The sequence below is a fragment of the Lathyrus oleraceus genome, chromosome 2 (assembly GCF_024323335.1).
Source record: "Lathyrus oleraceus cultivar Zhongwan6 chromosome 2, CAAS_Psat_ZW6_1.0, whole genome shotgun sequence".
In the NCBI taxonomy this organism is placed as follows: domain Eukaryota; kingdom Viridiplantae; phylum Streptophyta; class Magnoliopsida; order Fabales; family Fabaceae; genus Lathyrus; species Lathyrus oleraceus.
Genome location: NC_066580.1, coordinates 157,287,145 through 157,359,233, shown reverse-complemented (window position 1 = coordinate 157,359,233; position 72,089 = coordinate 157,287,145). Strand labels below are relative to the sequence as shown.

At 33.6% G+C, this 72,089-nt stretch overlaps 2 protein-coding genes and 1 long non-coding RNA gene across 12 annotated transcripts; 1 reads left to right on the top strand and 2 right to left on the bottom strand.

Annotated features, from left to right (window-relative positions):
- Window positions 1-21,782: 21,782 nt before the first annotated feature.
- Window positions 21,783-22,919, bottom strand: LOC127122394 (uncharacterized). Its single transcript, XM_051052733.1, has 2 exons — window positions 22,608-22,919; window positions 21,783-22,337 (listed from the first exon to the last, which is right to left on the bottom strand). The coding sequence occupies exons 1-2, from the start codon at window positions 22,917-22,919 to the stop codon at window positions 21,783-21,785; spliced, it is 867 nt and encodes a 288-aa protein (XP_050908690.1).
- A 6,945-nt stretch (window positions 22,920-29,864) lies between these two features.
- On the top strand, window positions 29,865-61,254 carry LOC127118648 (MADS-box transcription factor 23). Of its 2 annotated transcripts, none has more exons than XM_051048881.1 (9): window positions 29,865-30,082; window positions 30,373-30,588; window positions 45,423-45,501; window positions 55,109-55,170; window positions 60,294-60,393; window positions 60,465-60,506; window positions 60,577-60,618; window positions 60,765-60,919; window positions 61,001-61,254. In XM_051048881.1, exons 2-9 carry the CDS (start codon window positions 30,407-30,409, stop codon window positions 61,017-61,019), a joined length of 681 nt encoding a protein of 226 aa, XP_050904838.1. In that variant the 5' UTR covers window positions 29,865-30,082; window positions 30,373-30,406; the 3' UTR covers window positions 61,020-61,254. The 2 variants fall into 2 exon arrangements, with proteins under 2 accessions (XP_050904838.1, XP_050904839.1); XM_051048882.1 differs by having other exon boundaries at window positions 29,866-30,082; window positions 61,004-61,254.
- Window positions 47,246-65,632, bottom strand: LOC127118649 (uncharacterized). Of its 9 annotated transcripts, none has more exons than XR_007802276.1 (4): window positions 65,415-65,632; window positions 65,149-65,196; window positions 60,013-60,094; window positions 47,246-47,724 (listed from the first exon to the last, which is right to left on the bottom strand). It is a non-coding gene; the product is annotated as an uncharacterized LOC127118649 (long non-coding RNA). The 9 variants fall into 9 exon arrangements; XR_007802281.1 differs by having other exon boundaries at window positions 47,246-47,670; XR_007802275.1 differs by lacking the exon at window positions 47,246-47,724 and adding an exon at window positions 47,995-50,011.
- Between the last annotated feature and the right edge of the window lie 6,457 nt (window positions 65,633-72,089).

Sequence of the window (72,089 nt, the reverse complement as noted above, 5' to 3'; positions counted from 1 at the left end):
CGGGACGGGATGTTTTACTTTGTTTTCATTTTGGTTGTTGAACAACTTTACATGTAATGTGTTACATGGTTTACATGTTGTTAGATTTCTATCCGCTGCGTATTGTGCAATGTTTTATTTTGATTAATAAATGAGCATGACAAGATATTTTGGTGCATGGTGTGAAGTGTCGAGTGTGACACCCTGAAATTGCATATCTACTCTGATTTATATTTTGTTGTTTTAATTAATTATTGGGGTATTTTAGAAGGGTGTTACAATCTGCACATTGATAGGAGGACCTATGTACTCATTCTCTGTTTCAGTAGGTGCTTCAGAAGCCAAAGGCCTAAAATTCTGTTGAGGCTGATCTTGAGGAGCTCCATTGTTATCAACATAAATCACCTGAGGAGAGAAATGAGGAGGCATTCCCCAAGGATGAATGGTAGCGTTCCCATTAACTATAGGCAAAGGTATTGGATGATAAGGAATAAAAGGTACACCATTAGCAATTTGAGGAGTGAATTTTGTGGCATCCCCCAGGGATAAACAATAGAATGTCCATTAGATCCATGAAGAGAGCCTAATTGGTAGGGGATTAAATGAGCAACCATTTCAATTTCAACTGGAGTCCTAGCAGCAGTTGCAGCACTATCCTTATGGGTGCGAAAGAGTTCCAGAAGTATATCCATGTTCCCTTGGAATTGGTCCAAGCTCTCCTTGTAGGTGACATTCCCTTGTTCTATTTCTGCCATGATCTTCTAATGATTGGCTCATGTGGAATATCTTCGTCGGAGAATCATCGTCTTTTCTGGGCGGTGGAAGGGAGATGATATGGGAGTTTTTTTTTCTGAATGAAATGCATGAATGCATGCAATTTTTTTTTTAAGTTTACAGGAAATCCTGAGATTGTCAATTGCATATGAGTAGACATAAAAGTGCAGAAAATAAGACAGAAGATAAAGCTAATAATGAAAAATACTCATTTTATTCATTGGGGAAGAATAAAGAGTACATTATTACAACTCAGGGATTTGCTCGATGAGCTACAAGAAGATCAACTTTGATCCTCTCAAATACAAACTTACAAATAACAACAAAATGAAAGACATGCCTAGGATTATCGTATGGAAGCATGTCAACATTAACTTCCTTCAGCATTCTCGGGAGGTCTTCAATTGCGTGGTCAACAAACCTAGCCAAGCGTGCATGTCTTCCCTCCAATATTGCGCATAATTGAGGAGATTATGCAATAAAATGAGTTTAGGTCCATGTAAGAGGCTTTGTAGAAATTCTTCTTTCTGATCAAAAAGAACTTTGAGGTGACGACAATGTCGCTCCCATTGAGAAGTTTATGTGCTGAGTTGATTAACCATTTCCTGACTCTAATGTGCTTTCCCTTTTAACTCTTTGATTTCTTCAAAAACCTTTTCTAGATCACATTGACGTTGGAAGAGAGAAACGTGAATCTTTTAAGCATGGCCTTTCTCTTTCTTCAACTGTTCTTTGCAATCTTTCAACTTTTCTCGAAGTTCTTTGAGTTATACTTCATAGCTCTCCTTCATCTCTTTGCGAGATTTTAGAGTTTGGTTCCACACAGTCACCACTTTACTAACATGATACTGGGTCTCTACAAGATTCTTCCTCTTTGTAGAGAGGTCAACATAAGTTCCCTTAAGAGTTTCATCAACCTTTCTTTGCTTGGTTTGTTCATCTTGAGAAACTTCAATAGCTTTGAGCATATGTTCTCTCTTTTAGTTGATATTGATCTTTAGGCCTTCCTTTTCTTGAGTGAGTCTACCATGATCGGATAGTAAGTTCACATTATCCTTTTCCAACAGCTTAATATTATCTTTAAGATTGTATACTTATGAGATAGGAATAACATAAGGTCTTGGAGGCTTGAGGCTCATTGAAGATTCCCAAGGGTAGGGAAGTGTCGCAACGCGAAAAACAACCGGCGGAAAAAAAACAAGTTTACAGAGCCGCCATCGACGCTATTCATCCTATGACGGAAAGGAAGCGCAGGACTAACCTAAGAAAAGGGAAAGGAACGGTCTTACGACCAGAGATTGCAAGGTACGGGAGTCGGTTACGCAAGGGGAAGGTGTTAGCACCCCTCACGTCCGCCGTACTCGACGGGATCCACGCTCAAAAGAATAGGAAAAGGTTGTTGAATAACTGCTCGAAGAGAATGCACGCACTGGAATAAGAAACAGGTGAAAGAAGATGGAGGAAGGGGACTCGGCAGGATGTCGCATCCTGGGCCTACGTAGTTTGTCAGAAACAAACATCAGAGTCAACGTAGTTCGGGGAAATGGGAAACATGCTCGCTAGAACATCGTATCTTATGCCTACGTATCTTCTCTATCCAGAGGAAGAATCAGAGCACTCGTAGCTCGGCTAACGCACGCCGAAACAAAACACCAAAAAGAGACGCTGAGACATCAAAAGAAAAACTCAACAAGGAAACAGAATGCCAATAGATGGACTTACACCCGACTCCTGACAACAAAAAGGAAACAGAATGCCAATACATGGACTTACATCCGACTCCAAACAAACAACACAAACAAGGAAACAGAATGCCAATACATGCACTTATATCCGACTCCAAACAAATAGCACACGCTAACTAGCGAACACCAAAGAAAAAGGTTATCGGATTGACAAACTAATAGGGAGTCTGGAACTCGAGCCTAAGAGTTGTCACACAAACACAAAGAGACGCTGAGACGTCGAAAGAAACAAAAAGGTTGGAAAAAAAGAAAAAGGGTGAACAAATAAACTAATAGGGAGTCTGGAACTCGAGCCTAATAGTTGCCACAAAAAAAAGAAAAGGTTGAACACACTCAAAAAAATAAAAGGTTGCCCAGAGAGATCTCGCTCGATCTCCTGCCTACGTATCTCATCTGGTATGAGAATCAGGGCGACGTAGTTCCCCTTAACAGGGGAGAAACTCTCTCCTAACCAGAGACCAGGGAAGCAAACAAACTAATAGGGAGACTAAGACTCAAGCCTAAAAGTTGTCATGCAATCAAATATCCCTAAGTTGAGGTCTCTAATCATGCATCTAACTCACACAGGAAGCAAGTCAGTTCAAACAGCAAATAAACACCAATCATAAATGATCAAGCATCCCACACTATATACATACAAGAGGCTCAGACAAACGGTTGGGCTTTAGTCAAGAGGGGTCATATCAACCTCGACAAACAAGCAAAAACTGTAGGGGTATGCTGAAGCTCTTAACCACTAACATTGAGAGTCAGGGTGAAGCTGATCAAATATGGTAATGAGGATTAGACCTCATGCTCTTAACCCTGGCCTGGGTGAGCTTAAATCAAAGAAAGCGTGGGAATCCAAAAAGAGGGACCCTATTCCACTTGACTGACTCTATACCAAGATCTTGGGTACATGTTCTAGAGCATCAGCACGTAGTGCGAGCATAAAGAACGACTCACTGAATAACAGGGGATTGATTTCTAATCCCTTCTATCTGTCAATTGCCTCTTCACTTAGGAGGACTTATCAAGTAACATGCCTCACTTGGAGGTCTTTGGCACAAATGTAAACAAACACAAACAGAGCCTCTTAAGGAGGACTTCAGCCAAAATGTCTGCCAAAAAGGTGACAGGACTTCCAGACTACATGGAGTAAGAAGGCTAAACTACCTCAGTGGTGTATCAACCATACTCCAAAGCTTAAGCAAAAGCAAAGCTAGCAAGCAACTAATGTACCTGTACAAAAGCCAAACAATTAATATTGTATTCAGAAAACCAACAGACAACAGTGGAACTTTCCAATATGTACACAATGCAAGTCATAAGTGCAAGCACTCAAATGAATTCATCACATCAATGGACCTACAACACAACAATAGTTAGTAATCAAAGCAACTTGTATCTCAAATAATGAGGCCACACCAACCATCAAAGCTAAATGCTCAAACCTGAAACACAAAGCACAATTAGTATGTACAAAACACTAGTACAAAGACTAGATTCAAAAGCAAGTCAAATGACCAAAACAGAAGTCAATATTTCACATGAAGCATATTCAAACAAACAAGAAGGTGTCCTCAAAAGGACCAACATCAATTCATAAGGCAAATGCATCAAATGATCCATGTCACGCAAAGGCAAACAGTGTGCACAAAGTTGGACATCCAAGTTAGAAAATCCAAATCAAAACAGAAAAGCATCCAATGATCATGAAAATTTTTATGAGAGCTCAACATGTCATGAACATACATCATGTAAAAAATTATATCCAGAAGAGCTCAAATGATAGGTAAATGAAAATTCACAAATGCAAGGTCAAGAATGTGACACAAATTGTCACACTACATGTTCATGTGTCCAAAACAGTGATGGCATATGATAAAAATTCCAAACCAAAGCCAAAAAATCATATCACATGTTAAGATCAAGCATGAAAAATTTCAGAGCAATTGGATTAACCATGAGCATTTCAAAAAGCAATGAATGTAGCATATCAAAATGACACAATGCTCAATCTAAAATACACAATTAAAAATCCAACAAAGCACAATTTATGAAAATAACATGAAAAAATAATAGACATTAAAACAAACATGTGAAATTTTTTTGGATCAAATTGGACATTTCTACTATTTTTTTATGATTTTCCAAAGTTGAAGGAATAATATGAAATAAGCATGAAAATGAGAGGGAAATACCAATTCAAACAAAATCAGCATATGCACATCAACAGGATTCGAACACACGCTCTAAGGTTGACAAAAGCGCTCAAATTAAATCAGAAACACATGCCAACACCAGGAATCGAACATGCGCATACAAGGTCCATGAGAAATCCAAACGAAATCAGCAAACGCTTATGGCTAGGTATCGAACATGTGCATCCACGGTTGGAGCGCCTAAATGAAACGCAGTGTTTCATTTAATAGGTGGCATCCTCGTCAGTGTGGTCAAACACGCGTGGATCAGTCAAAATGAAGCATGGCCAATAGAATCAACACGCAAGCGCATACGTAGCACACAGTTGGCGCCAGGTCAGCTAAACCCTAGGAATCAAACCAGACGCCGGAACAGTAGTTCCGGTCGTCTTCTCCGACCGTGTCCACGGCGGAGCCTCAAATATTTTTCTATAATTCATCGAATCTTATGCCATTTGAAAGGTCTTGCAACGTAGAGTTCGAATATCATGCTCACTTAGCCTAAAACTCATTAACACGCACGGATCGAAGGGAAACATTATCATGTGCAAAACTTTAAATCAACCATACGTGTTCATTTTTCATCCATTTTCAAATCCAAACACATCAGCATGCTCAGGGATGCAAGATCTACGCATTTATCATAAGAAATTGGCAAAAAAAAGAGGTCGAAATTTCACTTACTTGAAGTGGCAGTGATCAAAAACCGTGTGTTCAAGCCTCCAAAACTTCCATATCTACTTCCTTTATCCTCTAATGGAGCTTTGTGCAAGAATTAGCAATTGGAAACATCTAGATCCAGCTCAATTTGAAGCTTCCATTAATATGTTCAAGCTCTTGGCATTCACGAATCTGGATTGAATTGACCAAAGTAATGGTTGATTCTTGCTCCAAACTATCCCAGGATCATGAATCTACAAAGAAACTTGGTGTTTGTGTGAAGAATTTTTGAGATTTGAAGAGAGAGAAAATTGGGAGGGAAATGAAAATTTTGATCCAAATTCTGTTATTCTCCTCATTACAGTTATGATTTGGTATTTATATGGTGTGGTAATCATGCTGCTAATCACAATTAGGCTTGGTTAATTGAGATTAAGGAAGATATAAGGTGTTTTGCAAAATTGCAAGTGTGAGGTAGCATGTACAATCCATACGTGAACAGTTCCATGTTGAGGTGCAAATCCACTTAAAATCATCTAATAAACATAATGGAAGTGGTATTTTGTTTGTAGCATCAACCAAATTTGAAATATCCATTTTCCCTCCAAAATGCACATGTATGGACACATGACCATATGAGCTTTTTTTCATACAAGGCAATGATTGATTTGAAAAGTATTGGTCATGACAAGCATTTTGCAAAAAGAATGGACCAATTTGGAGTTTTGGATAAAAAGTTATGCCATGTTAAACTTCCATGTACACTTTGTGATCATTTGGCCATAACTTCCCAACCAATCATCAGATGATCATGAAATAGGACTTTTTGAAAAGGGGAGAGAAATATCTTCAACTTTCATGTTCACCAAAAATCCATTTGAAGCTTCTTTGGTGTTGGAAAATCAAGTTGAATGTGGACCAAAAACTTGCCATTTTTGGAAACTTTCAATTACAGGTCACTTTCCATTTTTGGAAACTTTTGCCATGACTTCAAAATCTTCAATATAGATGTTTGAAATGACAAATGGACCTCTTTTGAACATGATTGAAGTGTCTCAACTCATTTCCCCACCTCATAGCCCTCAATTGACTGCACAGTTGACTTTTTGGTCCTCAGATGACCTTGACATGCCTTGATCAGCTTGAACCTCCACCACTTGGGGAAATGGCTCAAAAATGAACCCCTAGCTCATGTAAGCTCCTTAATATAACCATGTGATCTTCATCTCAATAAAATACCTCATCTCCTTGAGAAACCCTAGTTGGAAGAAAGTCATTGGTTAGGGTTGACCAGAGGTCAAAACCCTAATCCAAAGGAACTTGAGAATAAACAATGAAACCCTTGATGATGATAGAACCATGATGATGGTGATGTATCCTTGCAAATAAGATGATTCTCAAGACCTTTTAGGAATCAAGAAACCCTGACTGAAGTGCAAACCCTCAGGATTGAATCATGTAACTTCTCCATTTTTTGAAAAGACTTTGGAGGATGACTTTCTTATTTTCAGATGATATGCAAAATGCAATGTCTAATACCCTAAAATATGAAATGCAATGTGTCAAACTAGTCTCCAGAAGAGGAGGGCAAATTTTGAGGTGTTACAGGAAGCTTGATAAGTTTGACTCCTGCCTTGACCCAATCAATGTAAGGTTCCAAAGCAATACATTTCTGCTTTCTAATTTCCTTTTTCCCTATGAGGTGGACTTTTCTCCATTCATGGTGTTTCCACTTCAGCAATTCAGGATCATCAAGCTCTTCATCTAACACAAAGTCTCCCAATAGTTTGTCCTCAAATTTGTCCTTCAATGCGTAACCAAGTTGACGCAATGAAAGAATGATATTGTAGTTAATTCCTCACTTAATGCCAATGAGAGGTGCGTTATGAAAGTCACCACAACTAAATATAGTCTTGATCCCATCATAGTCACGAATGTACCATACTATGCCCTATGCATTTAGAGACATCAACCTTTGAGACCATTTCAGAGCTCCCACATTATCAACAAAAGGTCATTTCCTTGGTAAGTGGATCAGGAGCCACTTATAAAGCAAAGGAGTACATCAGCTGATCATTCCTCCCTTATTTTATTTCTTCAATGGAATTAGTAATAGACATTGGTCAGAAGTGTGGGAACAGGATTCCTGGATAGGAAGATGTTGACAACAACTTTAGCAATGAAGCCTTCAAAATTCGAAAACAGTACCAACCCATAGATGAAGAGACAAAAGATGGCATAGAAAGCCTCCCAACTTTCACTATCAGCAATTATGGCAACTGTTTCAATCATAAACTTTGAAGGAAATCCTATGGTGTTGCCTTTGGTACGGATGTTAGATTCAACCACTTCCTTTTTGAGATTGAGAGCTTGCGCTATCAGCGCAGACTCTGGAAAAACATCCAAGTTTGTGTATGGAATTTGGTCCTTAATTAGAATACATAAGATATGAGCAAAATCTTCCAAAGTGGGAGCCAATAGGAAATATTGGAATGTGTAATAGTGTAAAGCAGGGTCATAGAATTATGCAAATGTGAGGATCAAGCCAGTGTCCTCCTTGGTGAGCATAATATTCAATAAGTTTCCATTAGTATTCTTGAAATTATAACTATGATCATCAACCAAGTTAGCTCCAAGCTTCCTTAACTCATCTAGCTTGGGTTCCCTAAGTTTTTACTGGAATGTGTTTCTTCTGTCAGATTTTTCCATATTTGAATGCTCTACCTGAATGCACATGCTAAAAATGATTTTCATGTAGACTAAAATATAAACATGTATGCAACATCCATTGATTTAGAGGTTCGACATATTCTGGATAATCTGTATATACTTCTCGATGTAGGTTCAAAGGTCCGACATATTCATGATATTCAAGGTATGTAAAGTCTTGGGTTTCGTGCAAAGACCCATATCCCCTCACAGGTAGGTAATATTCTTCAAATAAGGAGGTTTCTAAAAAGTTCCCTAGAGTCATAGACCAATTTTAAGATACCACTATCTAAAACTAATGACTCTTAAGATAGTGATGCTCCCAAAAGGATCTACTCTAGGCGTGGTGTCTTATGTTGACCATGATCGAGACATAACATCAAGGAGGTCAACATGACTCTACTGCTCATTATCCTATGTGTATACTCAGGCTTGGGTATAGATTTTTTCTCTCACGTGACGTCATGAATCCCAATCCATAATAGAGAATATAACAGATTTCCAAAATATGATGAATATATAAGGCATTAAAAGCAATAAAAATAAAATAGAGTAAGTAAAGAGATAAAGAAACACCCAAACATGCAAAGAAAACAAAAAAAGCTAGGCTTGACTTACTTAGGGACTCCCCAGCAGAGTGGCCAGCTGTCGCGCCGCGAAAAATACCTGAGTGCATTGCATGCTCGAAATACAACAGAGTCGCAACCGAAATTTATTTATTCTAAGAGAAAGGGAAAATATCGATAAAACCCAGGGGGGATAGAAAAAGGGTAAGGAAGTCGGTTAAGAAATGGGGAAGTATTAGCACCCATCACATTCGTTGTACTAAAAGGAACCATTTTGATTGTTCTTTGTGCGAATGTGTGTTATTATCTAAATGTTACTTGCAATTTGTTTTAATTATATGGGGAAAATAAGTTTTTAATTAATGTACTCGTCAAGGATTAAAACCATCATGCCTAAGTATTCTCATAGTGCAATGAGAAAATTAGATCTCCATAGTTCGTGGTAGAAAACTACGTATTTGTTGGTTGTTTTTAAGGAACGATGTTATAAGTGTATCCTATAAGTGTTTTGACGTTAGCTGATTTTGATGCTCGTTCGGATGCTCCAAGTTGTTAGTCTAACTGCTAAAGAACGAATTATAACAGTTCTTTTATGAAAAGAAATAAATTTTTTTTGAAAAGGTTTGTGAATGAATTGAATTGAAAAAGAGTTTGTGAATGAATTGGGAAAGATTTGTGAAATGGTGAAGATGTTATTTGGACCAGGAATGTGTTGCTTGAACCCATAAAGTGATGTATGAACTAGGAGTATGGAATTTAACTAATAAATAGTGATTAGCCAATGCGGAATTGTAGGGTTTTACCTAGATCCAGGGATCAAGACCTACAAAGAGGGGGGGTCTTCCCAAGCATGAGTCTCACAAGGTAGACATGCAAAAGGATGAGGGATTTTCCTAAGCCCGGGTCTCACAAGGAAAACATGCATGAAGGGGCTTGCCTAAGCCTGAGTCTCACCAGAAAAGCATTCATGAAATGGTTTGTCTAAGCCTGAGTCTTACAAGACATACATGCATGAAAAAGGGTTTACCTAAGCTTGAGTCTCACAAGGTAAACATAAAAGAAAAAGGGGGTATTCTTAAGCCTGAGTCTCAAAAGGTAGACATGCATGAGAATAATGGGTTCTCCTAAACTTGGGTATCACAAGGTGAACATGCATGAAAGGGGCTTGCCTAAGCCTGAGTCTCACAAGGAGGTGATTAACCTTAAGAGTGTATGGGTATTAAGAAGTATAGTATTTAGAACAAAAAGAAAAGTGTCGATGATGTTGATTGTTGTGGTGTTGGTATGAGGATGAGAGTTGGAAAGTCTTTTTATTTGAATTGCACTAAAGTCTATGAATGGAGGAGAATACTTTGAATAATTGGGCCATATGTCCCGTATTCAAAGATATTCATAATAAGGATAGGAATGATCCATCTCATTCTTCTCCATTACTTAAGGCTCGTGGTGTATAATTCGCATCATAAATAATAGGTGTTTTGAAGTTTTAAAAGGAGTTTTTGTTTTGAAAAGAGTGAGGCAAAGTGTGCTTGAATGGATGAGGCAAAGTTTTTGTTATTGTTATTTTATTGTGTTATTGCTATGTTTTCCTTTGTTTTCAGGTTTTTACTTTAATCGGAGCCCCGATCGAGAAAAGAAGTGAAAAAGAGCTAAAAACCCTAAAATTCAGCATTTTGTACTTGTGGCTTACCCCATGGTTGGCGCCATAGACCCTGCCATGACGTGTCCAAGCTCAACTTCCCTCAACTGCCACGTTCCTCACTACTTCCACTAAGGCGCCTCAGATTGGCCTTGTGGCGGGCGCCATGGCCTTGTGGCGGGCGCCACAAGAGGAAAAGTTTTCCCTCCCATTTTCAAGTTGAAGGGCATCCTTGTCATTTCCATCTTTTTACTTGCTTATAAATAGAAACTCGAAATCACTTTTACAATCATCCAAACTTAGAACAGAGGCAAACTCAGAGCAACTTTGTTTCACTTAGGCATATATTCAGTATTTTAGAGTGGTAATCGCTTCGCATTGGAGTGTTACCACAATTGTGTAATCGAGTCTGTGATAGAGTCTGTAATCGAGTTTGGAGCACTTTGGAAGGAAGTTAATCCTGCCGCCATTTTCATTTCCGCTTTGCAATTTATTCAACCCTCCAATTGGAGCAGGTTTTTATTACTTGTCTTTATCTTATTTATTTCCTCGCACTCACTTTACTTTATTTATTTCCCGCACTCGCTTTACTTTATTTATTTCCTCGCACTCGCTTTAAATTATTTATTTCCTCGCACTCGCTTTAAATTATTTATTTCCTCGCACTCGCTTTAAATTATTTATTTCCTCGCACTCGCTTTAAATTATTTAATTTTCGCACTCGCACTACTTTTATTTAAATTAATTCACTTTTACTTTACCATGTCTAACTAAATTTATAAGGTTAGAATGTAAGGATCGTAATTGAACCGATAATCCATACAATTGTTCGTAGAAGCACTTAAGGGCTATTTTAACTTTCAACTTAAGTTTTCCGGTACTTCAATTCCGTTGGGTAAGATCGAAAGACGTCCAACGTCTATCTAAACTTAATTGTTTTTAACTATTTCAAAAATAGCGAAAGCGCTTTGTTTAGTTCATTAGGAGTTTTTAATTTAAGAAGAAAAGAGATTTTAAAATTATTTTCGGACGCGTTTATAAGTTTAGAGTCTGGTTCGTGAGAACCTCTTTTGGTTAAGAAATCCAGGTTATAATACTTTTCAACTTAGTCAAGATACTATATTTCTTAAAAATAGGTTTACTACTCTAACACAATGTGCGCCTTTTTATAAGTGACAATAAGAGGGTTTGATTAGGGAGTACAACTCGGTTCTGAATACGTGAAAGCGACAGTTCCTGTTAAATTAGTTCTTTTCAAAGTAGAAAACATTGCCCATAAGTAGCTCTATTAGCAAGTACATGGATTATTAATTGATTACGTGAATTACATTCGACCCTGTCCTTATTAATTAAACTTTATTCAACACTTTACTTTTCATTGCACACTTCAAAAACACCTATTTCGATTGCCTTTGATAAACACCATAACAATAGATAACGATAGATTGACACTTGGTCTTTGTGGATTCGACAATCTTTTATATTACTCTGACGCGTTCGTATACTTGCGAAAGCAACGCATCATATGCCACATATGTTTAAATGATATATGCTTTTTAAGCAGGCTAATATACTAATCAGGCCTTCGAAAAGGTTAGACTAAGACAAAAAAATAGGTCTATGATTGTCGCATCTCGAAAAATACGATTCCTCGCGATGGTCGCAGAAAAAATTATGTTCGAACAGAGTCGCCACCGAACTTTATTTATCCCAATGAAGGGATAGGAAAATATCGATAAAATCTTTAGGAAATGGAATAATGGTCATCTCAACCATATTCGGTTTCGGGAGTGGATTCCGTAAGGGGAAGGTATTAGCACCCCTTGCGTCTGTTGTTCTCAACGGGAACCTTTTAGTTCTAATGTGCGTTTCGTGTGTTAATTTATATTTGTTTGTCATCTTTGGGTTATAAGATGTTGAAAAATAGAAATGGATGAGAACCTCAGAAAGGAGAAAGGGGAGGTTTTTTATTAGTGTGCTCGCGAATATACAACAATCTTCTGCCTACGTATCCTTATGGTGCAATAAGGAAGTCAGAGAATTCGTAGTTCGGGGAACTACGGTTGATTGGTGTCTTTTAATGAACAACTGTTTAGATCACGTTCTAAAGGCTAAACGTTGGCTTGTCTACTCTCGGTGGAGGCTTAAGCACTAGTTTGTTATGCGCCTTAGAAAGGATTAAACAATGTTCTTTTTGAAACGAGTTTTGGTCACACAGGGGTGACAAGTTGGATTACTGTGTTGGATGTTTTTGATTGGTTGAGATGTTTTTGGTTGGCTGAGTAAGACAACTCATATCCAAGCATTTGAGAAGAGGAATTGAAAACTCAAGACCATCTCCCTTTTCGTACAGTTTGTTATGAAAATGATTTGATTAAGTTGTATGTTTGTAAAAAATGACAATTGTTCGACTGACCGAGTAAGAGAACTCGTATTCAAACAATTGAGGAGTGAAATTGAAAACTCAAAGTCAACTCCCTTTTCATTTAGCTTATTGTGAAAATATTTTAATTTAATCGGAGTTTGGAAGTTGGTGTAGGAACGACAATTATTTGACTAACCAAGTAAGAGAACTTGTATTCAAATAGTCGAGGAGAAAAAATTGAAGACTCAAAGTTATCTCCCTTTTGGTTTCTTGTTATAAAAGGATTTGATTTGTTTGTACTTAAATGAATTAGAAATGACGACCATTTGACTAACCGAGTAAGAAAACTCGTATCCAAATAATCGAGGAGAGGAGTTGAAAACTCAAAAACCTTCCCCCTTTTCATTTTCAAATGAAGTGTTGTTTAGATGTGATTAAGTATTTTAATTTAACTTTCGATGTCGGATCGAGGTTTTAAAAATTGCATTCTTATGAATGAATTGAATTTATTTAGTGAATAGTTCATCTAATCGATTGATTAAAATTGAATAGGTCTCATTATAAGAAGGCCCAAGAGTAAGCCATGTGAGGTTGATGGTGATGCTTTAAGCGATCGACTTACAAAGGTGTTTGAAAATGGACTCGATATTAAATAGAGAAATATGTGATCTTAACGGTTTAAAGTGATTTGGAATTGATGATGCAATTGAATGAAATTGTGATTGACATGATAGTGATTTTTTGTAAATGAGTGTGAGATTGTCGTGGAATGAGAGTTGAGATGATGGTGAAGCAAATTAATGACTTTCTAATAAACAGAATTAATTAATTATAATATGATCATATCAACTATTTTAATATAATAAAAAAAAAAATAATCACAGAGAATCATTTGATTTAAACCAATATATTCAAGATAATTAAAATTAATTATTAAAATTAATTAATTTAAACAAATCTCGATTAATTAATTAACTTATTAAAAAAAGATAGAAATAAGTGAACCGCAATGTGCTCAAACCGGTTAGAGCGAAATGACAATATGATTTGTGTCATACGCGAGATCGTAACGCGGCAAAATATCATATTGATGTATTGTATCTTTGGTGGCATAACGGTATCAAATTTCCGAATCCACGGATAAAAAAACGATTTAACACAATGATATTAAAAAATGGCAACCATAATATTGTTATAATATTTATCCATCTATTACAACATACGAGGGTGCAACTAGAAGACAATAGGTGTAAAAATCAAATTTAAATTGGGCATAATCCTAAAAAACACATAAGCCTTATTTCCTTTATCATTACATAAATAAATAGATAAATAAAGTAGATTAAAAGGTAAAGCACCAGTATCACAAGAATGACCGACACTCCTCACTCAAAAGAGAGATAACATGGATTTTGAAATATGAGAATCTCCAATGATGACTCAACATGTGGCATATAATTTTTTAAAAGAAACAAGATCAATATATATTAAAAAATATGGACAATGCTTTCCAAAGTAAAAAAAATATACTGCACAAAATATTCACTTCATCTTTCTCTTTTGTCAACTTTTCTCAGAACATACAAACCAAAGAAGTTTTCCTCCTCTTCATCTTTTTTATCACAATATCAATCCTCGCATAAGTTTCATCCAACATCAAAAATCAAAAAAACGAAACCAACCTGAAAACGGCAACTTTGACAAGATTGGTACGGCAACGAACAAAAGCTTGGCGACCACAGTGGGAGGATGCGTTGAGTAAAGGATGATTGAAGGTTGCAGATCCGGTGAGGTGTGTCCGTTGATTGTTGGCGACGGAACTGAGAGGTTGAGTGGCGAGGAAGAACGGTGTTCGTCGGCGGAGTTCACAGCGGAAGACGGCGGGGGTTGTTGGTTCGTGGTCAGAGGTGGTTGTTGTGTGCGGTGACGTCGTTGCCGGAAAAAAAATGAGCGCCGGAATTTGGATCGGATTTGGTTGTGGATTTATGGAGTTTCGTAGGAGCTTGTTAGGAGGTGGAAAGCGGTGGTGAATGGAGGTGATTCTGACGGAAGAGAGAGTTTCTTTCTCTTTTTTTATTTTTGTCTTTTTTCGTTTTTTCTTACTGATAGTGAGTGAGTGGTAGTGGGTTAGAGAGGTAGTGTCTTTTTATTTTTTGGTTTTTTAGTTAATGTCAAGGGGAGTTTTGAGAGATGAGTGAGGTGAAGTAGTGATGTGGAGAGAGTGTGGGAGAAAAGAGAGGGATAACGCGTGTCCAGTGAGAGTGATGGTAATTCAATTTATTTCTCTCCTTTTTGTAACGTTGAGTGTGCAGAGAAAAAATAGAGCTAGCTGACATCTAATCTTTCCAATTTTATTACCGTTGGAGTTTGTGGAGAGAGAGAGAGAGAGTTTTTTTTAATTTTATTTATTTTCAGATTTTTTTAAATAATAATATTAATTAAATCCTAATTTTGATTGGATAAACTAGGATAAGTGTGAATTGCTTAACATAGACCATTGATTAATTTGAACTGATGGCTTGAATTGAATCAAAGAAACACACACTATTTAAATAAATCAAAATACATATAATGCCCTTTTTTTAGATGATTTAATCGATTTAAAACAATTTAAATCAATTGAATTAAATAAAATTCATAACTTTTTTACATAATCATGATAAAATTAAAATAATAACATGGAAAATTTTATTTATTCAACCTGACTATTTTGACGAAAGAACAAAATTAAAACGACTAAAAATGAATAAAAATCGGGCAAAAATTTGCTCAAAAAATTAAATCGGATGCATGAAAATGATCAATGCAAAATATACTTATTGAAAAAATACAGCGTTTCTTCAAATTCTGAAATAAGTTTGCATCGGTTAAAAGGCTCAGGCGGGTCAAAACGCAACTGAAACAGCTGCTGGAAAATACAACGAGCACACCAGGTTAAACTACATGAACCGTAGATTAATAATACTGGCGTCTGCAATTTTAATTTCGAAACTTTTTATCCGCTGATTTTGTTCGTACTTGAGGAAATGATTCAACTGATTTGTCTGTATTTTCAATAAATTTATTCTGACTGATATTTTAGTTATTATTCACGACGGGATGCGTGTCATGCTGTGCATATGATGGAAATTAAAAATGAAATCGATTTTACAAAAATTTAAATATGCCCGGACAAAATTGGGGTATGACAGTTGCCCCTATTTCATTATCTTGAACTAGAAGGTAAGAATGACAATACTCTTCGTACATTCGTAGTGGAAGTTAATTAAATACGGAAAGACCCAAATTTTGTCCTTGGAAATGCAAGGAAGAAAATACGGTGAGAAATAGTGAGAGACGTTATCCTAAAGTAAAATGGAACAGCCAAGACTTTCTGGGAGTCGTCAGAACAGTATCTTGGACGTCATAGTCGAGATATGTTAGTAATGGAATGACATCCCTAGCTAAATCTCAAGATTTTTCAGGATGCTAGAGCAGTATAAAGAAAATCTGACATGAGACTCTTCATATTGATGAAGCAGCATCTCAACAGTAAAAGCGACATTCTCTGTATCAAGTCGAAACAGCATCTTATATGATAGAATTAAGATGTTCCAGCAAGGGAAAGATACCTTAATTGAATCTAAGACTCTCCGAGGACATTAGAGCAGTATCTCTAAAAAAATCTGAAATGAGACTCTTCATATTGATGAAGCAGCATCTCAAACAGTAAAAATGAGATTCTCTGTATCGGGTCAAAACAACATCTTATATGATAGAATTAAGATATTCCAGCAAGGGAAAAATACCTTAATTGAATCTAAGACTCTCCAAGGATATTAGAGCAGTATCTCTAAAAAGAATCTAAAATGAGATTTTTCATATTGATGAAGCAGCATCTCAAACAGTAAAAAGTGAGATTCTCTGTATCGGGTCGAAACAGCATCTTATATGATAGATTTAAGATATTCCGAACAAGGGAATGATACCTTAATTGAATCTAAGACTCTCCGAGGATACTTAGAGCAATATCTCTAAAAAAATCTGAAATGAGACTCTTCATATTGATGAAGCAGCATCTCAAACAGTAAAAAGTGAGATTCTCTATATCGGGTCGAAACAACATCTTATATGATAGAATTAAGATATTTCGAACAAGGGAATGATACCTTAATTGAATCTAAGACTCTCCGAGGATACTTAGAGCAGTATCTCTAAAAAAATCTAAAATGAGACTCTTCATATTGATGAAGCAGCATCTCAAACAGTAAAAAGTGAGATTCTCTGTATCGGGTCGAAACAACATCTTATATGATAGAATTAAGATATTCCGAACAAGGGAATTATACCTTAATTGAATCTAAGACTCTCCGAGGATACTTAGAGCAGTATCTCTAAAAAAAATCTGAAATGAGACTCTTCATATTGATGAAGCACCATTTCAAACAGTAAAAAGTGAGATTCTCTGTATCAGGTCGAAACAGCATCTTATATGATAAAATTAAGATATTCCGAACAAGGGAATGATACCTTAATTGAATCTAAGACTCTCCGAGGATACTTAGAGCAGCATATCTAACAAAATCTGAAATGAGACTTTTCATATTGATGAAGCAGCATCTCAAACAGTAAAAAATGAGATTCTCTGTATCGGGTCGAAACAACATCTTATATGATAGAATTAAGATATTCCGAACAAGGGAATGATACCTTAATTGAATCTAAGACTCTCCGAGGATACTTAGAGCAGTATCTCTAAAAAAAATCTAAAATGAGACTCTTCATATTGATGAAGCAGCATCTCAAACAGTAAAAAGTGAGATTCTCTGTATCGGGTCAAAACAACATCTTATATGATAGAATTAAGATATTCCGAACAAGGGAATGATACCTTAATTGAATCTAAGACTCTCCGAGGATACTTAGAGAAGTACCTCTAAAAAAACTGAAATGAGACTCTTCATATTGATGAAGCAGTATCTCAAACAGTAAAAATGAGATTCTCTGTATCGAGTCGAAGCAGCATCTTATATGATAGAATTAAGATATTCCAACAAGGGAAAGATACCTTAATTGAATCTAAGACTCTCCGAGGATACTTAGAGCAGTACCTTTAAAAAATCTGAGATGAGACTCTTCATATTGATGAAGCAGTATCTCAAACAGTAAAGATGAGATTCTCTGTATCGAGTCGAAGCAGCATCTTATATGATAGAATTAAGATATTCCAAACAAGGGAATGATACCTTAATTGAATCTAAGACTCTTCGAGGATACTTAGAGTAGTATCTCTAGAAAACAAATGAGATTCTTCAAATTGATGAAGCAGTATCTCAAACAGAGAGATGAGATTCTTCAGATAAATGAAGCAGTATTTCAAATATTCGTTTGTTGGGGGACTTTAAGAAAAGACTCCTTTTGAGGGAGACATACTGGAAATGCTCATCAGGGGAAAAAGCTCATAAGAGACTTTTTAGGGTAACCTCTGCTTTGGGAGCGATGATTGTAAAGAAAAATGCTGGAAATATCATTTTTAATCATAAAGTTGAACAATGATTTGCTGAGAATTAATTCTACGAGCACATGCAGGGTAATAACTTCATTTGGAAATGAAAAATGTCCAAGATATACATGAATGACCTTGGATCCTGATATTTTAATTTTTGTATGATGTTCCACTTTGGGTGGGAATACCATGCATGGGATGATGCATGAGATGCATGTAAGTATGCAATTGCTGGGGATATTTGGCTGTGTATGAGAATGTAAATGATTTTTTTTTTATTTTGTATAAGGTTATGCATAAGTATGCTGATGATTGATATGACTGTGTTTTTTTTTTTGGTAGGAAAACCATTTATGAATGATTCGTGTGATGCATGTGGGAATGCAACTGAGTAATTGGATATTTTTGTAGGGTTTAATTCTTGATTGCCAACGAGGTTGGACTTTAAATGGGAACTGCTAGATGAGAACTAGTGAAGGAGATTGAACTGCCAGATGAGGATAGCACTTGAAGATATGTTACCAGACGCGAACTGGTGAAAATAATTGAAATGTCAGACGGGACTGAATTTGTTTTTGTTTGTCAGACAGGAACTGATTTTTTAAAGTAGGCTACCAGACGAGAACTGGTGGAAATAATTGACTACCAGACGGGAACTGGTATCGAAATAGGTGACCTACCAGACGAGAACTGGTATTAAGAGATAATTTACTAGACGAGGACTGGTATTAAGAGATAATTTACCAGACGAGAACTGGTATTTGGCAAATGATTTGGCGTACAAGAACTGATTTTTGATATAGTTTTCCAAACAGGAACTGGACTTTGGAATAAGTTGTCAGACGAGAACTGGATTTTGAAATAAGTTGCCAGACGAGAAATGGGCTTTGAAATAAATTGCCAGACGGGAACTGGGCTTTGAAATAAATTGCCAAACGAGAACTGGTTTTTAAAGTAAGTTGCCAGACGGGAACTTGGCTTTGAAATAAATTTCCAGGCGGGAACTGGACTTTGAAATAAATTGCCATACGAGAACTTGGCTTTGAAATGGCCAAGCGATGTTGGGCTTTGGTGTCAGATTTTGTATTTCAAGGCTTTTTGATGCCAGGTTCATGTTATGGGATTAGACCCGATGAAATGCATGGTTTTATCTTAGAGCAAAGTGACATGACTAATACATGATGATGATTTATGTAATGATTTGCAGGTTTTCAAAATGCCCCTGTGTGGGTATTAGAAGAGAAGGTTCTTTGCAGAAAGGCTTCTCTCTGCCAGATGGTTGTTTTATGGGATGATAGCATGATTCCCCGACACTCATCCTGAACTCTGCATTTGCTGACTTGCGAAAAAGCTTTTGCTTGAACTGCTTGAAAACATAGAGAGACTCGCTCCTGTATGGCTCATCTTGCCCCAATGTGATGGGTCTATGCAAAATGTTTACCTCGAAAGGATTTTGAAAGCAATTGTACCATAATTTTGGAGATGGATTGCCCCAGAATTTTGATCCATGAAAGGATTTATCCTTGGTTAACCGACTCTTGGAGTGGTTGACTTTATGTGCTCTTGAGGTAGCTTTCCCCGATATGAGCGTTGAAGTGACTTAACTCACCCTAACTGAACATTGAAGAGGTCTGCCCCTGGCAACCAGAACCTCTAGGTGATCTGCCCCTAGTTAATAGAGTCCTGAGATGATTTGCTATGGATCAACTGATTCTTGAAATGATTTGCACATTTATTAACAAATGTTGGAGATTGTTTAAGACAGACCAATTCTTGGAGTAATTTTCCTATGATCAACTTGATGTTTTGGGTGGCATGCACCTGATTCGTAGGTTATGAGGTAGTCTTGATTCAGATAAATGATCAAGTTCCACTAGTTGCTCTTTGTTGAAATTTCAATGATGTCGAGTACTGAATTACAATTAAAATTGTTCGCTTATAAATGGTAATTTTAATGCGATATTCATGCAAGTTTTGAAAAAGAATCATTTATTGGAATTATGTGATAGTGTGTGACGAGTGGACCATTAGTCCAAATGCAATGTTGATTTAGAAATTTAAAGTGTGAAAGACACAGTGAGAATAATGACATCGATGTTGAAGATTAGCAAATCTTTAGGAGTCAGTTTACGCAACTTTGCTGTAATATGCTTTCAGAAATAACCCTACCTCAATTAGGTCTTTTGAGGGTTGTAACGTGGCTTGGTTCATGGTTATTGAAACAAAAGGATACAAGGCTCAAAGTTTATTTTAACCCATCCCTCCTTCATGATGATCTCCAATCCTACGTTCAATTAATTCGACACACACTTACTCTTACAAGATTTCAGCAGCGTAAGATCTTTTTGAAATGACAGTCACTTATTTCGCTCTTTATGAATGTCGGTGACCTTTTAATTTGGATATGGTGGTCACTGAATCTCGTTTTATTTTGTTGAGGTTCTTTCGTGACCTCCTTTGATTTTTTTTTTGTCTTGATCCCTAACTTTTTCTTGAACTTCTTTGGAAGCTTTTAGTCCATCGGGATTGCCCTAATTTTTGCCTAAGTCGCCTATTGGGTGTTTGACTTAGCGGGCTTTTCTTTGATTGATTTCCTTTTTTAGAATGTGACTGCCAAGTCATTGGTCATTGAAGAACAACCGTCATAACTTTTGGATTCTTCAAGGTTCCTTCGACACTTTAGGATGTGTGCGAAGAATGTCATGTAGTTGATCCACACACGGGATGCTTCGTCTGGTAATTTGAATGTGTAGTCAGATTAACTGAACACTACCCTGCCCCAGGTTTAATGTAAGGTTTTTTTTTATCCGAAAGAAACTCCTACTTCTAGGCTCGAAATGGTTGACTAGGGATTAACTCCTTATCTCTCCAGTGTTTGGGAATTTGGAAGAATGCCTGTACATCATCAGCAGGATTTTATCCGAAAGCATATAGTAAGCAATTATGGGTATCTTGTTTTCGTCATCCTCCCTCAAATCTTTGCTAAAACAAAAGTTATGGTAAAGAAAAGTGAATGGGAGAAACATTGATGTATTTTTGTTTTTGATATAAGAGAAAAAAATGAGCAAATGCGAGATAATTAATTCAAAACTTGCATCATTACTTCATCAACCATTAAAAACAACAATGTTTAAACACAAGCAGCTTTTAACAACAAAGAAACTACAAATGCAAAAATAGAAACAAATCAGTCCAACAATTGCCAGTGTTGAGGATGTCTTCCTGTCTGAACTACTGGCATTAGAAGATACTCTATGCAATCTTTAAACTCATTCTGACGAGAGATTAACGTGCACCAACAGGCTTCCTTCTGCAAAGAGTATGTACCTTTTGTCGATCAATTGTTGCACTTTAGCCTTGAAAGCATTGCAGTCTTCAGTTGAATGCCCTATTGTTCCGACATGATATCCACATTGCACATCATGATCATATCCAGGTGGGTATGGTTCTGACAATGGCCTGAGAGACTTGGGCTCCACTAGCGAGCTTTGAATCAGACATGGCAAAAGTTGACTGTATGTCATAGGAATTGGATTGAGAGGAGCATTCCTTCTTTCCAGATTGTTTTGAGGCCTATGTTGGTTCAGATGCTGATTATGATATCCTTGACCACAAGATCTTTGATTTGTATGAGGAATAGTCCATGGTTGCTTGAATGGTGCTCTAGGCCTTGTCGGTTACCTATAAGGATAACGTGGTGTTGGAAATGGTGATTGCTGAGAAGGTGAAGAACTATAAGGTATGTCTGGTGCATCGTGAGAATACCCAACATCTGCCATAACTGCATTTGTTTCATTATCTTCTTCCTTTTGGGAATCGCTGAGGGATTCTGTCTTGCTAGCTTGGTTGCTCGAGGCACCTTGGATTCTTCCACTTTTTAGGGCACTCTCGATGCGTTCTCCAATTGTCACTAAGTTAGCGAAGTCTGATGATGGGTTGCTGATCATCCTTTCGAAGTATGGACTTTGCAGGGTGTCCCTGAATAATTCCATCAATTCTTTGTCTAAGAGTGGTGGCTCAACGCAAGCCGCTAACTCTCTCCATCTTTGGGCATACCCTCTGAAGGATTCATTGTCTTCCTGAGATAAGGCTCTTAGCTGCATGCGGTCGGGAGCTATGTCCATATCATATTTGTATTGCTTCAAGAATGCGTTAGCTAGTTCCAACCATGATTGAACATGATTCCTTTCTAACTTCATGTACCAACTTAATGTTGCCTCAATCAAACTGTCCTGGAAACAGTGAATCATCAACTTATCATCGTAGGCATGAGAGGTCATTTTTCGACAAAACATCACCAAATGGTGCTTTGGACAACCATCCCCTCTGTACTTCTCAAATTCCGGTGCTTTGAATTTTGCGGGCATAACCAGGCCAGGTACCAAACACATGCCTAAGGCATTCAGTTCAATTGTATCTTGCCTTTCTATGGCCTTGAGTCTTTTCTCTAGCACGCAACATCTTTTAGCAATCTCATCATCTTGTGGTTGTTCAACATTAACCACTAGGCTTGTTCCATGGGAATCTGGCATGGAGAATGCAAAACTGTGATACTCAACAGCATCATGACGTGAGGGATCTTGAACAACATGACATTCTTGTACAGTAGAGTTATCAATTGGGGTTTGCACAAGCTGAGGTTGGGTAAGACTATTTACTGTAGCTAGCATAACGTTCTCAACAATTGCAGTCTGCTGAATATTGTCTTCCTTCTTTGCTAAAACTATCATAGCCTCCACAAGTTGGTCTACCTGGTTTTTCATCGAGTCAATATCTCCTCTTAATGCAATATGATTTTGCTTTAATGGATCCATGGTTTTTCAAGAGCTACTTTTAGTTTGATATAAGTATCGGGAAATCAACTACAGGTTATGGACGAAAGATGGATGAGTTTTTTTGTATATATTTTTTGGTGAAAAATGATATGAAATGTATGATGACTGCAGATGTAATGATATGTGTATGAATGTAATGACAGGTTCAGGATCATAGGTTCAAGGCGTTCTCAGATGTATCAGAATAATGGGTAAATAACGGGTACCTCTGATTCATGGAACCCCATGGGTAGGCTATACAGTTGGTAGGTTCCCAGAGTCATGGATATTTCTTGAGGACGTCACTGCCGTGACGAAGACTCGTCGGACAATAATATCCTTAAGAAGATCTCGTCTAGGTGAGGTCTTTGTATTATCCCAACAAGGAAAACTCCATGAGGATTCTACTATACGACTCTCGAGTCCAGGGTTCTAACAAGGTTCTCAGAGTCATAGATCGAGGTTGGAAATATTACTGTAAGATAGTAATACGTCCAAGGGATCTCATCTGATTGGGGCTTTCGTATTAACCCAACAAGTCTGAAACTTCATAGGTTAATACTACATAACTGCCGGATAGAGTGGGTTAAAAGGTCCCTAGAGTCATTGATCCAACTTGAGAATACTATTGTCGTGACGAAAACTCGTCGGGCAACAATATCTCAAGAGAATCTCCTCTAGGCGGGGTCTTCGTTTCTTCCCAACAAGGAAGACTCCTTGTGGGCGTCCACTACACGACCACCAACTTAATCTTATGGTTTTTCTCAGACTCGGGTAGAGAGCCTATCTCACAAAGCACCACTAACAGAGAGCCCCAAATAAGACATAGTCAATAAATCACAACACAATAATTATGACAAAATAATAATAACAGAATAAGAATGACAATCAAACAAACAAGATTAACACACAATACAGAAACTGAACTAAATTAGGCTTCACTCTCTTTTGCTTGGAGCTAGTCCCCAGCAGAGTCGCCATCTGTCGCATCTCGAAAAATACGATTCCTTGCGATGGTCGCGGAAAAAATTATGTTCTAACAGAGTTGTCACCGAACTTTATTTATCCCAATAAAGGGATAGGAAAATATCGATAAAACCTTTAGGAAATGGAATAATGGTCATCGCAACCATATTCGGGTTCGGGAGTGGATTACGTAAGGGGAAGGTATTAGCACCCCTTGCGTCCGTTTTTCTCAACGGGAACCTTTTAGTTCTAATGTGCGCTTCGTGTGTTAATTTATATTTGTTTGTTATCTTTGGGTTATAAGATATTGAAAAATAGAAATGGATGAGAACCTCAGAAAGGAGAAAGGGGAGGTTTTTTATTAGTGTGCTCACGAAGATACAACAATCTCCTGCCTACGTATCCTTATGGTGCAATAAGGAAGTCAGAGCATTCGTAGTTCGGGGAACTACGGTTGATTGGTGTCTTTTAATGAACAACTGTTTAGATCGTGTTCTAAAGGCTAAACATTGGCTTGTCTACTCTCGGCGGAGGCTTAAGCACTAGTTTGTTATGCGCCTTAGAAAGGATTAAACAATGTTCTTTTTGAAAAGAGTTTTGGTCACACGGGGGTGACAAGTTGGATTACTGTGTTAGATGTTTTTGATTGGTTGAGATGTTTTTGGTTGGATGACGATTACTCGGATAGTTAAGTAAGACAACTCATATCCTAACAGTCGGGAAAGGGAATAGAAGACTCTAGACCACTTTCTTTTTCATCCTTAATTATGGAAAGGATTTGATAATAATTAAGGTGTTTTGAATGGATGACGAATACTCGGATAGTTGAGTAAGACAACTCGTATCCTAACAGTCGGGAAAGGGAATAGAAGACTCTAGACCACTTTCTTTTTCATCCTTAATTATAGAAAGGATTTGATAATAATTAAAGTGTTTTGAACGGATGATGAATACTCGAATAATCGAGTAAGACAACTCGTATCCTAATAATCGGGAATAGGAATAGAAGACTCTAGACCGCTTTCTGTTTCATCTGAATATTTATGAAAATAAGGTTGTATATGGTTGACGTATTTTAGAATAAACGACAAGTACTCGAATGGCTGAGTAAGACAACTCATATCCAAGCATTTGAGAAGAGGAATTGAAAACTCAAGACCATCTCCCTTTTCGTACAGTTTGTTATGAAAATGATTTGATTAAGTTGTATGTTTGTAAAAAATGACAATTGTTCAACTGACCGAGTAAGAGAACTCGTATTCAAACAATTGAGGAGTGAAATTGAAAACTCAAAGTCAACTCCCTTTTCATTTAGCTTATTGTGAAAATATTTCGATTTAATCGGAGTTTGGAAGTTGGTATAGGAACGACAATTATTTGACTAACCAAGTAAGAGAACTTGTATTCAAATAGTCGAGGAGAAAAAATTGAAGACTCAAAGTTATCTCCCTTTTGGTTTCTTGTTATAAAAGGATTTGATTTGTTTGTACTTAAATGAATTAGAAATGACGACCATTTGACTAGCCGAGTAAGAAAACTCGTATCCAAATAATCGAGGAGAGGAGTTGAAAACTCAAAAATCTTCCCGCTTTTCATTTTCAAATGAAGTGTTGTTTAGATGTGATTAAGTATTCTAATTTAACTTTCGATGTCGGATCGAGGTTTTAAAAATTGCATTCTTGTGAATGAATTGAATTTATTTAGTGAATAGTTCATCTAATCGATTGATTAAAATCGAATAGGTCTCATTATAAGAAGGCCCAAGAGTAAGCCATGTGAGGTTGATGGCGATGCTTTAAGCGATCGACTTACAAAGGTGTTTGAAAATGGACTTGATATTAAATAGAGAAATATGTGATCTTAACGGTTTAAAGTGATTTGGAATTGATGATGCAATTGAATGAAATCGTGATTGACATGATAGTGATTTTTTGTAAATGAGTGTGAGATTGTCGTGGAATGAGAGTTGAGATGATGGTGAAGCAAATTAATGACTTTCTAATAAACAGAATTAATTAATTATAATTTGATCAAATCAACTATTTTAATATAATAAAAAAATAATAATCACAGAGAATCATTTGATTTAAACCAATATATTCAAGATAATTAAAATTAATTATTAAAATTAATTAATTTAAACAAATCTCGATTAATTAATTAACTTATTAAAAAAAAGATAGAAATAAGTGAACCGCAATGTGCTCAAACCGGTTAGAGCGAAATGACAATATGATTTGTGTCATACGCGAGATCGTAACGCGGCGAAATATCATATTGATGTATTGTATCTTTGGTGGCATAACGGTATCAAATTGCCGAATCCACGGATAAAAAAAACGATTTAACACAATGATATTAAAAAATGACAACCATAATATTGTTACAATATTTATCCATCTATTACAACATACAAGGGTGCAACTAGAAGACAACAGGTGTAAAAATCAAATTTAAATTGGGCATAATCCTAAAAAACACATTAGCCTTATTTCCTTTATCATTACATAAATAAATAGATAAATAAAGTAGATTAAAAGGTAAAGCACCAGTATCATAAGAATAACCGACACTCCTCACTCGAAAGAGAGATAACATGGATTTTGAAATATGAGAATCTCCAATGATGACTAAACATGTGGCATATAATTTTTTAAAAGAAACAAGATCAATATATATTAAAAAATATGGACAATGCTTTCCAAAGTAAAAAAAATATACGGCACAAAATATTCACTTCATCTTTCTCTTTTGTCAACTTTTCTCAGAACATACAAACCAAAGAAGTTTTCCTCCTCTTCATCTCTTTTATCACAGTATCAATCCTCGCATAAGTTTCATCCAACATCAAAAATCAAAAAAACGAAACCAACCTGAAAACGGCGGATTTGACAAGATTGGTACGGCAACGAACAAAAGCTTGGCGACCACAGTGGGAGGATGCGTTGCGTAAAGGATGATTGAAGGTTGCAGATCCGGTGAGGTGTGTCCGTTGATTGTTGGCGACGGAACTGAGAGGTTGAGCAGCGAGGATGTGTGGTTGTTTTCACCGATTTTGTGAGGGTGAAGGAGGAAGAACGGTGTTTGCCGGCGGAGTTCACAGCGGAAGATGGCGGGGGTTGTTGGTTCGTGGCCGGAGGTGGTTGTTGTGTGCGGTGACCTCGTTGCCGGAAAAAAAATGAGCGCCGGAATTTGGATTGGATTTGGTTGTGGGTTTATGGAGTTTCGCCGGAGCTTGTTAGGAGGTGGAAAGCGGTGGTGAATGGAGGTGATTCTGACGGAAGAGAGAGTTTCTTTCTCTTTTTTTATTTTTGTCTTTTTTCGTTTTTTCTTACTGATAGTGAGTGAGTGGTAGTGGGTTAGAGAGGTAGTGTCTTTTTATTTTTTGGTTTTGTAGTTAATGTCAAGGGGAGTTTTGAGAGATGAGTGAGGTGAAGTAGTGATGTGGAGAGAGTGTGGGAGAAAAGAGAGGGATAACGTGTGTCCAGTGAGAGTGATGGTAATTCAATTTATTTCTCTCCTTTTTGTAACGTTGAGTGTGCAGAGAAAAAATAGAGCTAGCTGACATCTAATCTTTCCAATTTTATTACCGATGGAGTTTGTGGAGAGAGAGAGAGAGTTTTTTTAATTTTATTTATTTTCATATTTTTTTAAATAATAATATTAATTAAATCCTAATTTTGATTGGATAAACTAGGATAAGTGTGGATTGCTTAACATAGACCTTTGATTAATTTGAACCGGTGGCTTGGATTGAATCAAAGAAACACACCAAGAAATACACACTATTTAAATAAATCAAAATACATATAATGCCATTTTTTTTAGATGATTTAATCGATTTAAAACAATTTAAATCAATTGAATCAAATAAAATTCATAACTTTTTACATAATCATGATAAAATTAAAATAATAACATGGAAAATTTTATTTATTCAACCTGACTATTTTGACGAAAGAACAAAATTAAAATGACTAAAAATGAATAAAAATCGGGCAAAATTTTGCTCAAAAAATTAAATCGGATGCATGAAAATGATCAATGCAAAATATACTTATTGAAAAAATACAGCGTTTCTTCAAATTCTGAAATAAGTTTGCACCGGTTAAAAGGCTCAGGCGTGTCAAAACGCAACTGAAACAGCTGCTAGAAAATACAACGAGCACACCAGGTTAAACTACATGAACCGTAGATTAATAATACTGACGTCTGCAATTTTAATTTCGAAACTTTTTATCCGCTGATTTTGTTCGTACTTGAGGAAATGATTCAACCGATTTGTCTGTATTTTCAATAAATTTATTCTGACTGATATTTTAGTTATTATTCACGATGGGATGCATGTCATGCTGTGCATATGATGCAAATTAAAAATGAAATCGATTTTACCAAAATTTAAATATGCCCAGACAAAATTGGGGTATGACAATGATAGGTCACATGCAAAACTTAAACTTTGAATTTTTTAACGAGACAAACTTAGGCTTGTTAAAGCCTATCTCGGCTCAACCTCTTCTCATCCTTAATTCCGAGGGAGAAAACTAATGTCAATGTCATTTTTTAGAGAGAGGAATTTTACCTCTAACATATACCCCTCACAAATTCACATTATTTTTATTTGGTGTTAGTCATTGAAAATGATTTTTTTTCCTTTTTTATTTGTTTTAGTCTCTGCAACATTACTGACATAAAAATTAAAACAAATATTTTATATATTAAAATGATCAATTTTAATAAAAACTAATTTAACTAAGACAAAAGAAAAGATAAAAATTATTAGGGTTGGTTGAAAATATATATGTTGATGAAGTCTCACATCGCTTAGTTTTGTGAATGAAGAGAGAGTTCAAGGCTATATAGAGGATACAAGTTGTTTGAAGTCTCACATCGCTTAGTTTTGTGAAGGAAAAGAGAGTCAAAAACTATATATATGATTCAAGTTCTTTATTTCAAGATATACCACTCAAAAACACTTTAAATTTGTATTTGACTTCTTTGTTCTCTTATACACTTATATTAAAGTGTTGTGAGATGTAATTAAATATTTGTTTGGGAGGGTGTGAGTGTACTTGAGGTCTGAATTAATTGAGGGTATATTATATATTGTAATAATTTTCACATAATGTTATTCTCTGATTGTCTATTGACAATGACCGTGATTTTTTTTCTCCGATTTTGAAGTTTCACGATATGTTCTTGTATTGTGATTGTGTTCATTTTATTTTTGTTTTTTCTCAATAAAACTAAAATAGAATATTTGCAAGGATGAAAATCAAACCAAAATATAATTAAAATAAAAATTAAAAAAATAGTATATTTACATTACATTTAAAAAAAAGGCTTTGTTCATTATCATGTATAAATATTTAATAGTGTCAATTAATATAAACATTTTTAAAAAATTGTCTCAAACTAATATAATATTATTGATTTAAGGGTTTAATTATTAAGTACGGGTAAAAAAAATTATATTTTTGATACATCACAATTATTTTTATGTGTTATTTTATTGATGATTAAAACATAACTCAAACATATTTAAATTTCTAAAAGTTATTTTAATTAATTGTGTCAAATATATTGTCAATGTATTTTAAATATATTTTTAATTTAATATAATTTAATGATATTTTTTATCATTATTATTAATAATATTTTAATAAAAAAATTATTAAATAGTAAAAGATAAAAAAATTTAAAATAGAGATAGAAGGGAATATCGGTATAAAAGTTAAAACTAAAAAAATGAAATTAATATGTCAACAACATTTTTTTTACCCAAATTATGTCAACAACATGAAAATATAAGAAGGGGCAAATCAGACAATATACTTGGCGCGAGTGCACGTTCGAGGCGCAGTCTCCCCCTTATTTTTAAAAGAAGCGCCATTTGTTTTCCGAAAAAAGAAAAAAATCTACTAATCTACGGCATGCATATTCGTATTACCACGCGTCAACAATGCAACGGTGATCGACACGAACGTCAAGAAACGAATAAAAGGGCCCAATCGATTCCGAAATGTCATTCTGTGATTGGTCCACGTGGCAACCCTGAAAATACCACTCCTGGTTTTCCACTCTGGGTTTCAATCCACCAACCAAAACGACTCTCATCACTTTCCTTATATAGCTATTCTCACTGATGGCAATTCAATCGCTTTGTCTGTTATAACAAACCAACGCGTTCCGCACCAGTAAGCGCTCTCTCTCTCTCTCTCCTCTCAACTTTTTTTCTCTCCTTTTTTCTAGATTTTCTTTCTTTCTTTCTCGGAAACTTGATCCGATTTTCCTCCATTCTCGGCTTCTTTCTTTTGTGTATTGAACTGTAACAACGAAACTGCGATATTATCTATACTCTCGCAGGATCTACGTTTTGCTATTTTCGTTCTTTAGATTTTATTCTCATGTTCATACTTTTGATTTTTCACGTTTTTTTATATTATTTTGATGAATTGAAGCTCTGATTTGTTTGATCTGTTTGCAGATTGTGCTTTTCTCGTTTGTTAGGGTTTATTTGAATGGGGAGAGGAAAGATCGTGATAAGGAGGATTGATAATTCTACGAGTAGACAAGTTACGTTTTCGAAGCGGAGAAATGGTTTGTTGAAGAAGGCGAAGGAGCTTGGAATTTTGTGTGATGCTGAAGTAGGAGTTATAATCTTCTCCAGCACTGCGAAACTCTATGAGTTTGCAAGTTCCAGGTAATTCGTTTTTAGTGTTTATTTTAGTGTTAATTAAGCTTAGATCTTGTTTATTTTTTTTGTTTCTATCGATCTGCACTTTCAAACTTTATGTTGATTTGAGTGTGTTTATGGTGTTAAGGATAAGAAAGTGGTTCAGTTTTCATATCTGTTATTGAAATAGTTATATAAGGAAGAATAAGAATCAGTGATGCTTTCTCTAAGGAAGAATAACTGTTACATAAATAAGATTGAAAGTTAGAAAGAGTAGTATGTGAAATTCGTTTTGGAAAAAAATGGATTGAAAGTAGAATAAGCATGTAATTTATATAGTGTTATAATATAGGTTTAAGTCACCTTGGATTCTTCTCCATATACAAATTGAAATAGGTATATACTTAGTACTACTCAGGCCTTTTTGGTTTGATATAATATTTTGTATGGATCATCTTTATTTTACTGAAAATTGAGTATATAAATATTCATATTTCTGCAAGTGGTGACATAATTAACTTTTTATATATATCAATAACTTTATTAATAAAAATAATGTTAACTAATGATGCTTTGGTCAAATGAGAGGCATATCCATGCTCTTTAGAACTGAGATGTTAATGGAATGTCTTATGTCATTGTTAAAAACTTGTTTTTATTATTTTCTAATAAATGAATGGAACGAAGATAGAAATGTAAGAGATCAGTTTAAAATTCTAATAATAGAACTTGTAGGGATAGATTGACATAAACTCGAACCAGCATTATATTTTATTTTAGGGACAATTAACACTATGTCTTATTTGGAATTACACTTGAAATGTACCCATAAATAAAGAAAATGTTTGAATATTTCAAATTAAAGTTATAAAACTGTTAATTACCATATTTTAAATTGATCAATAATATAGTACAAACACTCTTTGCAATGATATGATTAAGTACGGGAAAAGGATTGGGTGACTTTTAAATATGGTAACTTTGATAACTTTGGTGCAATTGAAAAGCAAAATTATTCACATATATTATTTTTTTCATTTACATATCTTCCAAATAGACTAAGTCACCAAAGTCACAATGTTTGAAAGTCACCCAAACGTTCAATGTCATGCAATCATGTTATCCCACTATGAATGGGTGTGTCTATCCCTTTATAGGCATTTTAGCATAAAAATAAATAGAGATAGGTCGGACTTGATTAGTTCGTCTCAACTCATAAGAATTAGATCTATTCCAAATTTAATTTGAGTTTATCATAAAAAAAAATAGTTTGAATCCGCTTTGATTCAAAGTAAATCGTACACTCTTTAAATAGGAGATTTTAAGTGAGCATTTTTTTTAATGGAAAAACTTCAATAATAAAATTGGATGGTACACAATTTAAATAGGAGATTTTAAGTGAGCATATTTTTTAATGGGAAACTTCAATATTTAAATTGGATAGAATTTTTTAAATACAAGAATATTCTTAAGTGTTAAATATAATTTTTTAAATACAAGAATATTCTTAAGTGTTGAATATAATTATTACTAAATTTTAAACTATAATATGACAATTAAAACTTTTTTTTTTACTTTTGTATATAATAATATTCATAAGAATTATATATAATATTATTAGTTATCATGATTGTATAAGATTTTATCTCTAAATGATATTTATAACACAATATATATGACTCCTATGAAAATCATATTTTATATATATTTTTTTTTTTTTTAGATATTCATGTGGCACTCTACTAGATGCATCCGTTTTAAATAAATTGAGTCAGGGAATCTAATCTTTCTAATTAGATAAATAATGAAGTGAATAAGGATGATAATGGACCGGATTTGAGTAGACTAATATAGTATTCATCCCCATATCTATGATTTGAAAAAAAAATCGTGTTCGAGCCCATATCCGTTTTGGTGCCAAAGTTAGTACCCATACCCGTGCCATATGGATATGTAAGTACCCGTACCCGTGACCCGCATTCCTATTAAAAATAAATAATCAATTATAAAATATCATATAATTTTAAGTTTTTAAAAACATTAAAAAAAATTTAAACAATTTATTGTTGAAATAAATGAACACTTATATTAAATATGTAATGGTTTAACATTGATATACGTTTTATAATTGATAGACATACATTTTTATGTAATAATATAAATAAAAATAAAAATACATAAATATATAGTGTGCGGGTATGAGGCGGGGTGGTTACCAAGGTGCCCATACCCGCACCCGTACCCGCTTATTTTTATGGATAATTACCCGAGCCCATGCCCGTATCCATTTTTGCGGGTTTTTACCCTATCCATTGTGGGTAAATCTGCGGGTGTCCATTGGGGATGAGTCAAATTGTCATCCCTAGAAGTGAATCATAATGTCAAAAAATGATGGAGAGAAATGCATCTCCAATCCACACAAGATAATTACAACCTCATGCTCCAACTCATCTAATTTCTCTAGATCAATGACTTTATACATATAACATTGAAGAATAAGTACAATCTAGTTATTGTTTTCCCTTACATTTTTTGGCAAGATGTCACGAATAGTCATTGGTAGAAGTTGTTGCATCAAGATATGACAATCATGATATTTTAAGCAAATTAAATTGAGATCTTTCATTAATACAAGTTTCTTGATATTTGATGAGTAACTTTGAGAAAAATTGATACTATGCAAACACACGCAAAATCTTTTTTCTTTTCTAGACAAAGTGTGACATGTTGGGGGGCAAATGTGTCTGTTTACCTATTTTTCGTGGGGCTAACACTTGTCATATACTCATTTCCACCATATCTGAACAAACATTCTTACCATCTTTTGTCTTACCTTTAATGTTGAGAAGTATTCCAATCAAACTATCACACATATTTTTCTCCACATACATCATATCAAGACAATATGTTACATCGGGGCTAGAGCAATACGGAAGATCAAAGAACACCAACCTATTTTTTCATATATTTTTTTCGTGTGCTCTTTTTGTTCTTTTCTAAAGACATATATTGTAATAACAACAACAAAAACAACATTAAAACCCTCAATCTTAACAACAACAACAACAACAACAACATACAACCTTCAATCTCAATAACAACAACACTATTAAACTTTTTTGCTTATCTCAACAAAAATAACAACACAAAACCTTCAATCTCAATAACAACAACCATTGCTACGGATAACATATTTCACAACGGTTGTAAAAGAGATATAACCACGGTTGATTGTCTGTGGTAAAGTAGCGTGCAATTATAAGTTGGATACTTACAACCATGATCTACTAGCCGAGGTAATAAGCTAGCAAACGCGTTAAATATCACCACAGTAGTAATAAACAACCATAGTGAAATAATTTAAGGTCCTGGGTTCGATACCTAGCAACGCCATTTTGGGAGATTTTTTAATCTAGATAGTGCGTTTACATATAACTACGGTTGAAAGAACCATCCGTGGTTAAATGATTTGTTTTTTTATAATCATAAATTAAGCAGAAGTAGCAACACAAACTATTTGTGAACTACATCTATAGTTGACAACTAAAATGGCTCAAAACTTATATTACATCAAAATAAAAAATTACATTAAGAATAAAAAATTGTATATTACATCAATACCAAAATGGTACAAAACAACATACAATTTACATATAATATCTACAACGTGAGGAACATGTGTTGTCTCTTAGTGTTTGACTTTAAACACTTATAATTTCAACTAATAATACTTGTTAGTAAATAATATTAGAAATTGTAACATGCAATAAATTATGAATAAATAATAAAAAATATTTACTTGTTAATTTTCCCAAATGTTCTTTATGATCATTACGAATAGCATGCACATCATCTTTATCAACTTCTTCATATGAAGTAAGCACATGTGTTGCGTAGGGAGTCGAAGGAATATCAAAACTTAAATCATTATTTTCATCACTATGATGAGTGCGTTTTCCTTAGAGAAATATTGATCATCTTTTTTCGTAAGGGTCAGTCATATAAAACTTTTTTTTTGCTTGGATAGCCATGATGAATGGTTCAGTCATATAAGTTGCCTTGTCAAGGTCAACCTGTGTGAATAAAACATAATCAATCTCTTAAATATCCTCAATGACCCCCAAATTATGTTGTAGATGCCAATATAGGATTATTATATTTCAAACTAGAGAAATACATGGAGTCGACCTCAATCGTAACCCCACTATTTCATATTGTATTACAATCATCTTTTGACTTTGTATAAAAGGAAAAATTAGTAATGTCGTATGCAGTCCAAGTTACTACATTAAAATTTGAAAAGTATGGTCGATTTAATTGTCTCGGATGCACTATCATCATTAGAAATCCTTTTATTAAACCAACTTATGAAATTCTTGTTATGTTCTTCCAACAACCACTTGTCACTCATTCGAGGAAAATTTTCCTTGATAAGTCTTTTGCGAGTTGATAAGTAAGGTTCAATTTTGTCAACATTATTCAATATATACAAATGTGCTTGAAGAATTATATCCTGAGGCATTAATCTTTGAGTACCTCTCCCTCTATATCTATCTAGATAATGAGATTTTGGAATTCCTATAGAATCTGCTTCCAATAAATAGTTTGAACGCAACAACTTCTTTTGTGATGTACCTTTCAATGATCGAAGCTTACCGTCGATGATGATTCTTCATATATCCTTTAAAGATCTTCATGTATCGCTTTATTGGATACTTCCACCTTCAATAAACTAGACCATAAAATTTGATTTCTCTGACTAGATGAACAATTAAGTGAACTATAATGTCAAAAAATGATGAAGGAAAATACATCTCCAATTGACACAAGATTATTGCAACCTTATCTTTTAACTCATATAGTTTTTTGAAACCAAGAACTTATTACATATAACATTGAAGAATAAACACAATCTGATTATAGTTACTCTTACATTTTTTTCTATGATACCATGGATAGCCACTCGAAGAAGTTGTTGCATCAAGACATGACAATCATGAGATTTTAAGAAAATTAACTTGAGATCTTTCATTGATACAAGTTTCTTGATGTTTTATGAGTAACCTTGCAGAACTTTGATACCATGCAAACATTCGCATAAACTTTTTTTTTCCTTTTTAGATATAGTGTGACAAGTCGGAGGTAACTAAGTTCCTTTTCCCTTTTTCTTCTAAAGCCAACTATTGTCGTATACCCATCTCTATCATATCTAGACGAGAATTGTTACTATCTTTAGTCTTTCCTGAAATGTTAAGTGTTCCAATCAAACTATCACATATTTTTCTCCACATGGATCACATCAAGACAATGTTAACATACCCTTTTTAATATGGAAGATCAAAGAACATCGATTTTTTTCCCAAATATTTTTCTCAAAATGCCCTTTTTTATTATTTCCAAATACAACAATAAGGTGTTCTTGTTGTTGATAAACTTCATCTGCGGTTAAAGGGTTAAAAGAAATTCCAAACTCCTGCTATCCGTTAAAAGCCTTCCGCAATCTACGATAAGGATGATTGGGTTTTAGAAATTCCTGATGCCTAAGGTAAATAGTCTTTTTTCCAAACTGAAGTTAGTGAAAACATGTATTCTATTCACATACATGACACGCTTTATGTTCCTTGACACTGTATCCAGCCAAATTACCGTATGCAAGAAAGTTGTTGATTTTTTCAAAAAAATAACATTACATGCATCAATGTCAATGCCTTCCTCCCTCAAAAGTCTCAAATCTTCAATTAATGGACTTAGATAAACATATATATCGTTTTCAAATTGTTTTGGTCCATAAATCATCATAAATAACAAGATATACTTGCGCTTCATGCACAACCAATGAGATATGTTGTAAATTGTGAGAAGAACAGGTCATGAAGTATGGTTAGTACTCAGATTACCAAAGGGGTTCATTTCATTCGTGGAAAACCCAAGCCTAAGGTTTCTTGGTCCAAGGCGAAAAACCAAAAATAACTAATCAATTTTCTTCCATTGCAAAGAATCAGCTACACGGTGAATGTTTCCAACACAATTTCTTTCATATGCATTTCATCTAATATTTTTTGCATCATTCGCATTAGCAAAATGTCTCTTGAACCTTAGAATTATTAGAAAGTACCATAAAAATTTTGCAGGAGGACGTTTCTTGTTAACATTGCCATAGTCATCACCATTGTTATCATTCACCTTGTAGCGTGAATCACCATATTCCGAACATTGATCCAACTTTTCATACTCTTTCATGTATAATATGAAATTATTATGGCATGCATGTATATTGATATACTATAAACCCATTGGACATAATATCTTCTTATCTGACAAATTATTATCTTCTGATAGTATTTGTTTCAACAATCAAGCAATTTCGTGAAACTGTTATCCGTCCACCCACTTTTCGTCTCAGACTAAACAATTTTAGCACAATTGACAATCGTGTAAAACTTGTGCATCCCTTATATAAATGTGAAACCTTATCACTATATAAAGTATCATAAATATGGGCTTTCCTAAAAGAAGATTCTCCAATATCTATCATCCATATCTTCATCAATTTCATGTCTTTGTGACGTAGCATTTTGATTTTTATCCATTTCATGTCCATTTTGTATAATTTTGACAAATTTCATCACAACATAGATGATGAAATATTTCTTTTTTTGATTTTTTTAATATTTCCGCATACACACAAGGACAATAAAAAATTCAATTATTGTTGGGAAGATTTTGTTCCGATTATTCAAGGAATTCAAGAAATCATTTCTCATACATTGGACCTAATCTACCAGCTTTCATCCAACTACGAACCATAATAAATTCTGACATGTATATCAAAAGCTTGTAGAATCATTTAACAATACAACAACACAATAAGTTATAAAATAATCTTTATCTTCATATCACTCAATCTCAACAATATATAACATTCTCAACAACATAAAAACAATCTCAACATCATTCAATCACAACAACACATATATGAATGACACGCTAATGCTACACACAACATACTAATATGATTATTTGTTGCATATACATATATACAACAACACTCTCACATATATCAACCTTTTTTAACACAACATACTAGAGTTTCATACACACATTACATAGGATTATGGTTTTTTTTATCGATTTTTATTCACAATAATATAACATTTAACAACACCAAAATCCAAAAATCAACATGAATGGTGATAAAGGTGATGAAATCGATAATGTACCTTAAATTAAAGAAGATGTTGTGACCAAGAAATGCCCTTCGTGTGTGCTCGCTTTCGTCTTGTAAGAACGGGAAGTTTGGACATTCCAAGAAATGAATGAGAGGTAAGAAGATAAAGTTTGGAAGTCTGTTTTTCTATCTCTTTCGACTATTTTTTACTAGGGCACTTCTATTCTGAAGAAAATAAACTAAATCTGATATGTTTTAATTTTAAATAAAAATATTTTACCACTGTTGAAAATATCAACCGTAATGAAACATATTAATTTTAGGCGACATATAACCACAGTTGACAAATACAACTGTGGTGAAATTATTTTTAAATTTTATAGAAATATAGAAATTAATGGACACGTCATCTTTTGTATAGAAAAAATGAAAAAATATTGTAGATGAGATTCAAAACATGTGCGCCTTAACATATCACCACGGTTGTTATAACTAACTATAGTGATATCTATGTAAAAAAATGCAGCGCCTAAATAAGAGTTATTATTTCGGTTGATTTATTAACCGAGGTAATAACATGTTATGATAGGTATATTTTATAGTAGTGAACAATATTAAACCTTTCACTTATCTCAACAAAAAAAACATAAAATCTTTAATCTCAATCTCAACAACAACAACAACGTAAAACCTAAAATCTCAATCTCAACATCGACAACAAAAACAATAATAAACCTTTAGGGTTTGGGGTCTCAACAGCAACAACAACAACATTAAACCTAAAATATGTAACAACAACATTACTATTACATGCATGGTGAAGATATTTTACCTATCCGAGATGTGATAAAGAAGTCAAAGAAATGAGTTTCGTTTAAGTTTTGTGTTTCCTTCTTGTGATATCCGTTACAGTTACCTTCTTCGAGTTTCCTTCCTTATTTTCTTGCTTCGTTCGAGTTGAAGAAGATATAATGGAGGTCTTAACCTCGTTTATGAGAGAAATGGTATTTTCAAGTTTGGTTAAGTGAGTAAATGATATTTTGTGTTGGTTTAGTGAAGAAATCTTGATTTGTTCGTAAATGGAAGATGGTGTTTTGAAGAGATGATAAATTCCGCTACTGCTCAATGATATTAGTTAATACAAAACTGAAGAAACTAGTTATAGCTATGTTTTGAAGAAGTCAAAAGTAAACTACTTTTTCCCTCGGTTATACCTCCAAATCAAGGAGAAATCTTATTTATTTTTAATTTAAAATTTAAAAACAAATGCAAGGTATCATTTTATTTAATTAAGTCACTTTTCTCCTTGGTTAAACCTTCTCATCGATGGAAAATATTATTTATTTTAAATTTAAAAATAAAAAAGCAATGCACCAATTTTATTTATTACTTTAAAACTAAAAATAAAGAAGCAAGGTCACTTTCTCCCTCAAACCTTCCAAACGAGCAGAAATCTTATACATTTTTAGTTTAAAATAAAGGAAGAGTCTATTAAGAAAATACCAAAGTGTTTTTGTTGGGAAACAAACTCATAAGTAGTGCCTATTTTTCCCTAGGTTGCATATCCCAATGAGGTGAATGTAATTTATTTTTAATTTAAAAATAAAAAAAAGGATAGTGCCACTTTTATTATATATAAAAATTATTGCGACTTGGAGTCGAGACCTATGATCAGTGTCACTTTTACCCTCAATTGGTAGGTGATGACTTCTCGGCAAGTGTACCAATAATATTGTAGTAATAAATAAGATCGAATCCACATTAACTGCTTTTTAACAAGATAAATTTGTGCAATGTGTAGAAAATAGTAAATAGGAGGGGGATTCGAGTTTGGAATGCGAAAATTAAACAAGCGATCATACAATAATAAGAAAGCGGTCAAGTTGTGTATAAAATCTCTTATTTCTCTATTATTGATGTTTGATGTCTTGTATGAATGATCTTATCACTATAATCTCACGATGAATTTACAAAGTCATTATAAGTGATTCCTCACGAAATAACTCACTAATTATTACTCGGAGCTTCCTATTCTTAGTTCACCAGCGTAAGCAGGATTAGGCAATGCATAGAACGTTAATCTTCTATGTCACTACTCGGGATCTCTTATTCCTATTCAACTAGCGTAAGTTCATCCCCCCCCCCCCCCCCCCTTAAGCCCGCCAAAAAAGGGGAGGGTTGACCCGACAGCCCGTCAACCTAGTTATCAAGTACTCAATATTTATTTTGGTTAGTTTAAGATTAATACTTGAATAATTGTTTTGGAATACTTGTTGATGATTATATTTTATACATTTATTTGTGAATATATGCATTATTGTTTTAAGTAAAATTTGTTAAAAATATACTGTATAAAAACTTGTTTAAAAAATAAGTGAAAAATCCAATTGAAATGTAAAAATAAGCTTATTAATCTATTTAAAAAAATAAAAAAAATAGACAGTGGTAAGCCCGCCAACCGGCCACCTTGGCAGGGCAGACTAGATTTTTAAGTCCAATTTCACTTGGCGGGCTTCTCCGCCCCGCCCCCTTTTTTGACAGGCTTAAGGTAGGGCAGGGCGGACGACCCATTTTGCCACCCCTAGCTAAGGGTCAGTATTCTCTATGTGTCCAAAATCAAATTAAAAAAATATCTAACATAAAAAACATTAAGAACAATAAGAAATTGAATGACATTATAGATCAAAAGGTTTATACAAAGTCAAATCAACATATTATCCAATAATATTGAAATAAGTTCATCATAACACAACCTTACCTAGAGGAGTTTAGCTACTCATAATTTAGATTATATACAACAATTGATAGATTAAAATAGCATATGAATTTTCTTGAAGTAATGACCTCCAATGACTTCAAATTCCCTAAAAATATCTTTTGATGCTCTCCAAATCGTCATTTACTCTCCAATTTTCATAACCCTTGTCAAAGTACAAAAATTCCCCTTAAAAAGAGCTCAAAATGGATCAGATGCGTAAAAAAACCCAAAATGGGACCATCACGCACATGATGACTTGCATCGCGCGATGGTGCATGTGATTTTCTCCGAAGCTGCACTCTTTTTGCTCAAATTTTCACAAGTCTACAATTTTCACACCTAAATATTTTTTCCTCATTCTTTGGTTTTTCTTCTTTATTTTAGCTCATCTTTCACTTGTTTTGATATGATTTTTCAACTAAATTCATGCAATGACGAACTGTCATCACAACCTCAAACTTGAATCATTGCTTGTCCTCAAGTAACTCGCCTGCAATTGCACATTTCAATAGAAAATAAGTCGCACAATAAAAATTGAACATCACCAAATTAAATATTTCTTTTACCTGCCCATCGTTCTAGCTCCCAATTTCTATTCGAGAAATTCAGAAAATGTCCTTAACATTGACGAGTACTCAACATGTCTCTCAGCTCACTCTGACACACTTAATGGATAGGGTTGTCTCTCAATCAACATGCAAAATCAATTATGCTTATCTTGATCATGTTCTAATATAGTTCATTACAGAAAGAACAACACACATACATTAGAGGTATTTTCAGGTTGTAACTTGACTTATGTTTGAGTAGGATATTTTTAGGAAAATAGGTTTAAACCTTTGGAGTTGGGTCCTTAGTTCTCTTTCTATCATCACACCTCTTTGTTCCTTTTTAATGGTACTAGAGATCTTTGGTCCTTAGACTTTCATTCTTTTTCTTTTCTCCATTTTTTGTTGAAGAAATGTCTTTTTCTACTTCTTATTTTCTCATAAATTTTGAAAATTTGGCCAATATTCTCTAATACCACAACCACAACCCCAAACTTAAAACTTTGCTCACTTCTAAGAGCAACCTCAAACTTAATCTTTTTCATACACTTTAGGAACTATACTTTTAGTTATATAGCTAAGAAATTTTTGGCTACGTCACCGAAAGAAAGGCTAAAGCTCAAAGTGGTTAGCAATGGATATACCTATTAGTACATGGTGATTTAAAAAGGCTCAAAGTTATAAACAAAAAACTGCCTCAGTGTGTGTCAGTTAAACCAGATGAACTTAATCGAAAATAGATCAAACCAGATAAAATAATAATGCATGAATACACTCATAAAGAAAGAAAAGTGAATAATGGAATATATTTGACTCAAACCTTACTAGATGAGATATATGTAGGTTGAGTACAAGTCCGTTTATTCTTTTCTCATCCTTTTCCTTCAAGTTGCTAGTTTCTATTTTGATGATAAAGTTTCTTTTGGATCATCTGTTCAATGCTAAAGTGCTAACTTGCAAATATGAAGATAAAAAAACAGTTACAAACTTGTTCATTAAAGAAGAATATATCGTCATGGAAGGGTCATGCTCAAGTAGTTAATTCCTCTTTTGGACGATCTCGAATAAAAATAAAATAAATTCTTATAAATAAAAAAAATTGGTTAAACTGATGGATTGTCTCTCATCCAGCGCTCCTTTTCCGTCATTAGTTTGACCTTTCGATTTTATTTTAGGGCGGCATATATGATAAGAAAAATACATCATCCTTCTTCTTCCTTTTGTTTGGTAGGAATTCCATCACTTTTAGGAATTGGAGATTTTTCTTCCATATTCTCTTCAGCTTGATAGTATTGAACAAGACATAAATCTCATCCAATACTTCATATATTTCTCCTCTTTTATCAGCCTTGTTGCTAGGTGTATGACTATTCTTTTGTTGAAAATTTTGTAGTTGGACGTCTACGTCTAAACGAATTATTGCATTTGGAGATTCATTCAAAACTATATAATCTTCATATTGCATTCTTGTTCTTTTTCCACATATAATTTTCACCTTCGCTTCTTTTATTCTTGCTTTTATTTCTTTATCAAATGATGTGCATTTTTCTTCTTCTTTCTCTTTTTTAATTCCTCCTTCATCGACGTCCTCGCATTCCTGTTTGAATTCTCTTTCAATTTTCTTATCTATGGAACTATCTAAAATTTTCTTATCGAACTCCCCATTATAGCTCAGTTTTAATGCTAATTGACTAGATACTAGACCAAGTTGCATAGCTAAGTTCCCGAAGGATGCTTCCATGTCCCTTTGCAAGGTTTCTTTCTGTCTGTTGATTTTTCGAAAATTGATCTAAGTAATCTTTATGAACTGAGTCAAGGTTTCTTCAACTCCTCCTTCATCGAATACATCACATCCTTATTTGACTTCTTTTTCAAATTCTGCAACTCTAGGACTATCTAATATATTTTCATAGAAATCCCCACTAGATCTTAGTTTTAATGCTAATTGACTGGATATTTGACTAAGTTGCATCTCTAAACTCTCGAAAAATGTTTCCATGTTACGTCGCACGGTTTCTTGTTGCTTGTTGATTTTCTCCAAATGGAGTTGAGTTATCTTTATAAACTGAGTCAAGGTTTCTTCAAGCTGAGATGGCGATTCCTCATTCCATGAATGATCAGTGTAAGGCTTTGGCTCTGAATAATTTATCGCATTTTGTTGAATTAAAATATTTGCTGCAAGTTCCTTTGAATAAGCTTCAAACTTTGTCAAGGTAACATAGATGTCCTCTTGCATGGATGTCTTGACATTGCATAAAAAAAAAAGAACATCTTAGAAGCACGACTGCACTAGATAAAAAAATTACAAAAACAAAACTAAAAAAAAGAAAGAAATAGAAAAGAAAAATTAAGAAGAAATAAAAATAAAATATTTACAAATGAAAATATTTTCAATTGAAAACAAAAATAAATAAATAAACTAAACGATGCACAAGTGTCGCCCTTGTGGAAATTATCAACAGTCTTCGCCAATGACGCCAAAAACTTGATGACTTCTCGGCAAATGTATCCATAATGTCGCAGTAATAAATAAGATCGAATCCACAAGGACTACTTTTTAATAAGACAAATTTGTGCAATAAGTATAATATAGTAAATGGGGGATTTTCAAGTTTGCAATGCGAAAATTAAAAAAGTGATCAGACAATAATAAGAAAATGGTCTGTTTGTGTATAGAATCCTCTACTTCTCTATTGTTGATGTTTGATGCCTTATATGAATGATTTTATCACTATAATTCCACGATAAATTAACAAAGGCGTTATAATCGATTCCTCATGAAATAACTCACTAATCACTACTCGGGACTTCCAATTCTTACTTGCATGACTTCAAATAACATATTATAAAGAATTTCTTCATCGCGTTATAAGTTGAAAGAATTCATGAAAATTTAGAGATTAGATAAGCTGAAGAACATTGAGTTAGAAAAATACTTTATTTATGAAGTTTTCCTCGAAATTGAATCCACTATCCATTCAATTCATGTTATTAGTGAATCAATCTCACCTCATGAGCACATTGACGTCATACTTGAAGGTTATTAATATGCAACTTCTTTTACATGTTGTAAATTTGGTTTGATTTTATTTGAAGAAGTATATAATTTACTTCTAGGTCAATAAGTTCAACTTGAGAGGTTTAAAAAATGGGCATTACCTTCGACCAATCTTATTTCTTCTACTAACTTTATGGTTGGTGGAGGATATGAAGATCAAATGATCTAAAGAGGGGTGAATAGATTTTTTCCCTATAACTATTTTCAATAAAAAAAAAATTCTTTTGCAAAATCAGAATTTTACAAACAAATGTGCATATTACAAACTTTGAGGTCAATTGTTGATATCATAGAAACAAATTGCAAACGGAAGCAAAAGAAAATGGTGGTTTTTTAAAACATACAATTAAATGAATATTATGACCTAATCAAACAAATTTAGACTCTAGCTGATCTCCCATCTAATTGACAGGCCATTGATTATAAGTGGATTTTCAGAATCAAACAAAACCCGGATGATTCTCTCAACGAGAACAAAATCAAATTGATAGCGAATGGTTTCGATCAACAACATAGTTTTGACTTTATTGAAACTTTACATGTAGTAGTGAACCTTTCCATCAACTTAATATGAATAATGCTAATTGGTTCTAAATGTAGTGTTGTAAGAACAAGAGTCATTTATTAATAACAAAATATTTATTTGATGGAGAGGCTTGGTATTTTTGGATTTAGTTGAATTTCTTTGTCCCTTGAGTATTGTGTTGGAAGTTGCATGAACAATTGATATGTAGAGAGGTGTAGATTTAAACTCACGATCCTTTATTTTTTTAGACTTAATGCGTATGATTCTCACCACTAAGCTATTTGGCATGAAGAACTTTTTTTTAAAGTGGTGTTATGAAGAACTTTTTTGTAAAGTGGTGTTATTTATTTATCTTTACATCTCTTACCTTTTATATTTTACAGCTTAGATGCATTTTAAAAATACTCAAAAATTAAAGGATTTTAAATTCAAATATCATCTCTCTTTACGAAAGGGTGTTGGTAAAAACACACACACCTTATTCTCATTTTATAAATAATTTGCTAATAATTTAAAGATTTATGAAAAAGATTATATCAAATCAGTTATGTAGAAATATTAAAATGTGGAGATAAAGACTTAAGACTCTGGCATCCAATTAATTTTTTTAAATGGTGAAATTAAGTCACTAAACTATTTATTTAAAAACAATTTTAAAAAATATGATACATTAAAAAAAAGAGTATTTTATATTGTTTTCAGTTTTTACTGATCGTGTCTACAGATCCTAAATTCACGAACAGTTTTATATTGTTTGAAGTATTTTATATCTTATTATGTGTAATTTTCAATGAATTTTCCAGCATGAGATCAGTAATTGATCGATACAACAAATCAAAAGAAGAACATTATCAACTTGGGAGTCCAGCCTCTGAAATTAAGGTATTTATAAATATGTTATGCCAATATTTTCATATTGTATCTGAATGATAAAATGATTCAGGCACCTTAAGTAAATTGTTAAAGGTTCAACAATATTTGACTCTTGTATATGGGATAATTGGATAACCAACTTAAGATGGAAAAAAAATCATTATCTATCTGATACTTCCTTCTTATAATATGATTAAATGAAGAAAAAAAACTTATACTATATTTTTCTCTTTCATTAAAACATACTAATGGTAATACTCTTTTTACCAATATATATACCACACATTCCCTTATCCTCTTATCAAATATTACATTAGAAAAATTACATTCACTTCTCTTAAAACATAATTAAGCATCCGATTGTTTTGACTTTTTTTTAAAATGATTTTTATAATATTACATATTTTAGTGTAAAATAATTTTAAAAAAAACTTTTTATAAAAGTTTCAAATGAAAATTTGGTTTGAATAGTTATTCTTAAAATATTATTTTAGGTATTTCATTATTTTATGGAAACTTTTTTTAGATATCAAATTTTCAAAAAATCACTTAATTTTGAAGCTATTTCAAATAGCTTTTCATAAAAATCATTTTTAAGATACAATTTTTTGAAGAAATTGTGATTTTGACTATGTTTTGATCTTCAATAATGTATATTTATGTTATAAAATGAACAATTCAATCTTTTAATTTGTAAAAAATAATTTTAAAAGAAATTATAATATTTTGAAAAATATTTTTGTAGAATCCGTTTTCAAAAATGCAAAGGAAAAATCCATTTTTTTAAAGTTAAAACAAACTGGGCCTAAATTACACGGCCCTTCTCTATTATGTTTAAATCTACAACTACTCTTTTGATAAATAATACTTTAGTCCATTTTAATATTGTCAAATTTATGCATTTTTTTTATTTTCTATTCACAAAATCATTAATATTATTTAAAGAGATTAATTATTTTGCACGGTCAAATAAAATAATTTACATTGTTAATTCATCTCAACCATTTGTTTATAATAAAGATATTGAATAAATTACTTAAATCAACATAAAAAATGTTATTTAAATTAAACTTGATATTTCAAAATCATAAAATTAATAAATAAATATTTAAAGTTAATCATCATTAATATTAGAAATCGTAAATAAATTGCTTTAAAAGAAGTGAGAGATTAAAGTTAATTATTTTTATAAAAAAATATTATTTATATTAAAGCATGCTAGAGTACAATACATATTTAATTTCCAAAAGAGAAGACTGTATTTTGAACGTGTCTATAACACGGGAGAATAATTAATTCTTGGAAGATTGGTGTGTATTTTAACATGCAAGGAAGATGGAATGTAATTTAAATTTTCTCTGTATAACTAACTCAAAATATATAGAATTATCATGTATATATTTACAACACTTACACTCTCTTATTTTAAAAAAAAAATACACTAACACGCTCAATTCTAATATAATTCTAATATAAGTTAAAGAATAGAGGAAAAAACAATCAAAACCACATCGGAAATAAGAGTCCACCAAATAAACTAGCAAGAATTTTTTTTTTATAGCAACTAGATATTTCTAATGTACCATGTGAATTTCCACAAATTCTTCCTAATTCCAGAGATACATCTCTGGACGTATCTCAACACACACTCAACAAAAGTCATTCTGAATTATGTCTTTTTTTTTGTTTATTTTATTTTGGAGTTGTATATATGAAATGATTTCATAGTTACATCTCTGAAGAGACACTAGTATCAGAATCAACAGAAAAGTAATTTTCTAAAATGAAATTAACATTCATAACATAAAATAGGCATTAGAATGATGATTTCAACATAAACTACAATATTTAATGTGATATGCAAACCACACATCACATTAAATCTCCATTTTTTGTTTGACAACATGTAACCACGAACTTTAAACGGACAATCACATTTTCTTGTATCATTGTCGTCTCTTTTAAAATTTCGAAGGAGTTCTATATTTCCCGCTTCTTTCACAAATCATTGTCACAAAGGCGCACTTCTATCAGAACCATTATCGGACCTTCCGATAACCACACCAAATCCATGTTTAGAGGCCTCCATACGAATCCATTGAAGCATTTGATCACAGGATTCAAAGTCTTGCTTGTTTTTAGAGTCGTTGCCAACATCTACCGCCTTCACAACAACACCTTGAACATTTGGAGAAACAACTTGTTTTGAAAAAACATCGGGGTACACCATATCTAATGAAAACAATTAAAACCATAACAAAACATAAGCACTACTAGTGTTGTAGAATGACTTCAAAAATGAACACAGACAAATTCCGAAAATGCATCTCCGGGCAAGTTCATATATGTTCCGGAGATACATTTTCGGACACGACGTAACTTTTTTCAATAAAAATGAAAGATTAATGTGAGCAATATAGAGGGGAAAGAAGAATCTTTACTGAAAATTCTATCTTCTTTTACTCCCTATGATGTGATGAACCAAAAGGATGGAGATTTTGAGTGAAAAATGGATTGAGAATGAAAGATTTTCAGGGTGAAGGGTTTGGTTGAAAACCAACTATATCAACAATGACTGTGCGATCATGCAGCTGGTTCTTTTATCAGGTATTTTTGAATGCATCTTCGAAAATATCTGACATGCAAAGGTAATGTAAATTTCAAAATGTCGCCCATAATTTCGGAGATGCATCTCCAAAATATCTACTGAATTATTAAATAATTAAGGTCTTTCTTAAAATGTTCCGGAGATGCATCTTTAGAATAAAAATTAAATTATCCAACATATAGAGCGCCTTTCAGAATGACCTTACTTTAGTGTGCAAGAGATGCGTCCAGAAATGCATCACCGAAAATGAAGGATATTTGTGGAAATTCACGTAGTACAGTAGAAAGATCTCGCAAATGCAAGATAATGGATTTAAATACGAGTCCTTCAAACCAAAGACAATAGGCCATTTGGAACTAGCCCTAAATGAGTCATAAGAGAGAGATTTAGCCAAATATGCCATTTGAACTTGCACTCTCTTATTGATAGAGCATTCTAAAAGAGAAAATGAATGAAACAATGAATGGTATTATTAAATGATAATGAAATTCCTATTACAATTCTAGAGTCAGGGGATCCTCAAGACAAAGAAGAATAATTCTCTTACTACCTAATGCAAATCATACAATAAAATTGTGACCTAAGACATACGTCTTGCCTTCCCTATTATTAGGGAGAAATTTATAATTGTTTAAGTGGATCTATGTGGCACTACCTTCCACAACTCTCTTTTTCATTTTTTCATGAACTCTCTAAATCTTAGGCCTATCATGCTTAAAGTACAATAAAATGTCATCCTCCATTGGAATGGGCTTAATGTTACTTATCCCTTCAAAAGAAGCCTTGCCCTCAAGTTTAATATCTGAAAATTAACTTTTGAGAAGTAGTTCAAACTCCCAAGTAGCATCAATTGCGTCCATGCCTTTCCATTGCACTAAACATTATCTCAGATGTATCTCTCTTTTGAACATACCCTTCAATGACATCACCATGTCATGTTGAGTAAGGCCATATAGATCCTCCATCCTCCCTCATGATTGCAAGTAGGTCTATAACAGTTTGATAATTTCCCGTAGTTTTCTTAAATTGCGACATGTGAAAACAGGATGAACTCGTGAAGTTGTTGGTAGCTCTAATTTATACGCCACCCCATCTGTTGAACAATTTTGTAGGGACCAAAGAAACCTGGAGATAATTTTTTATGGGTGTTTTGCACTGCAAAATTTTATCTATCAAGATTTAGTTTTAAGAAAACCCAATCACCCACCTTAAACTTCAAATCTTTTCGCTTTTGATCAACATAAAACATCATTATCTCCCGAGCCTTCAATAGATTATACTTGAGTTGACGCAATACTTTATCTCTATCATTTGTCACTCCTTTCAAATATTGCACCAAATCTGATGATATCCTACCGTATATAATCTCAAATGGAGTAAGGAGTAAGCCCCGTAGATACATTAAATGCATTGTTATGCCACAACTCAGTCCAAGCCAACCAATCTAGTGTTCTGAACACAAACTAATTGGTGGTTGTGCTTGGAGAGGCGATCTACCACCACCAAAACAACCTTTTACCCTTTAATCTTAGGCAACACTGTGATAAAATTCATAGAAACCTCATTCCACACCAAAACTTGAATAGAAAGAGGTTACAATAATCCACTAATAATAATGGTAACATACTTTTATCTCTGACAAGTGTCAAAAGCTTTAAAAAACCTTGCTTGAAACGTTACACTTAATCTCAAACGAAATATCAAAATATGGAAGAGCCAACACCGAGCACATTGTGACTTCCACTTCACTTGCTCTAAAACCTTTTAAGCATAATTATCAATAAACTTTATATAATATCTTATCAACCCAAGGAAACTAGGATCGCCTTTTACATTGATTGGGATTGGCCAGTTGATCACACTACTCACCTTGCTAAGATCACAACAACCTTGTTGTTCCTTTTGAATTGGCTGCATTATTGCAAAACAACAATAGAGATTTCAACCTATTTTGGAGCAGAATGACACATGTGGGAACCGATGTCCCAACATGTGTGCATCATATGTCTTTTATCTACAGAACAAGGATGTTGCTATGTGCACACGTTTTTCAATTACATGAAATGTATTTTTGATGATGTGTGCAATACGTAGGTGTTGCTATTTTTTAGCAATTAGATAGATTTATTTGATTATTTAATTAGTTTAAATTTAAATCAAGGAGATTTAAATTCAAATTCATATCAAATCAAATCTTATTTTTTGGAGCTAATTTGGAGCAACAAATCTCAACAATATCTTCACTATTTTTGGACAAAATCATATCTTTATCCAAGGAAAAAAATCCCAGAAGATATTGTTATTTAAGGAGACTCGTTCAATATCTCATATTTTTTCAAGAGTTTTGTGCACAAGATTGAGTTCTTAGTGTTTATGAGTCATTTGTTTCTTGTATTCGACGCTAATGTCCGCATAAGAATTAGTATTGAATCTACTGTTGTACACCATTCTATGTTTCAATAACTTGGCATAATTGTTGGTTTGTCTTAGTTGAGTTATAAATTCAACCATAAATAAACTTGTTATTGAGGTTGATCATTAGAGGTTAGTGGTTGAAAAAAGTGAGTTGGTTCTCATATTTATGGGGATACCTAAATAGAAAGTCACTAGGATTAAGGAGAGACATAGAATTTCATAGGGTTTAGGATTTTTATAAGACTAATTATTCTTATTTGAAGTAGTGAATTTTCTTTCTTGGGTAGAGTGCCCCCCAAACATAGACGTGGTTTCACCGAATTGCATTACCAATTCCTTGTGTTATTTTATAACTTTCTGCATTATTTATTATTATTGTCAAACTGTTCTTAAACTAATTTTAAAAGTTAAACAAGTTGTCTCAACATCTGATCCAACCTTTATCCCCAGAAGAATAAAATTTCAAAGCCCTTATTTCAAAATCATGTGGCATAGGTATAAATACTTTGTTGTCCAAAAACGCATTTATGCTAATTTTCGAAAAAGTGTGACGTTGTAATACTTGCAAAGCAACGTCTAAATGATGCAATAACCGACTGAAAATAGCCGAGGATATTCATTAATCCAAAAGGCATAACATTCATAGTGACTCTCATGAGTATGATAAATCATCTTTGTTGGAAATTATGTATAATTAACTTTCATGGGAGTGTTCCAATAAGACAAGAAGTGTGAAGTTGAGTTAATGACAATAAATGCATTGCCAATAGTCCAACATAGAAAGTGGTGATCACTTTAAAAAATATTATAAAAACTTAAAAACATTATGAGCTAAAGAGAATAAAGTGTCACATGGACAAATGTGGTGGTCTCAAACATTATGTCATTCAACAAACAATTTAATTTTAATTATTCCTCATGATTTCGGTTGTTGCTTAGAGTCTGAATTTCGAATTCGAAACATGTAACCATTCATGAAGTAGTGCGTAATATATCCATAGGTGAACCATTGCAAACCCATGCTGAAAAGGTATTGTTTCATAAGAGTTGCAACATTGTAAAACAACACATGCATGGCCTATGAATACATTATTCAGTATTCAAAAATCAACACATCAGAATCGTGCATCCTCTTCTCATAAATTCTAGACACACTTTCTTGCATTCAAATCTTCATCAGTCTTGTGTAGATTCGATTACGAGACTGAATTATTCTAGGTATTCTTGCGTTCAACTCTAAGACAATAAAAAGAATACTTGAAATACTTTTAAAAAAAGTGACATCAATCACGATTCAGTCCTGAATCCATTCAATTTTACCGATTTATCTAACAATCTTACGGATATTATCCTCCTTCATATAAATTTGGTGATATTCTAAATTAAGGTCGATTTTATAAAAATATCGTGCACCAAAATGTTCATCCAAAATCTCATCAGCCACCGAAATATGGTACCTATCTTGTCACCTTATTTAAGGCCAAGTAGTGTACACACATTATCAACGAATTGTCTTTCTTTTTATTTTACAAAACCATAGGACTGGAGAAAGAGCTTACGTTATTTCTAATTATCCCCTGCTGCATCAGATTTTTAACTTCTCAGTTTTTCGGCAATGGGGGTATATAAGGGCACACACTAATAAGGTCAACCTCGCGCAATAAGGGAATAGAATGTGAAACGTTTCTAGGGAAGGTAACCCATGAATTTCCTTTAAAACATTGGAAACTATCCCAAAATGATGTTCAATTGTGTGTTTATAGGTTGCTGTAAGTATGTGGGAAGCTCTACACTGGTAGTCTTATAATACCCTTCTCAAGATACAAAATGAGATGCATTGGTCAAGAGGAATTTAAGCATCACGATTAGATTTCCCTGGAAAGGTAATGTGGCGCCCAAGATAATTAAAGATCATAGACATATTCTTCCAATATACAGTGACCTTACCCAACTTTTCAAGCCAAACAACCCCAAAAATCATATCCACGCCACCTAATTTTAAAATATAAGCATCAGGAGTCATACCTAAGTAACCAATAGTCAATAACATGCCCTCAGAAGTACCCAACGCCATGACCTTATGACCATCTCCAACCCCACACCTGCTAGTTTTGTAGGATATATGATAAGACTCAAAGCCCCAAAGCTTTCATGACGCTGAGGGTGATGAAGTTATGGGTGGCACCTCTGTCAATTAATACTGACTATAACGCTATTTTCATTAACCTTTCCAAATGTAAAGTATTTGTTCCAGAAATCCTAGAATGAGAGATCTAAACACCCCTCTTGTCTTTGCATTCAAGGTCATATACCTCTGCAACCTCTTCAACACTGACTTCCAAGGCTAAAATAGGCTAAAGTTTCTATTTTATTGTTTCCTGTCTCATCTTCACCTAACAGAATGACACGAAGCTGTTCGAGGCACACTGGTAGAGCGGGTGCCATTGCTCATTGTAACGAAAACCACATGTTGGAGGCCGGCAAAGATCCTCCCCGATGCTACCCTTCGAACTAGCAGTTGATGGGATTGTTTGATTCATGGAACTGATTGAGATAGATGAACCCGAGGGTTGAAAACAAGTTTGACCCGAGTTTGATTAAACTTATTGGCCCATGTGGATCACCTTCACGGGCATCCCAAGGCTTATGAGAATGAGACCGAAAAGCATTGTATCCAACTTTGACATGTGACTCGATATTTTGACCTGAATTATTCTAATTGGTAAACCCTGCTTCAACACACATGCAAGTTGCATAGCTTGGTAAAAAATTTGTGGCTTAAATGTGCGAACACGAGAACAAATGGCATGGTGTAATCCCCCAACAAAATATCCCAAAAATTGCATCTCAATCAACCAGCCACGTTGGAACGAGTGGAGCTCGAATTCAAAGATGTAATCTTCAATGAACTTAAGTTGTTTGAGTTTTTCAAACTGGTTGTCCAAGCGACTGGCGCTGGAACAGACCATCAAAGACTCCTTGAGATTTTCCTATGATAAACACTCAGTCAAATCCCTCTGAAAATTAAACCAGTGGATGGTTTGACCTTCCATACCGAGTTGGGTGAGTTAAATATACACGCCTTCAAAACCTGGTCTCCCTCTTGTAATCAACGTGAGCAAATCATCGCCGTTAAAAGTCGGCCACTCCACCTTCTTAGCTAAAAGGTGGATTTCGTCTAAGGAAGACGAAGACCCTCCCTTACTAAATAGAATGGTCTCGCATTGTGGTTGCGTCTCCAACAGCCTTCACGTCTTAGTTAAATTATTTCTTGCGTTATATCCATTCGAGTCTCCAAATTATCAAGACGGTCTCCCTTTTCGGTGACTCTATCCGCCATTTATGGGGGCATGAACAACAGTAGTTCAGATCAATTGATAGAGCATAGTATAATATAAGATGGATGAAGGTGTGAGTGATATTATTAATTAAAAATGAGAATGAAATTCCTATTACAATTTCGGAGCTGAGATCTCCTTAACAAAAAAAAAACAATTTTCTCTCAACCTAATGCAAATCATAAAATGAAATTACGACCTAAGACACACCTTGTCTTCCTTGTTATTAATAAGAGATTTCTAACTAATTGTCTAAATAGGTCTCCGCGGCACTGCCCTCCACAACCATCTTTTTCTTTTCCTTTTTCATGAGGGATGTTCATTACACCCTCAATATTACTCTCAAATCCTATGAAATTTCCAAAAACGCCCCTCTCACACCATTCGAATTTAAAACTCCGAACGCACCACACAATAGAATTACAAGAGAGCTCAAGTTAAGTGAAATGCATCAAATGCACAAATTGTCTTGTCCAAATATTTAATTCTAGACGCACCACAACAAGAGAGTTCAAGTTCATCTAAAACACACCAAAAAACCTAAACAATATTTATGCATTCAGTGTGTCCGAATTTGAAATCTAGATAGTATGAGAGGGGCATTTTCGAAAGGTTAAGGGTTTAAAAATAAAATTAAAGATTCTATGAGCAACACACTTTTTCATAAATTCTCCTAATCTTAGGCTTATCATACTATTAAAGTGTCACCCTGAGCTTATTACATATTTTGCAGTTTTTTAAGGAGTAAACTGGGCTTATCACATATTTTGCAGTTTTTTAAAGGAGTAAACGTGTGTCTTTTTCTTTTCTTTAGATGGCAGTCAATTTGGGGGACTTTCTCTTAAAAGGCTATATCTTGTAAGAGAATATTTTGTTTGGGCAAGAACAGAATCTGTGAACACCTTACATGAAATTGTGGCCTATAGTAACTAGAGCATATGATAAAACAAAGGCAAGAAAAAGAATTACAAACAAAGAGGAAATGGGTGGATAGAAACATTAAAAAGTAGTAGGTTCAACTTCTGTTGCCTTTGTGCAAACAGTTCCTGGGAATATGTTTGAAGACATTCATATCAGACGTGCCAATCTAAGAATTCTAAATTGAACTCCTAGAAAGCTCAAAACAATTTCCCAACCAAACAATCCCTAGGAGTTATATTGAATGCTTATTATGATAGAAGTATCCATATTGGTGATTCATTTACCTTAATATCTGACTAACTAGAATGTATGTTGTGTTTCTTTCATTTTCTAGTTCTGGCAAAGGGAGGCAGCAATGTTAAGGCAGCAATTGCATAATTTGCAAGAAAATCACCGGTACACCCTTCAACATCTATTTTAATTTATTTTATCAAAAATAGAATTCAGAAATTTCAACTATGTGGCCATTCGTATGTTTGTTTGAAAGATGAGAAAATAATGTCACTTTAAAAGAAACAGTAAGAGTAGCTTCTAAATAAGTTACAACATATACTAGATTAACTTTAGCTTACAGTAAGAGTATGTTGTTTTCCTTGTTATTATCCAATAGTAGAATTTACCAATCATAGACTCTTCAGTATTTCCCATCCTGTCATTCTGCTAAATGTGAAACCGGTAGATTAATGCATGAGCTTGATGCTCCCTTATGATCTTTCTGCTAAAATCAATGACTTTTCGTCAAGATGTGAAGATCCATTGTTTAGAGTACAGTACACTGCCTCAATCCTAATAAGTACTTCAAACTCGTACAATCTTTCTTTTTTCTCTGCGGGGACGGGGAGAAAGTCCCCTGATGGTTTGGAAACGACGATGGACATCTCTATTTTCGAGTTTTTATATATTAGTGGATCAGATTAAAAATAACAGGCTTCTTTGGTTTTTAATTAGTAGTCATTTTTTTGGAAAATTATACTGATTAATTAATTAATTAATTCGTTCTTGATGTTGGTACATAATCTAGTTTGAGATCTGGTTCAGTAATTTGGTTTGGTATCTGATTAGTTATTTTGGTTTGGCTCCTGCTATTTGAGATATGGTTTGGCAACCATGTCATGGTATTGGTATAGGTCTGATTCATTTTGTATCTTATTATTTTCAGTTTTATAATACATGAAAGCAAGGCCTCAATTAGTACATTAATCTGCAAAACTTATTCAATTAACATTTTTCAATTTAAACAGAGTTTAGCATTTTCCATCCTGCTTTTGGTAAAGACGACTGTTATAATTATATGATGAATTATTATTAAAAAAATGTTTATAAAGATGAAAAAAAATGTAGGGAATAGAAGCTCGTGATTAGTAGTACCAGGATAAATAATATATAAATCTTGAGGGATGGGGTAAATAATATATGTAAATAATATATCAATTCCATCCTATTTTGTATCTTATTTTTTTATCTATTCACCAATTTCATGTTTGGTTTCACACTTACAAGACTATTTAAGCATATTTGTTTTTATAATTTTGTACATTAATTTTGATCTTTTTATTTTTGTATCATCACATAATGTTAGACTGATAATGTGTGCTAAAGTCCTCAACAAACACAGTTGCCACTTAGAATAGAGTGCTGCTTCGCTTTATGAAATTGAAAGGTTGAATTAACATTGTGTAATTGGTATTATACTCTATTTGGAAACATTTATTAATTTTCTCATATAACAATTTTAAAAATATTTTTAAATTTTACAAGTTGCAAACTACTAGGATATTTTGAGTTTTTTTTCAAGTAATTTAATAGTTGAAATTCATCCTTTAAAGGTGAACAAATGCATCCTAACTTCTAATATTCCTGTGCATAGTTACCAACTGAGTTGCCTTATCGTAACAAATTCTGAGTTTGATAAATCTTTTCTCAATGCGGCCAAGGACATTATCAATAAATTGAGTTAAAAGTGATTCTCTTTGATCTAGGAAAATTCCTTAATGTGCTTGGGTAAAAAAAGTTTAAGTGAAGGTGATTTTAGAGAATAATTCTTTTTAATTTTAAATTCAATTGTTTTAAAGATGAATTTATTGAATTATAAAAAATGGCAAAGGTTTATTAAAAAAAATTGGTCAAAACCAAACTTTGAGAATATCAAATGTAGCTTAAAAATTAAAAAATTTAAATTTCTTTGATGTGAATCTCATATTAGTCATTATAATTCTTTTAAATTGTGCAAGCTGATTCCTATGTTATGTAAACACAAATCTGTATTTATCATTTTGCATCACTTTTCATTCTTTATCTATGTTTTCATCCTAAAACTTCTAAAATTTATAAAAATAGCATAAAACTGAAAATTTATTAAATTAGAATTATTAACAAAAAAAATTAAAAAATCCATACAAACACAATTTTAAAGTAGTTGCGCTAGCAATTCTCCTAAATATTAAAGAGCTTTTCTTCAAGCATGGCATTCTTAAATCATAATGAAAAAAAGACTAGTTAAAAGAATTGGTATTGGTCTAGAGAATTGGTCTTAAATTATAAATCTTATTAAAAAAAGAATTGGTCTTAAATCTTAAATCTTATTCTAAAACACCTAACTCTAAAGAATTGGTCTATTACTAAAAAGACAGGTCTAAAATCTTAATGTTGGAGTGATTAAAAGACAAATCTAAAATCCTTTATGCCCTTTTTCAAAATAAAAAATAAAATTATTTATGACCTTGAGTTAGATATAGAAGCCTTGGGCCAATTAGAGATAACTTCTGACCATGAGACAATAAGTTGGGGGTGTTGCTTACTACACCCCTTAATATTACTCTCAAATCTTTAAAATTTCAAAAAAAGCTCCTCTCGTAATGTGTGAATTTAAAAATCCGAATACATCCAATGTACCAATAAGATTTAGGATTTTGGACATGCTTCGGATGAACTTGAATTTTCTTGTAATATATGGTATGTTCGGATTTTGAAATCCATACAAAACTATTTATGCAATGGATGCATTTCGGATGAACTTGAACTCTCTTTTAAATGTGGTGTGTTCATATTTCAAAACTCGAACAGAGTTATTTGTGCAATGGATGCATTTCGAGTGAACTTAAACTCTTTTGTAATATGTGATACATCCGGATTTCAAAATTCAGACGCTGCAAACAAACAAGGACGTGTAAGACGGACTGCCGCGCATGACCTAAAATTTGTCATGGTCAAACCATAACTAAATAAGCTTACATTTTACAATTAAACTATAGTTAAATAAGACATCTATTTTATTATAGTTAAACCACGACTGATCTACACGGGACCTTCAAAAAATTGAGACAGCTCTGAATGCAATTGAGACATTTTTGGAAATTGCATAGAATTTGAGAGTAATACTAGGGTGCAATGAGCAACTCTCTCTAAGTTGGACGAAAACAAGCATGCTCCTAGGATTTTTAGTGCAGAACAGAGAACCTAAATGAGTAGTGTAAAGAAGGTCGAACATAGACTATTAATTGAATCATAAGTCTAAGTATTAACTGGGTAAGGGAATTAAAACTGAAGTAAGAAATACTGCTAAGGTTTCAAAAAACACCATCCCAAGGTAGCCGATGAGGTAAAAACACATCGATAAAATTAACACAACAATGGTGTAACGAAAAAAAGATGAGAAGTCTAATTGGATTGTAGCAATTAATAGAAATGTAAGAATACAGTGATAGAATAATGTAAGTGTGTTACGTGAGTAGATCACACGTTTGATTCGAGTGCAATACTTCCCAATGTAGAAAAGCTTTTTACTTAATACTATATAAAACCCAATATTGAACTTTCTTTCAAAACTTAAGATAAAATTGTATTAATATTGGTATTGGGGTATGAAGGATGATTTATAGAATAGAATGCATTAACCTCTGTCTGTACAATACCAAACGCTTAAATCTTAATTGAATAGGGAAACACTTCAGGCATATAATGAAACATGAAAACCACTTTTAAGATTATTTTTTCTAGTTTTCTAGATATTCTAGCAGACATAAAATCTAATGTTGATTTAGCTTTTAAGAAAACTGGTCCTTTAGGGTTATCAAAACCGTTAGATACATGTTGTGTTGTGTTTACGATGCTAGTTGATACACTTCATACACTGCCAGATATTTGATAGCCAACACAGAATACACAATACAACATAGGTTATCAACACAATGCAATAGTTATGTTATGTTGATAATCCTATACTAACGATGATATGACCTGAAAAAAGTACATACAAGTGTTGAACATTTCACGCCTTATAGGTCAGTTTTGTAAAATTTAGTTAGACCTAAACCCAAATTCCATGGTATTTGAGCTTTATCTAATTGGGGCATGCTTTAGATGTCCAATCTTGAGCATGAGGGTGTGTGGTGTCAGACTCTTACATTGGATGTGATATAACCTAAAAAAGTGTTTGTATGGTGATCATCTCTTATTTTACCAGTCTGTTTTATATGGTTGAGTAGGGCTCAACCCGAATTCTAATATGTTAATCTGGCTACTAGGCACCCTATGGTGTTTTCCTCACAAAATTGAATTATAGTAATTAGTTGGAAATGGAGAACATAAGATAATTTAAGTGCACTGACTATCAGTTTGTAACATTTGTTCTCATTGAAACAAAGTGTGTTTTGGGTGAAATGATGTGTTTAGGTTATGATATGAGTAAAGTTACTCATCAAGGACTAATTATAAAGATATTTAACAGATATATAACTACAATCATAGTTAAAGTTGACTAATATCCTAATTGCCTTTAAGGAGGATTCCACTATTGTCCAAACCCTAATATCTATTGTCCATCCTTAAAGAATTTCTTCTTTTATCAAGCCGGTATCTAATGTGTTAAATATTATAGGGATTACAAGACTCTCTTGTTAGAAACAAACACTAATAAAACAAAATATAAATGTGGGCTCCATAAACCTTAGTTGAAAAAGCAAGTCAGTAAAATGATGCATATTATAAGCAGACTAAATGAAACCGCTACAAAGATAACACAGGTGAAGATGGCTAGAATGATGCACATCCTAGTTGGTTCGGATTTTGCATGGTCACGACGACACCATTGGAAAGATGTGTAATAAAACTTTTAGGAGACACAATCAAACACTGTGCCTAATACTTTGCCAAATTGAAAATTCAAATAGTTCAATAATGTTAAAAGTGAGACAATTACTGAGGTTTACTTCATGGCTTAAAAGAGTGTAGAAGGAAAACCTCAGTAAGATTGTTGTTTCAAAGGATATTGACAAGGCTTTAGGAATGTTTTAGATGTATTTAACCTCTGGAAGTAATAACCCTGAAAAAACAAAAGAATTGTTGGTAAAATTATCATTACAAAATACAAAAAAACTGAAGACATTTTACAATGTTTTGCTTATAATAAAACAAGAGAAGAATCTTTTTGGATTATCAATCTATTGCCTACTACCCTTTTAAGCCAATTATCAGGTTTAAGGTTCACATCCGAACATTTTATTATTAGTATGATTTTACAGGCAAATAATGGGCGAAGAATTATCAGGTTTGACAGTCAAAGAACTACAGAGTTTGGAGAACCAATTGGAAATCAGTCTTCGCGGTGTTCGTATGAAAAAGGTTTGCATTTTATACAGTACTCAAGTTTGATTCTAAAGATACCATAGTTGACAAAGAATTGAATTATGCAGGAGCAACTTTTTATGGATGAAATACAAGAACTAAATCGAAAGGTCAGTCTTGAAACGGAGAAATTAAAAACTTAGCTATTCATTAATTAAAAAATGTTCTTATATCCTGCAGGGAGACATCATACACCAAGAAAATGCAGAACTGTATAAGAAGGTAAGCCTAATTTGTCAGAAAAGATGGAACTGAAAAAGAAGATATTGGTTTGTATGGCAATAGAAACTAAATTATCGACATTTTAAATGAGGCAACCTTGTTAGGTGCTATATTCTGAACTCTAAAAGAGACTTTCGCTAACCCAGGTCTATGGAAGAAAAGATAAGAATGGAACAAACAGAATTTCTGTTCTCACAGACAATCTAGGCATAGGAGATGATTCACACCTGCCTGTGAACCTCCAGCTCAGCCTGCCACAGCAACTACACTACAAAGCACCTTCAGGAACTACAAAACTGGGGTATGGTTTCAATCATTTAGCTAGTAGACTGTTAATCATGAATACAACACTATTGACATCAGAATGTTTTGATTGCTTCAGCAGACTACAATTGCATTGACGCATTTCCAGGAGATAGGTGTTTCTCGTCTGCTATCAAATAAAATGGCCTTGGGTTTTAATTAGATATATGAATGTGGCATGGCATATAGGCCACAAACCATTTACGTCAAAAGATTTTAATTTGAAATTATGAAAATTAAAATTATGAACATCAAACAAAAAAAACAACCTAAGAATGTATGCGATGAACAATGAAGCATCTGTGTGGAGCTAAGACTCGACAAACAAATTCTCCAAATTCAACAGATGTTTAATCCATTTTACTAGTGTTAAAAAACTATTACTGCCTTCAAACAGGTGAAGCTGGCATAATTAAAGCATCCACGATGTTGTTAACATATTGGGCAAAGCAGTGCATAGAGAATATAAATATTCCCGCAAAATAAATCTAAACATCAATGCATGAATAATATTAACATAAAATTTACATAACCACAAAATCCCTACCAGCTTAATATCATTTACATTTAGAATGGAGACGGGGAAATTGAAAATAAAAGCCTAAATGAAAGACTTCTTGACTTAATGCAATGTAGCTCACCAACAGTTAAAAATAGAGAAGGGATACAGCAGGGACGACAGATCAGGATGAAAGAATAAAAAGTATATGGAACAAAACCCTATGCAACTCAATTTACGAAAAATAAACTTGCCTTTTTCTAAAAGGTTATAAATCATAGCAATTCAGGTTTCAGAATCAGAACCAAAAATTTACAATCATGGCAACAACCAAATAAATGAGCAAAGTTATGTGCCTTCTGAGATGAAAACAAGGCCTCCCCAGCCACAAAATGAAACTATTAATGTAAAGTACTGGCAGACTAGTTGCCCTCTGTTTGCAAGATGTTCAATCTCTGAGAAAACAATCATTGCTATCAAAATTCTATTCCTAATGTTTGATATAAAACCATTGATGAGTCTTCACCAAACAACTAAGGACTCTCTGAGTGGGTTCTTGAACTGGTAATAAGAGCCTAAATCTTCTGAGTAGTCTAAAATTCAATCCTTGCTTCCCCATTCTTCTAAATACAGGTTGAATATCATAACAAGGTAGGTCCGTCGGACTATTCTACCTGCTTCAATTCAAGAAAAGTGTACTTGCATAATGCAAATTATTCTAAATTGTTTTACATTACCTGACTGGTAATAGATTCTGTTTAAACCCCTAAAAACCTTCTAGACATAGGCAAAATATTTTATATCGTCCTACATCATGCACAATTTCAACAATGTGTAGACTGTGTCTTATAAAAAAAATCAAAATACACCCTCAGCCACTCAAATATGTCTTGTGTAAATTGTATATGGGATAAACTGAAATTAACCCTCCTAGAGAATAGATAATGCACTATGTGGTGGATATTATTTCAAATGCACATGTCAAGGCAGTTATGAAAATTCCTGATGGTACAATTGCTTTAACAGGTTGTAAGCATGTGAGACCTCAAATATGGAGAATTTTGTGTATGATAAAAATAGCTTATATTACTAGATCTCAATGATAAATTAGACAAATGAAATTTAATGAAGGTGGAGGATGATGGCTAAAAGGAGATGATGGTGATAGATAGAAGAGTATTCCCATAAGTGGTTGGTGATGGGCTTTCGCTACTTGTGGGTTCTCATTACTTCCAATCTTGTGATTTTTCTCAATGGGTACCTAGACATTTTACTCTTCCCATTAAGAGAGACATATCCATGTGAGATTTCCATACACACTTCTTCCACACTTCCTCCAACTTTATGAAAAAAGGCATTTTTAATACTCAACTATCGAACCTCCCGTTCAAAAAAAGCTACCAAGGCGAGAATGAATCATAGAGTATTCATTTTTGCTACTAGAAAAACGTACCCTCATAATCAATCTTGTATGTTTAAGTGCATTCATTCACAACAAGTCTTGCCTGATATCAATACGGTGTACCATATGTGTGATATTTAAGTGTACATCCACTTACATCCTACTACCTTCTTATCACCCGGCTTGTCAACATTCACCTAAACCTTATTTATTTCCAATATACTCATTTGAACTCAATTCTCATCCTTTAAGGCCTCTTTGAATTGAGTTATGAATTTTAATAAAATCAATTGCTACAACAAAGAATTTGGATAAACCTCTATTGTTTCAGAATATGCTATTTAATATAAAATATTGCCAATGAGCTAGTACATTGTCACTATCAGAATTTTAACAATTCACTATTTTCTATTCGCAATTGACAACATTGATTTAGCACGAACAAACTATATAGGATACCTAGCGCATAAAAGTTTTTTGTTAAGGCAATCGAAAACTCGCCATTACTTGTTTCACAATTAGCGGTACTTACGTTTGGTTTAGACAACTAAAATTGAAGAAGATACCACTGTAGAAGAAGAGGCTACAACAAAAGACAAATCATGAAGAGAAACTTAACCAACCAAACCTGGTACACATTAAGATAGACCAAACAACTCCAAATGCAGCAAGAAAACCCCATGTAATACACCTAAAAAATGGGATCCACAAGCAAGAAATGATTTCAAAGATAAAAGAAATGGTCAATGAGCCACATGGGACAAGATGCACAATGAATCGACGGCAAGAAGGTGGCTTCGGAATCAGCATACCAATGTAACCACCTTTAACACGCATGAGATGAAGCCTAGCACTGGTACTCAAGAGGATCATCAGTCGGCGGCCTCAAGTCCAAATAATGGTGTCCCCTTTGGACATATGACGACAAATCTCTTTTAAATCAAACTTTGAAACTCACTTGAATGACACAAATAATACTAAATAATTGTCTTGAAAATACAAGGCAATGCATATTTATATACCAAAGAGAATATCTCAAAAGAGGTAAATTTGGGTATAGGTAACTATCTAAGAAAATTATATCAAGGATAATAAAATGAAGGGATATAACTAATAATTTTAATAACAATCAATAAAACAATCTTCTTAACCAATACTTACAACTCTTAACAATTATTCACGGAAGATGGAAAGGTTCTCAATCAAATTTCTGACATACTCTAATAGGCAAAGGTACTCGCTTGATGATTCATGTGAATAACATTGTTATTACCAAAACAATGATGAGTGAATACTTGAATTAGAATAACATCTATTCACTCACTTTTCAACTAGAGACTTGGGAAAACCTTTTCATTTACTTGTAGAAAGTCAATTCATGCAATCTCCACGTGCTTATTGTTGAGAATGCTTCAGATTAACCAAACCAAGACAAAGTAAATCCTAAGTTGTGGGGTATTCAGATTCAGACTACGCTAGTTCACCTATCCAAAAGGAGAAATGCGGTTGTTTGATCCAATACAAAGGTCGAGTATCAACTTCCAACAACAATCACTTGTGAACTTATATTACTCATTGATTAAAGTTTTGGTGTGTTGATCAAATGACGTCCATCATCATAATCAATCTACTCTACATATTACATCAAATCTAATTTTTCATGAGTGGACCAATCATATATGTCATATATATTATTATTATCACTTTATCAAGGAAAAAGTTCTTTCTATGGAAATGCCTATTGAATTTGTTATTCAAATCATCAGATTAGAAATATTCTAACAATTTCTTTGGACACTTCAAGGACAGTTAGTTCATTTGTAATAAGTTTAGAACAACTGATTTGTATATCTATCTTAAGGTATTTGAACATATCTCCAATTCAATGAAAATATCTACCATATTTAGGAGATGTATATAGTTAGTTTCCCTATTTTCTCATATTCCTCTTACTATGACTGTAAATCATGTAAATCATGTATCTATAACCAATCATGCTGAGGTTTTCCCCAAAAAATTTATAAATTACATCATTTGTCTTAAGAAAAACTACATGTCATTGTTTAATGAAAAGAATCTCAGAAATGAAAAGAATCTCAGACAAAATCCGGTAACATATCACAGCCAAATCGATAAAAGATTGATTAAACATAAAATTTAAGTTTTATTGATAATCGATTATTTGTTAAAACCAAAACTATTACTCCCCTAACAAAGTACATCTAACTGGAGTAAAACAGTAGCAAAAGTTGCATAATATAAAATTAAAATTAAAATAAACACTAGCATAAACAACACAGCACTTGCAAATTCATTTTCTTATTACCTGAGATCCGAACGCAAATCTCCATTGAAAAACCATCTCAAAAGTAACCTAGATATAACAATAAAATAAACTGCTAAGTGTACGATTAGAAGAACCACCGTGATGCCACGATAATGCTAAATCCAAAAATAAATGCATAAAAAAACTAAACTAAAACTATTCTTCTATACACTAAATTGCATCTAAAAGAGGAAAGAAATTCTACAATCTATGCTTTCGGTTACATGCAATAAGATCAGCGTTTCTTGTGTTTTCTTTGGTTTTACCTTTACTCTCGCCGTTTCTCAGCGACGAGATGGATCTGAAAGATGGAAATTCGGTTCTGTTGAAGGATGGAAAGTGAAAACAACGGATAGTCGTTACGTGAAACCGGAATCCGCCATTGAACGGTGAAGCTTCGAGAAGGAAGGGAATAGAAAAATATGGGAATACGCTAGAAGGAGTGAGAGAAAGAGAGCGAAAGTGAAAGAATGAAAATATCTGGAGTAACAGTTATAAGAATCGATTTAAATAAACCGTTGTGGGGCCATAGGGGGTTTGCAGCATTTGTTCCCCTAACTAATTATTGGTTTGGTTTTAAAAGATTTAATTAATTGATATATGGTGTAAACATCCTCTTTTTACTTTGGCTTAAATTCTAATATTGTTTTTTCCTTGGTAAATCAATTTGGTAGATACTTATACATGGACATTATAGTATAGTGTGAGTTTAAATTTGGGACATTCCATTTTGAAATTTAAGTCATTAGACTATTTGACAAAAATATATATTTTTTGTTTTTGTAGTTGTTATATTTGTAAAAGTCTTCGATAAGACTTATGTTATGTCAATATCTCTCCATCAGGTGTGTGTATTGAGTCATACCATGATTTCCTAAATAATAGGTAGTCAACAATCTCCCTCAGTCAAGGGAGAGTAATTACCATCTCCTAGAATTTTTTTTAAGTTTTAGTCCCAAAGACCTATATAAATACCTCAGTTTAAAACTTGAAGACTAACTTCTTCAAGTTGTTGTTTGGAAAGAAGACTACTGCTTCGATCCGTCGTTTGAAATTGAAGACTCATCGTTTCTCTCCTTGTTCGTTGTTTGCCTGGAAGTTAGTCATAAACTTTATTTCCCTTGTATAAGGGGGTTTAAGTGTTCAACCTATTAAAAGCTCTTAAATTTATTGGATACTCTCGAGATCAAATCTTGGACATAAGACTAAATTTTTTTTATTGAACTTGTATAATTCCTGGTGTCTTATCTTTATCTCATAACTCCTTAAATTTTCGCATATTACTTTCTGCACATTAATTATCGCTGATCATTTCTAAAATCTTTCAAAATAAACTTAAACTTTGAAATTGATTAAAAAAGTTCAAACTCAAGTTTTTCTGAAAGCCACAATTCAACCCCCCCCCCCCCCATCACCCCTCTTGTGTGGAGTCATATATCTAATAGTTGTAACATCAATAAGGTAGTCACAAAGGAAGATTGAAGTTGTATGCGAGCAAGGAAGGAGGAAGGTAATTCAAATTTTAAATAAAGAGGTTGACAACTTGGTATCTTAATTAGTCAAGGTTAAAAGGATGTATATCAAGAATGTATGCTACAAATGATGAGGTTGCGTTCGGGTTTAAAGTGGAGATTTAAGAAGTGGTATATGTGGAAAGCCACAATTCAACCCCACCACCCCTCTTGTGTGGAGTCATATATCTAATAGTTGTAACATCAATAAGGTAGTCACAAAGGAAGATTGAAGTTGTATACGAGCAAGGAAGGAAGGAGGAAGGTAATTCAAATTTTAAATAAAGAGGTTGACAACTTGGTATCTTAATTAGTCAAGGTTAAAAGGATGTATATCAAGAATGTATGCTACAAATGATGAGGTTGCGTTCGGGTTTAAAGTGGAGATTTAAGAAGTGGTATATGTGGAAAGAGACTAATCCCACAGTTGAAAATCTTATATCACAAGTGTCATACCCCAAAATTCACCCTACCTCGATACAACTTTCATCTGCTCCATGGCCCTACTGCACATGCATGCTTTCATTATTTCATCATCATAATTTCATTGAACTTTCATAACCAAATACATATTACAGGAACTCAAGGCATGGTGTTTACACCTGGGAAAAACTGGGGTTATCCGGTTAAAGTTCTGGAAAAAAAATTGATTGAGTAATCGATTACCCTAATCATGGTAATCGATTACCCAGTCAAAAAATTGATTTTTTGGCCATTTTGGATTGTGTAATCGATTACCCTAATCATGGTAATCGATTACCCAAACCAAAAATTGATTTTTTGGCCATTTTGGACTGTGTAATCTATTACCCTAATCATGGTAATCGATTACACAGACAAAAAATTGATTTCCAGGCCATTTTGGACTGTGTGATCGATTACCCTAATCATGGTAATCGATTACACCTGCGTGGACAGCAACAGTAGCTCTGTTTTTTACACAAAGTGCTTTTTGGGTCACCCCCTTTTCCACCTACTTTCCCTATAAATAGAGGTACTATTTCCCCTCATTTTTCATGCTTCTTAGCCCCCAAAAGTTCTGTCCAAGTACCATTTACTCACCTCTCCAAACCTAAGTCAAAACAAAAAAATATTTCTCACTTAGAAAAGTCACTTCACCAACCTTTTTTGTCCTCTTTCATATTTTTTTTCAAAGTTTCTCACTCTCTAACACTCATAACTCAGCTCATTCACTATACTTCCACCATAAACACTTTCATCCCAAACCCCTTGCTATATATCCAAGCTCAACACCATTTCAACCTACCCTTTTTCAACATTTTTAGGTAATGATATTAGCTTAAACTTTGTTAACTTTTTGGTTCTGTTTTTGTGTTGAAAATGGTTATTTGTTCTTGGTTGATCTTTTGAGAGGGTTTGGACTCAAGCTTGTAAAAAATGATTAACTTTGGTTTACACTTTTTTTCTTTGGGGATTTCTTGCTCTTGCTACTTTTATCCACCATCTTTAATCAAATTTTGTATTTTGTTTCATTTGTTATTTATTGTTGGCTTGTTTTCACATTTATTTGGTTGATGAGATCTATTAGATCATGTCCATGGTTGTTTAGAGTTGATAAAACCTTCAATGTTTCAAACCTATTAATGATTGATCAATAGATCCTTCATGATACTTTGAGGCATTGATAGGTTGCCTCTATTTCAACCATTTTTGGGTCATTTGATACATAGATGAAACCATTTTCTTTACATTAACTTGTTATTTTATTTGCTTATTGTTATTCTACTAACCACTAACCACTAACTACTAACTCCTAACATTTACATTATTTCACTTTACTTCCTTGCAATTTATTTGATTGTTCACTTTATTTCAAGTACTTTATGTTTATGTTTATGTTTATGTTTATTGCTATCTAACCATATCATTTACATTGTGCTAATTTATTTACTCTCTTACTATCTTGCTAAATAAAAGAGGAGTAAAAACAAAAATAAAGAGAACAAATCATAATATTGGTAGATGGACTTAGGGTTGCATAACTTTCTTTGTTACAAATCTATTGTTAGTTGATTTTTCAATCATCTTCAATACTTTGCATCAATGATAAGTTATCCCTTAATGTGTCATATTTTGAGTCTTTTTGACCTATGAAAAATAGTCCTCGAGATGTTCATTTTGTACATATTATTAACCACTAATTATACTTCACTAACTTTTTTTATCATTAACCTTTGTTATTGCAATTTTGTTACCATTAACTTGTGGTTTATTTTGTGTCATTTACATTCACTAACCATTATTATTATGATATTGTCATTCTTTATCTTGTGATTTACTTTTATGTCATTACCTTGTAATTTACATTCAAGTACTCATTATCATCATCATTGTACAAACTCATCATGCATGTTTATTTACTTGTTATTTATTTTATTATCATCATACATTAAAAATAACAAAAATATGATAAAATGGTAAGACCAAAAATATTCACTCTTAATTAACTTGGACTTAGAGGATTTCATCTTAGGACCTTTGCTTGGAAGTCTTCCTTCACTCTTTATGATACTTTGTAAACACTTGAATTTTCATCCGTAACTTACATGCATGTTGTAAGAATGGCATCATGGCACCACCTTAGGGGGACATGTTTGTAAGACCATTATCCTTTGTTTAGATTAGGTCACTTTTGCACACAAAAGGCTTTCTCTTGGGCTACCTTACAATTAGACTCTTTAATTTCTTGTTGGTTACTTTGCATTCATGTTGCATAAGCCAAATTTCATAATCAAAATAAAATAAACCCTTGATTCAACGTCAAGTGGCATTTTCTTAGCCAAATTCAAAAATACTTAATAATTACGATTATTATTGTGCGCCACGAGCCTTAAGTGGTGGAGAATGACTGAGAATGGAGCATTCCTACCCTTACTCTGATTATTTTGGACGTAAGACGTCTGGCTTGTTGTCTAGAATAATCACCTCCGACCATAGACTTTAGTACAATATAATCACAAACACTCATTTCATAAAACCCTTATTCAAGGTAAAAAATAATACAACTCATCAAACTCATTTTTGTGCCTTAGGGCATCATCCTGAAAACCCTTTTCTCAAAGGTAAAATCAACCAACACACAAATATTTTCTACTCCGAACTACGGAGCTCTGATTCCTCATCCCCGAATGAGTGATACGTAGGCACAAGGGCCCTAATCCTTGGCGAGCACTATAATCACAAAAACACCGCCCTTTTTTTACACATTCTTTTAAAAATAAAACAACAATAGATAAATCTCATGTATGTAAAACAACCTAAATGGTTCCCATGGAGTACCATGGACGTAAGGGGTGCTAATACTTTCCCCTTACGTAACCGACTTCCGAACCCAAATCTCGGTTGCGAGACCGATTCCTTATTCTCTTTTAGCGCTTCTCGTGCGCGTCTCTTTTCCGAGGGTTTTATCGAATATTTCCCCTCTCCTCTCCGATAGAGGTAAACTAAATAAAATTCGGTGGCGACTCTTCTGACTTTGCCTCTCGTTGGTATCTCTTTAGTCCCGGTTTCGTTATCGTGAAATCTCGGTAGCGACAACAAGAATAACGAGTAATGTATTGTTGATTTGAAGGGATATTGTAAGACCCCAATTTTGACCCTAAGATCCCTCATGTCATCTCATCATATGCATTAGCATTGGGATCACACCTTGGTATCCTCCTTACCCCTTATTCATTGGGTTTGCATTGGGAGAGATCACCAAGCACATTTGATTGTATCATACTTTGTTTTTCATTATTTACTAACCAAAATACCAAAAATATGTCTATGTATATCTTTGTTTCTTTTGTAGGTAGTGTGTGTGCTCACCAATGCTCCATCAAGCTCATATCTAGGGTTTAAGACCCTCAATGCAAGGAGACTAATCAAGAGATGGTTCACATTGACTCTAGACATCATATATGGATCCACATGGTCTTCATATATCATTTTTATCAAGAAATCATCAAGAGTTTGAAGCTTGTTTGCCTTGGAAGCCCTAATTCATCTAGGTATCTTGTGTGACTTCCTCAACAAGTTTTTTCAACATTTGATCAAATATTTCAAGTGATACTTCATATTAAATCATATTGCACACATATGATCTTCCATGAGTCCCAAAAATCAAGAGAATGTCAAGCTAGCAATATGGTTCATGGTGGTTGACCAGAAAAAGTCAACTAGTCAAAACTGGGGTTCCCTAGACCCTATCTCCTACACTTGTTTGTTATATGGAAATGATTTCAAGAGAAAAGTTACTTAAAATTACATTAAAAACAACTTTCATGTTTAAGTCTAGAGCTAGTTTTGCTTGAAAAGTCATTTTTTATGGTGAAATATTATAGGTCATTTTGTCTGAACCCTAGTTAGGAGGTCAACTTTCCAAGACCATAACTTGCTCAATTTTTATGAGATGAAAGTAATTCAAGTTCCATGATCAAATTCAAGATGTCCTCTTCAACGTTTATATTTGGAATAAGTTCAAATTCAACTTGAAAATGCATGTGCCAAGAGGAAACATTATAGGTCATTTTGGGTCATTACCATTGAACAAGTGATTTTCCTCAACTTCTAAAATGCATAACTCCTTCATGCCAAATCCAAATGAGGTCAAATTTGTTACCAAATTGAAGATGTTTTAAATATATACAACTTTTATGAAGGAACTCTTTCCATTTGAAGTCCATAGCAAAAGTTATCCAAGGTGGAAGAAGTGAACATTTGACTTGGTACTTAAAAATTTTCATTTATGTTTGATTTTCCAAACTTCCACCTCAAAATTCATAATTATCCAAGCTTCAAATGGAAAAGTGTTCAACATGAAAGTTGTTCCCATTGATCCCACCTTTCCAAAAAGTCTAAGATTATCTCATTTGGATCAATATTGAAGGACTTGCACATGGGTGTAATGCATGGTATCATTTGGAGGATTCTCATGCTCCAATTCATTTCAACATTGCATGGCTTAATGCATTTCTTTCAGCATGACCTATGCACGATTTTGGACCTTTTCCAATCATTCTCTGGGATTTATACCCGCCCATGCTAACTCATGAAGGAAATTACTATTTTTGAATTTTCAAATGGAAGTGTATGAAAAGCACATGGATTGGCTATAAATACAAGTGCAATGAGCTCAGAACTTCATCAACACCTTGCCCAAGCTTTGCCAGAAGAATCCAAACCCTCAATTCCATAGAATTCTTGAAGATTTCAATTGAAATCGAGTTTGAATTTCACCTTTTATTTTGAAATTCAAACTCCAAGAATTCATTGCCATTTTCATCTCAATTGATCACTGCAAGCAAGAGGAAGAGGAATCAAGCAAATCCAGATCAAGATCAAGTGAATTTGAAGCAAATCGAAGGTGAAATTTCATAAATTTCATCTCTTCGATTCTCTCTTAATTCTTCACCATTCTTTGTGATT

Coding starts and splice junctions, on each gene's coding strand:
- LOC127122394 (XM_051052733.1), bottom strand. CDS start 22,919: ATGGATCCATTAAAGCAAAATCATATTGCATTAAGAGGAGATATTGAC. Junction 22,338..22,607: donor CCCATGGAACAAGCCTAGTG/GTTAATGTTGAA, acceptor CACTGTTTCCAG/GACAGTTTGATTGAGGCAAC.
- LOC127118648 (XM_051048881.1), top strand. CDS start 30,407: ATGGGGAGAGGAAAGATCGTGATAAGGAGGATTGATAATTCTACGAGT. Junction 60,394..60,464: donor GCGGTGTTCGTATGAAAAAG/GTTTGCATTTTA, acceptor TGAATTATGCAG/GAGCAACTTTTTATGGATGA. Junction 60,619..60,764: donor ATGCAGAACTGTATAAGAAG/GTAAGCCTAATT, acceptor TCGCTAACCCAG/GTCTATGGAAGAAAAGATAA.